The sequence below is a fragment of the Thamnophis sirtalis genome, unplaced genomic scaffold (genome assembly GCF_051295495.1).
Source record: "Thamnophis sirtalis isolate CommonGarterSnake01/CBP01778 unplaced genomic scaffold, rThaSir2_p1.2 scaffold_2, whole genome shotgun sequence".
NCBI lineage: Eukaryota > Metazoa > Chordata > Lepidosauria > Squamata > Natricidae > Thamnophis > Thamnophis sirtalis.
The window spans coordinates 102,547,942-102,618,396 of record NW_028261382.1 but is presented as its reverse complement, the minus strand read 5'-3'; the positions used below and the strand labels follow the sequence as shown (position 1 = coordinate 102,618,396).

General features: G+C 44.2%; 3 protein-coding genes and 1 pseudogene across 3 annotated transcripts; 1 reads left to right on the top strand and 3 right to left on the bottom strand.

Annotated features, from left to right (window-relative positions):
- Positions 1-8,524: 8,524 nt before the first annotated feature.
- Positions 8,525-12,457, top strand: LOC148049057 (putative weak neurotoxin NNAM1 pseudogene; annotated as a pseudogene).
- A 14,861-nt stretch (positions 12,458-27,318) lies between these two features.
- On the bottom strand, positions 27,319-34,209 carry LOC148049056 (uncharacterized). Its single transcript, XM_087703807.1, has 3 exons — positions 33,829-34,209; positions 30,036-30,155; positions 27,319-28,041 (listed from the first exon to the last, which is right to left on the bottom strand). The coding sequence occupies exons 1-3, from the start codon at positions 34,151-34,153 to the stop codon at positions 27,812-27,814; spliced, it is 675 nt and encodes a 224-aa protein (XP_087559933.1). The 5' UTR covers positions 34,154-34,209; the 3' UTR covers positions 27,319-27,811.
- A 7,504-nt stretch (positions 34,210-41,713) lies between these two features.
- On the bottom strand, positions 41,714-62,705 carry TOP1MT (DNA topoisomerase I mitochondrial). Its single transcript, XM_087706628.1, has 14 exons — positions 62,563-62,705; positions 60,741-60,856; positions 59,557-59,678; positions 57,766-57,888; positions 57,223-57,410; positions 55,028-55,172; positions 53,568-53,711; positions 52,422-52,607; positions 49,905-49,973; positions 48,432-48,546; positions 45,994-46,121; positions 44,735-44,829; positions 43,485-43,634; positions 41,714-41,932 (listed from the first exon to the last, which is right to left on the bottom strand). Exons 1-14 carry the CDS (start codon positions 62,676-62,678, stop codon positions 41,830-41,832), a joined length of 1,800 nt encoding a protein of 599 aa, XP_087562754.1. The 5' UTR covers positions 62,679-62,705; the 3' UTR covers positions 41,714-41,829.
- Positions 62,706-65,909: 3,204 nt separating this feature from the next.
- On the bottom strand, positions 65,910-69,532 carry LOC148049055 (uncharacterized). The gene is made up of 3 exons (XM_087703539.1): positions 69,374-69,532; positions 68,320-68,395; positions 65,910-66,617 (listed from the first exon to the last, which is right to left on the bottom strand). Exons 1-3 carry the CDS (start codon positions 69,415-69,417, stop codon positions 65,910-65,912), a joined length of 828 nt encoding a protein of 275 aa, XP_087559665.1. The 5' UTR covers positions 69,418-69,532.
- Positions 69,533-70,455: the final 923 nt, after the last annotated feature.

The following is a 70,455-nucleotide window of genomic DNA, read 5'->3' as shown; positions in this document are numbered from 1 at the left end:
ATCACTGGTCTAAGGAATAGAAGGAAAGGGGGGCTTGGACTGGGGAGCCCCATCTCTCTCTGCAACAGCCCAGATTGTAGGGAGAAAGCTTCTTTAGAGAAAGGGGGAGGGAAATGCAAGAAGGGTGGGCTTGCCCCTGAGTCATGTCAAAACACGGAACTTCCCCAGAAACCTCCTCTTGATTCCTTTGCTCCCAAGTATTAAGTAGAGGAGGTAGGAGGGCTGCCTTCCTACTGGGAGGGAATCCGTGAATGTCTTAAAAGTTTCTCCAGCCACAGCCACAGATCTGTCCCGTGGTATTTTCTTAAAATAATCATTCTGCTTTGTCTTTCCTTCACAGCAAAATATACCATTCGGGGATGTATTACTAATTGTACTACGGAGCCGGCGAGAGTTATTCGATGTTGCAAGGAAGACAAGTGCAACCAATTTCCAAAGTGGGATCCATAATCCCTTCGCCACCTGCTTTCTTTGATACCCCACCCTCTCTCCTCTTTCTCTTGTTCTGCAAGTTTCCTTCTGCTAGTTCTGTAGTTTGAGAATCAAATAAACCTTAGCATTCAACTCAAGTGTTTTGATTATTATTTTTTTGGGAAAAAAACGTTCACAAAACCCACCGGTAGAGAGTCTTCCTCCAGGATCCCACAGGCTGGGATGAGCAGGATTAGGTCCAATCGCTGTTGAATCATGGCTTCGATTGATTTACGGGGTAATAACCTTACATCCAGACAGGTCAAGAAAGAGGAGAAACTATCAGCTGAGTCCTTTCTCAGTGAGATCTCAAAGTCCAACACTGTTCCTTCCCTCCCTTTCTACTCTCTGGGGCAAACTGGGAGGAAGAGGAGGATGCCTTGAAGTAAAGGTGGGGGATTTGGGGGTGAAGGATTGCAGGCCCTTTCTCCATCATGCCCACCTGAAAGAAGAAACATCTTGATTCAACAGCTGACTCTGAAAGCTGTTCTCAACCTCTCTCAGTCCTGGGTTCAAGTGTTGGCGATTACACCAGAAATCACCTAGCTGGGCATTGGGGCCGAGTGGGAATTCTTCTTGGAGGGGGATCCCACCGCCTGAAAGTGTGCAGCTCTTGGCTTCTATCCTCAGTCCTGATTATCGTATCTTCGATTGCCTTGCCTGCTGCATTGCTTTTGAATGCCAAATTCTGTGGGTGATAAGCACATCTGTGATTTTATCAGAGATGCAGCTGTCAACTTGGCATGCCTTGTGGAAACCTGGTTGTTAAGGGAGCAGGCAGAACTTGGCTCTTCTCATCCCAGCCCCCATCTTAGCAATAGCAATAGTTAGACTTATATACCGCTTCATAGGGCTTTCAGCCCTCTCTAAGTGGTTTACAGAGTCAGCATATTGCCCCCAAGAACAATCCGGGTCCTCATTTCACCCACCTCGGAAGGATGGAAGGCTGAGTCAACCCTGAGCCGGTGAGAGTTGAATATCCGAACTGCAGAACTGCAGTCAGCTGAAGTAGCCTGCAGTGCTGCATTTAAATTTGAAAGACACCATTAAAACCATCACGTTCACCCTTGAACCTTATGCTGCAGATATCCCCTGTTATGGGAAGTCAACATGAATGGTTAAATTAGAGCTAATGAAGAGGGGAACCGAGTTTTCCCCCTCCTTGCACTGTGGACATGAGTTTGCAAAGTGGGGTCTTGATGAAGGTCGAGACAAAACTTTATTAACATACAGCCCAGATCACAGGACTGAAGCAGCAGGGTGAAGTTTCAAATTTCAAAACCAGCTGCAAAATCATGGCAGCTGAAAAAAAAAAGAGAGAGAATGTTGGAAGAATAACTTGGGGTTCCAACTCAAACAGGCGTTGTGCAAGAAGAAATCAAAATGAAATCCGGACAGCTGGGAGGAAAGGAGATTCATTTATTCCCCAAAGCAAAGAGGTTTGCCTCCAGGAGTAGCTACAGAGAAAAATCAGGCACAATAGGCTGATTTATAGGGGAGCTTGTCCTTGGTTTTCATTCAAATTAAACCAAATTAATAGTTTAATTTTAATCTACTTGTGTTCACAGGCCTTCTTCTTTGATGCATGGATTAGGTCTGGGTAACAATAGGTTTTATGGACGTTTGAATACAAGACCTCCCCCCCCCCTTGCTATTTTTACTTGATTAATTTAGTTTCAGCTCGACTGTCAATTATCTAGCGGAGACGCTGATTCTCAGTCCTTTATTTATTTACTTACTTACTTGCTTATTTATTTATTAGTTTGTCCAACATGTCCAAGATATCAGGGACAAGTATGAACGTGGATGTGAACAAAGGAAATGAATAGAAATAAATAAAGACAGTAGGACAGGCAGGAACCCTGGAGCGCTTATGCACGCCCCCTTTGCAGACCTCTTAGGAATGGGGTGAGGTCCACGGGAGACAGTTTAAGGTTGAAACTGTGAGAGTTAGAGAGGACGTAACAATGGAGCCGGGTAGTTCATTCCAGACGTTGACCACTCGGTTGCTGAAGTCGTATTTTCTGCAGTTGAGTTTGGAGAGGTTTAGCTTGAGTTTGTATTGATTGTTAGTCCATGTATTATCCTGGTTAAAGTGGAAGTAGTTGTGGATTATACATTCCCTTAAATATTAACAGAATTTTGGATTCTGTTAATATTTAAGGGAAGAGGGAGACAGTATAAGGATTAAAATATCATTTGATTAAAGCATCCCGCAGCATCACACCACATGGTGACCTTCTAAGTAGCCACAACCACATCCTCTCACATCCAGGCTTGCAATCCTGTTGCTGCTGACCAGGGTCGATCATCATCAGATTCGCCTAGGGTTCGCTTTTCCTTAAAGTCTTGCAGTTGTGTCCTTTCCACACCAGGTGAATAGAACCATCATGAACTCATCTTGGAAAGTGTGTGTGGGGGGGGGAGAACGTTACCAAGAAGAAAATGTGGTTAATGATGCCCTTTGGGTGCACCCAAAGTAGAAAGTTATTTTTAATTAAGCCAGTTCTGCAAAATAATGTTATTATGTGTCGAGAGGAAGAAGGATGCTACGTCAGCCAGCCTTTAATAAATGCTAAACATAGGAGAATCAAGAATCCATTTGGTGTAGAGCCTCTGAGATGCTTCAGGAGTCTGGATGAAATTTGCTAGTCTCTCTCTCTTGTATGAATTATGAGCGATCCATTATCTAGACTGGAAGATGTAGAAGAAACTGCCCAGGATTCCCAAAACCAGCACCATATTGTTTAGTTTCACGCTGGCAACCCCACTGATGTTACACAAGCTAGATTTGCAGCACTTCGTAGCGACAGATGACGATCCTGAGTCGATGTAGTTTTCATCACAGGTTGGAACACATCGCTTGCTGATGCTGTAGTCATCGGCCTCACCTTATGCGGCAAAATAAAATCAAGTAATTATATAAAATACAAGAAATAAGAATCCAGAAGAAGAAGAAATAGGATAGGGGGGATTTCAGCCCTATCTAGACTCAGCTTCCCTTTCTGGCTGGAGCTTCTAATTGGGCCACTTGAAGGTGGGTGGACTTCAACTCCCAGAATTCCCCAGCCAGCAGAAGTTGGTCAAATTGCTGAAGTTGAGAAACGTTTCCTGGGTCCCTTGGCAAATATTTCCTCTACTTTCCAAGTGTCCCACTTCACAGCATAAGGGAAGAACATTAAACACTCCTCATTTCCCTGGGGGGCCTTTGTCCAGGTTCGCCTGGTACACCAATTGCAGCCCTACTTGGACCGGGGGGCACTTCAAATGGTCACTCACGCCCTTGTCACCTCAAGGCTGGATTATTCCAATGCGCTCTACATGGGGCTACCCTTGAAAAGCGTTCGGAGACTACAGCTAGTCCAGAATGCAGCCGTGCGAGCGATTTTGGGTGTACCGAGATACACCCATATTACACCTGTCCTCCGCGAGCTGCACTGGCTGCCAATTGGTCTCCGGACACTATTCAAGGTGTTGGTTATTACCTTTGAACCCCTACATGGCTCAGGACCAGCGTATCTGCGAGACCGCCTACTGCCACATACCTCCCAACAGCCAATAAGATCCCACAGGGTTGACCTCCTTCGAATGCCGTCAGCCGGACAATGTCGGCTGGCGGGCCCCCAGAGGAGAGCCTTCTCTGTCGCTGCTCCGACCCTGTGGAACCAGCTACCCCAGACGTCCGGACCTTACCCACTCTCATGGCCTTCAGAAAAGCTGTTAAAATCTGGCTGTTCCGGCAGGCCTGGGGCTGTTGACCTTATTGTTAAGGTCCAGCCCCGATCAGAAATGTATGCGTGTTGGGAATTTTTAAATTATTCTTTTATTTTGCTTTTCTTTTTTCTTTCTTTGTAAGCCTCCCGGAGTCCTCCGGGATTGGGCGGCCTAGAAATTTAACAAGTAAACAAACAAACAAACAAACAAACAAATAAATAAATATGGAGTGGAAAGTCCTAGATTAAGCGATCCTCTGGTCCACATCAACAACCCTCTTCTTGTAACCTCAAGCTACAGAATAATAGAGTTGGAAGGGACCTTGGAGGTCTTCTTATCCAACACCCTGCCCAAGCAGGAGACCCTATTCCAGTGATGGCCAACCTTTCTTGGATCACGAGCCAAAAGCAGGGGGAGCGGAGGGGGGGGATCGTGCGCAGGCATGCCCACATCCATAATGCTATATGAGCTACCCCTCCTGCACACATGCGTGCACAACCAGCACTCCCCCCCTTGCTTTTGCTGTGCTTTTTCACCCTGCCCAGGCTCCAGAGGCTTTCTAGGAGTCTGGGGAGGGAGAGAACAGCCTCCCACTCAGAGACTTCCAAAGCTTCCCTGAAGCCTCTGGAGTGTGAAACACCGGCCCCTACGGCCAAACCGGACGTTCAGGAACGGACTTCCAGTTTGCTCAAAAGGGCCTTTTTTCGCCCTCCGGAGGAAGCCTCACCTTGGTGAGATTAAGCAATATCTTGGTTTACAAATAGATAAAACTAGGGGAGGGTATAAAATATCTCAAACTGAGAAGATTAACCAGTTACTCAGGACTTTTAAAATGGAACTGTGTAAACCTGCGAAAACTCCAATGGGTCAAGAATTTAGCCATGATGAAGTGCGAAGCCCTGTATTTGATAAAGGTATCTATCAATCTCTAATTGGTAGCTTATTTTAATTGGTCAAGGCCAGATATAGCATATAGTGTTAATCAATTAGCCAGGTTTAATGCTGAACCTACTGAAAGGCACTGGCAAGCTGTTAAGCGTAAGGAGCCGAGGTGGCGCAGTGGTTAGAGTGCAGTACTGCAGGCGACTTCAGCTGACTGTTATCTGCAGTTCGGCGGTTCAAATCTCACCGGCTCAAGGTTGACTCAGCCTTCCATCCTTCCGAGGTGGGTGAAATGAGGACCCGGATTGTTGGGGGCGATATGCTGACTCTGTAAACCGCTTAGAGAGGGCTGAAAGCCCTATGAAGCGGTATATAAGTCTAACTGCTAGTGCTATTGCTATTGAGATATCTTAAACAAACAATATACTATGCCTTATATTTAGAGCCTGAGGATGAACTGATCTTAATTGCCTATGCTGATGCAAGTTTTGCTACAGACGTGTCTACACATAAATCCACATCAGGTATTGCTATATTCTTAGGAAAAGCGTTAATTGGATGGCAGTCTATTCATCAAAAACATTTAAGTTTATCAACAATGGAGGCTGAATTCCCATGTTTGTCTTTGTTATGTACGGATTTGGTTTGTTACAAACAACTCCTACTGGATATGGGGATTAATGTACAAGAGCCTATTGTTGTATATAAAAACAACCAAGCAGCGATTCAGATGGCATCCAATCTTGCGGTAAAGACAAGGACAAAGCACACTGACTTAAGATATCTAAATGTACGACAAAGTGTTAGTAGTAAACTGATTACACTAGAGTATTGTGTGTCTGAAAATAACAAAGCCCAAGGTACTATGAAACATAAACAGTGTTGTGATGAATACGGACTCAGATAGTAAGGTTATATCGTGACCCGTCAAAAGCGCGTTCCACAAAAGCGCGGTCGACGAAATCGCGTACGTGACGTCATCACAACGCGACGAAAAAGATCGAAAAATTGAAATAAAAATTAAATTACAGCAAGCCGATTCACATAAAGGTAAGGGTTAGGTTAAGGGTTAGGGTTAGGTTAAGGGTTAGGGTTAGGGTTAGAGCGTTAGCGTTACGTTTAGCGTTAGGTTAAGGGTTAGCGTTAGGTTTTTCGTTACGTTAAGGGTTAGGTTTAGGGTTAGGTTTAGGGTTAGGTTAAGGGTTAGGTTTGGGAGGGTTAGGGCAAGGTTTTAGCTTTATTTTTACATTTTTCGATCTTTTTCTATCTTTTTCGTCACGCTGTGATGACGTCACATACGCGCTTTCGTCGACCGCGATTTTGTCGTCCGCGGTTTTGTGGTAGAACCAGGTTATATATATATTGCCTACCCAAAGAAGAGAATGTTAGGAATGTAGTCTAACAGTTTGGTTAGCAATATATAAGCCATGATAGTAGTACTGTATCTTTAAGTACTGCTGTAAATGTGATTGGTTGCTGTTACCTCAAACAGCCATAAGATGGAGCCAGAATGACTGTTAGCTCTCTCTGATTCAGTGGTGGGATTCAAATAATTTAACAACCGGTTCTCTGCCCTAATGACCATCTGGGTAGGTGAGGCTCAGTGGTCATGTGACTGGGTGGGCTTGGCCAACTCAAGGTCACTCAGGTCGATGGGCGCTTCGCCTTAGCTGTTACAATGTAATAAGGGTTAACCGAGAGGCAGTTTCTGTAAGCAGGTCAATAAAGATGAAGCTAGAAACAACACTAGAATGTTTCCTTCCTTAGCCCTGTAAAGTGGGAAAAAACAAAAGGAGATTTCTTCCAACAATCAGTTCTCCGAACTACTTAGAAAGTTACCAACCGGTTCTCCCGAATAGGTGCGAACTGGCTGAATCCCACCACTGCTCTGATTGTTAGATGCTGATCGCTGGATACTGCTTGTAGATGTGTCGTGTATTGCTCAGCGTGAATTACTGTGAGTTTTGCTACTGTTAGCGATTTTGTGTGCAAAACTGATTATATGATACTGGACTGTGTTTGATGGATCACCTCTTAACTGAGAACGTTGATGACTGACTGTCTTAACTGTGTATGAATTGGACTCTGCATACATCTATCTCCACAGAAGTAAAATACTATCTGTTTTACAATTCAGTATCTCCGTATGCTGGTTTATGCGTTCTTCCACACTACTCTCACTACACTTCGCTGAACGCACTCGTTCTCCTAACGGGGAGCTTATTCCCGCCAAACATCTGCAAATTAGATGAGTTCTCCTTCTATCCCCTCATCTAAATGGTGTCTGTTAAACACATTTCTTCTTGGGTGCAAAACAAGGGAAGATTCCAGTTGCACAAGCTTTGCATTGAATGAACAACTCATCTCTCTCTTTTAAGTTCCCTTATCCTTAAAAACACCCACGAATGAGAACAGAAACATTTGCTCAAATGTTTCATTTAATTCTGAGCTGAGATTGGTCACCTGATCGGTCAGTTTGAGCCACCAAGATATACTCTGGGAGGGGCAGCACATTTTAGGTCTTCCCTTCTGGTACCCAGCTTTTCCACTTTAAAAACAACTCACAGAGTAGTGATATTTATATGTCCTGAGTAACAAAGACTGAGTAGCCAACAGCTGCATTTTACACCAGATGGAGCTTCTGAATGCTCTATCCCACTTTTTTCTAGCTTACCAAGAAATAGGTTGTGGTCTTCTTTGTCAGTTGGCCTGTCTTGTTTATTTTCTCCTTTTCTGAAGATGTGATATACATCAGCTCATTTCCAGTCCTCAGGTAGTTCCCCGGTGCTCCAGGATTTTTGAAATATGTGATTCAGTGTGTGTGTACATGTGTCCTGCTGCATTTGTGAAAGCGGCACACAAGTGTGCGAAAACATACCCTCTCCCCACCACCCCCTGCCGCTGCCACTAGCCAGAATGGTTGGAGACCACTGCTTTAGACCATGGCTAGTTTGAAAGACAACCACTCATGTCGAGACCTGCTCAGAGGAGGCCATACTTGTTGAAGTCAGTAAGTCAGATCCACAGTGGCCATCTGAGCAGTTAGAAGACACGGAGAAGTTGTCCACTTGGTTAATTGAAATGCAAATTTAAAAAAATAAGAAATTATACAGAGAGATGTTTGGCTTACTTTTGTGTTATGCATTATGAAACTTTCTATAAATTCTGGAAGAGATGCCAACTGTGCCAGGTGCCCAGACTTTGCACAAGGAATGGTAATGTTTGCCTTGAAGTCAGGAACCGGTTGGTCCTTCACCTGGCCTGATCCAGCTTCCATTTTGATGTCATTGGGAAAAAGCCAACCCCCTCTGGCTTTCCCTTTTCTCCTGAATTGCCCTGTTCTTCTCTCTTAATCCTAGAGATCTATTATCCCAATTATAACATCTCAAAGGGGTATAAATAAGTGTCTGATTCTATCCTGGGCTACACTTTGAAAGGCTGAAGAGAGGATCTCAAGATGAAAACTCTGTTGCTGGTCTTGGTGGTGGTGACATTCGTGTACCTGGATTCAGGTAGGGCCACCCAGCTTTGATCTTGAGTGACAATCAAACCAAAGACAAGGGGGCAGAAGGAGGTAGGGTATTCGAGACATTCTGTTGGTGGGATTTTCTCATTTTTCTGCTCTGGATAAGGAACATAGCAATAGCAATAGCAGTTAGACTTATATACCGCTTCATAGGGCTTTCAGCCCTCTCTAAGCGGTTTACAGAGTCAGCATATCGCCCCCAACAACAATCCGGGTCCTCATTTTACCCACCTCAGAAGGATGGAAGGCTGAGTCAACCCTGAGCCGGTGAGATTTGAACAGCCGAACTGCTGAACTAGCAGTCAGCTGAAGTAGCCTGCAGTGCTGCACTCTAACCACTGCGCCACCTCGGCTCTTCAATGGGAGCCTTTAGGGGAGAAGTGGAGGTTTCCATTTGGAGAGAAGCTCATAGTTGAGACAGCGGCTGTTCCAGGCTGGCATTCTGGGGTAGACTGCCTCTGAAAGTAGAGGCTCCTTTTCGTAGTGGATTCTGCCATGGAATTACTCCTGGGAGCGAGATGAAAAATATTTCCTTTTCTTAGCCCTCCATCTGCCTCTCTCTGGCTTTGTTATTGTTTGGCATTATAGTTTAGTTTAGTTTATAGTTTTATTGATTTGTATGCCGCCCACTCCCGAAGGACTCCGGGCGGCTTACAATAAAACAAGGGAGGGGGGAATAATACACAAACAACATTAAAATATACAACAATCACAATCTCCGGGGGGGCTGGATATATCGAAGGCCCCCCGGCCTGCTGGAGCAGCCAGGACTTAACAGCTTTGCGGTATTTTTGACTGAACGGCCGAAAAGGGATGAATGAGGCCTCCTTCAAGTCAAGCCTCAACATTCCTCAAACACCAACCTGTGACTGTTTTGTCACAGCTGAGGTTTCTGATAGTGCTGACTCTGGCCTCCAGCCCCAGGGGTCTCCCATCCTAGAATTAACCAGCCCCAACCCTGCTTAGCTTCCAAAAAGAGACCAGCTTCCGAGGTAGCCATTTGCTTATATTTTACGACATGTATCAAAAGAGGTTTTAAAAATTTCTATCCCAGCTTTTTTAGTTTTATAATGATCCAAGGAAGCAGAGGACCCTAATGCTCCTTTCTCCTAATTTCCCTAGAGCAATAGCAATAGCAATAGCAGTTAGACTTATATACCACTTCATAGGGCTTTCAGCCCTCTCTAAGCGGTTTACAGAGTCAGCATATTGCCCCCAACAACAATCCGGGTCCTCATTTTACCCACCTCGGAAGGATGGAAGGCTGAGTCAACCCTGAGCCGGTGAGATTAGAACCGCTGAACTGCAGATAGCAGTCAGCTGAACTGGCCTGCAGTACTGTACCCTAACCACTGCGCCATCTCGGCTCAACAACAAACCTATGGGGTAGGTTTGGGCAGAGAGACATCACCCAGCTGGCTTTGATGCCTAAGTTGACACTAGAACCAGTGGTGGGATTCAGCCGGTTCGCACCACTTCAGGGGAACCGGTTGTTAACTTTTGGAGCAGTTTGGTAAACTGGTTGTTGGAAGAAATCATTAGGGCAGAGAACCGGTTGTTAAGTTACTTGAATCTACCCCTCAGTTATTCCTGTTAGGTATAACTACTGATTGCACTGTTATAGAGACTAACTTGATTTTGCATTTAATAATGGCAGCAAGACTGTTGCGCAATACTGGAAGAAGGAAGATCTGCCTACTATTCAAGAATGGACATTAAAAGTTACAAACTTAGCAGAGATGGCTAAAATATCAGCATATCTCAAAGACCACTCCAATGAGAGTGGAGAAGATGGATTGACTATACTCAAAATAAATACAGGACTAAGAAATTACAGATAGTTTATGACTGAAGAAGCAAGGAATGATATAATCTGTTTAGAGTTAGCCTAGCAAAGAGGAGCTAAAGCTCAAATGAAAGATGATGCTAACTTTTTTGAAGTTTATTTTAGAACATCTTTGTTAAAGATTTATACCCTGTATTTGTTCTGGGAAGTCCGGGGGGGGGGAGAAGTGGGGGGGGTTGGGTTCAGGTGGGGAGGTTGGGGGAGGGGAGGTAAATATTTGTAAAAGCCTTTTTTTTCCCCAAAAATTTTCAATAAAAACATAGTTATTTGAACCTCACCACTGATAGAACTCACCGTCTCCTGATGATTGGCCCAAAGTCACCCAGCTATCTTTCATGCCTAAATTGGGACTAGAATTCAGAGTTTCCTATTTCTAATTTTCACAGCTCACCTTACTACGAAAAGGTCTGTTATTTATAAATAATAAGATTGCAAGATGAGAAAAATAAATATCAAACTAAGTTTCTCTTTTGTTTCTTTCATCCAGGATACACCCTGATGTGTCTCAAATGCAATCGAATTGTTTGTCATACCAGTGGGAATTGTGCAGAAGGGGAGAACCTGTGCTTTACAGTGCATGATAATAGGAATATAATGGGTAAGCACAGTTATCTTTTCTCACAGCGTTTCTTCCTGAACCCAAACTACCGTATTTTTGGAATATAAGAAGCACCTTTTTCCCTCAAAAAAAGAGGCTGAAAATCTGGGTGCGTCTTATACACTGCAAAGCATTTTTTGCCTTCTGAAACCCCTCCCTCTTCACCAAAATGGCTGTGCATAGCCTTTAGGAGACTTCCAGAGTACTCCTGGGGGGCTGGGGAGGGCAGAAATGAGCGACAAATGGGCTGTTTTTTGCTCAATTCCCCCCCCGCCGCCCCCACCACCAGCCCCCAGGAGCACTCTATAAGCCTCCTAAAGGCTTGGCATGACCTTTATTGACAAAAAGTGAGGCCATTTTTACAAACAAAATGGGCCGTTTTTTGCTTGTTTTGGGGGGGGGCACGCCCTAGGAACACTCAACAAGCCTAAAGGCTATTCATGCCCTTTAAAAAAAAAAACAATGGGCCGTTTTCATGAAAAACAGGGCCTCTTCAAAATCTTGATGCGTCTTATACTCCGGTGTGTTTTATACTCCGAAAAATACGGCAGATTCCCAAATGCTTCTAAGAGTTGGTGGACACACGTAGGGCCTGTCTATGCCCTGTCTGGGTTCCCCCTGTTGTAGGACGGTTGAAGGACTGAAGGAAAGGGGGGCTTCTGGCCCAGAAGTAGCTCAGATTGTAGGGGGGAACCTTATTTAGAGGAAGGGGGAGAGAAAGCCAGGGAGAGCTTCTGGTTTCTTCTGGAACTGACCGAGTTTGGACTTGGCACATTAGCCATGTAATGTCCAAGGGAGAAGGAATTGCCCTGAATCATGACAAAGCAGAGGATTTTTCTCCAGGGACATATTGTTTATTCATTTACTCCCGAGTATTCCATCAAGGAGGAAGAGTGGTGCAGTGGCCTAGAGGTAGAGCTCTCGCCTCACAATCAAGAGGCTGTGAGATCGATCCTAGGTAGAGGCAGATATTTCTCTCTCTGGGCACACTGAGAAAATCTGCTGAATAAAACACCACACTGGCAACAGGAAGGGCATCTGGCCAGTAAACACTCAGCCCCATTCAGTTGCCCAGACTCCACCCCGCAAGGGATAATGGGGTCGTTAAAAGAAAGAGGATGATTCCATAGAGGAAGAAGGAGGTTTGCCTTCCTACTGGGAGGGAAGACATGAATCTGTTAGGAGTGGGTTTACCATTTTGTTCAGCACCAGTGGCAGATCTCTTCTTTGGTATTTTAAATAATCCTTTTGTGTCTGTGTTTCCTTCCCAGGACATTACGATATCCAGGGATGTGCTAAAACCTGCCCTATTCCAGAACCAGGTCAAGAAGTGGAGTGTTGCAGCAGAGATTATTGCAATATCTACTTTTTCGAATACCCTATTTTCATTATTTTTCCATCCAACATGAACCATCCTTGATGATTTATGCTTCCGGCCTTTACCACAAGAGGGTCCATTGTCCCCCTTCTGCTTTCTTACACCCCTCGCCATCTTTCCCTTTTCTCTTGTTCTGCAACTTCTTTCTGCTAGTTCTGTAGTGTGTTAATCGAATAAACCTCAGCATTCAATTCAGCTGTGTGCATATTTTGCGTTTCCCCCCCCCTCCACCCCCAAAACCTGAACCTTCCTTTCACGCATTCGAGAGTTTTCCTCCATGGTCCAGACTTGAAAACGGAACATGTCGGAGGAAACACCAATCCCAAATCGGAAAGTTAACAGTTCTACTTCCCTAGTTATCTTTCTAATGGTCAGTTTATGCATCTCTGGTGGTAATATCTGAGGATACCCTTGACCTGTCCCTGAAATTGATCTGAATTGATTGGGGAACCATGACCTGTAGTGGAGAATAAAAGCTAGCATTGCTCCATGAAGGTGTCAGCACCTCTCCATTTAATAATTAGGAAAGAAGACCATGAGACTCCATTTGTGGAAAATCAAATGTACTTTTACTAATTAAAAATGGTTAAAGAGCGGTTGCATAGCAAAGTCTGGTTAATTAGGCGCGAAAGCAGTTGATATATATAGAATAGCCCATTCCACACCCCCTGGCATCATAGGCCTAGTCCAATCATAAGTCCTTCAAGTGTCAGGTGTGAGATAACTTCAAAAGACATCACGAAGGTGGAATGTCGGTGCCGTTAACCCAGGCGGGAAACATCCACGCATGCGTAGTCTGTCCATCCAAAGACCTCCAGAATCTTCCTCCAGCACAATAAGTAACCCCACCCAAATACTATGCCCTCCCTCCCCGTTTCAATGGCAGCTGAAGCAACAGCAAAGCAGAAGCTGACAGAAGGCCTTCATTATGAAAACTTTTCATGAGCAAGTGTTTCAAGATCATTCCGCTCTACATCTCCAAATGCTTCAGGGATTTCTGTTTTGATGCCTCGAGTAAAAGGATCTTTCCTTTGCAGGAATGGTTGAGCTATGACTCCAGGCCTCTGTCGGTGTTATCTCCTCCTGATGCACCTGCTGGTGGTTTGAGTTTGAGTTTGAGTTTAATAAAATTTGTATGCCGCCCACTCCCATTGGGACTCTGGGCGGCTCACAGCAAGACAAAAACAAAAACATTTAAAATTTAAAATAAAATACAGATATAAAATTCCACATCATCCATTCCATCTAAGCGGGGCTGGATATGAATCAACAGCCCCAGGCCTGCAAGCACAGCCAGGTCTTAACGGCTTTGCAGAAGGCCAGGAGAGTGGGAAGGGTCCGGATCTCTACGGGTAGATCGTTCCGGCGGGCCGGCGCAGCAACAGAGAAGGCCCTCCCCCGGGGGGTCGCCAGCCAGCATTGTCCGGTTGACGGCACCCGGAGGAGGCCCAACCTGTGCGATCTTGTTTTGTTTTTTTGTTTTTTAAATATAATTTTTATTAAACATTATTACCTTTAAAAAACAGAAAGAAAAATACAACAACATAAGAAAGACAAATCATACATAACAATATAAAGTAAATATACAGCCTTTTGTATCGGCATTCATTAGTTATACATTTTTTTTAAGCGTAAAACATACAGATACAAATACCGTTTTAAACATACAAACCCCCCTCCCCTCCCCCTCCCCCACGGTGACAGTCATTCACAGCCCAACTTTTTCTTTCCTTCCTCATTGTTAGGTCTCTAAGCCACATCTTCTCATTGCAAAGTTCAGGGATCTATTACAGTACCCATGTTAACTTTCCCCGTTTTAAGTCCCTGCTGTTCTCCTTGTCGCCCACATATACCATAGGTTCCAGCTAAGATAATTTCCGTTTCTCCTTTGTCCCTCAGCCAACCCGTCATTCTGTCCATTTCTGCACATTCATAGATCTTTTTAATTATAGCATCTTCCGACGGTATGGTAGTGGATTTCCAAAATTGTGCATAGGTTATTCTTGCGGCCACAATTATATGCAGGCTCAAATGCCATATTGAACTACTTATGTGCGATCTTGTTGATCATTGGGAGGTAACTGGCAGGAGGCGGTCTCTCAGGTAGCCAGGTCCTAAACCATGTAGGGCTTTAAAAGTAACGACTAGCACCTTGAAGCGCGTCCGGAGACCAATAGGAAGCCAGTGCAGCTCGCGGAGGATAGGTGTAACATGGGCGTATCTAGATACACCCCATATCGCTCGCGCGGCTGCATTCTGGACCAACTGCAGTCTTCGAACACTCTTCAGGGGCAGCCCCATGTAGAGCGCGTTACAGTAATCCAGTCTTGAGGTGACGAGGGCGTGAGTGACCATTCGAAGTGCCTCCCGGTCCAGATAGGCCGCAACTGTTGCACCAGATAGTTTTCCTTCAGAAACTTTTCTTCCCGGTCTGACCAATCTCCTGTCTATCTTCTATCCCTATCTTGACTTTTGGAACTCAAGACTCAAATCCACAGACTGGTTTGGGGGAGAATCACTGATGCTCGGATCTGCTCAAAGGAGGCCATGTTTGTTGAAAAACGTAAGAGACACAGTCACCCTCAGGGGGTTAGAAACATCTGGGGCGTTTGCCCATTTGATTAACTGACGTACAAACAAAAAATAAAGGAGGCACTGAACTTTGCAGAGGGAATCTCTTGTTTAAGTTTGTACTTTGCACAGGTTATGCAACCGTCTATAAATTCAGGAAGAGATTTCAACTGTCCAAGTGCCCAAATTTTGCACACGGAGCAGTAGTGTTTGCCTGGAAGAAAGTTGTTTCTGCTCTTGATGCAGGAGGGGGTGCACAGGTAAACCCACCAGTGGCTGGCCAGGTTAGGTGGTCTTATTTATTTATTTATTTATTTATTTATTTATTTATTTATTTATTTATTTATTTATTTGTCTTGTATGCCGCCCACTCCCGGAGGACTCCGGGCGGCTCACAAAAGACAAGGGAAAGGAGGGAACAAGACAAAGACAACATATTAAAAACAAAACCAACATTCACAATTTCCGTGGAGGTAAATGCTTCTCAGCCCCCCCCCCCCCCCAGCCTGCTGGAGCAGCCAGGACTTGGTGGCTTTGCGGAAGGCCGGGAGGGTAGTAAGGATCCGGATCTCAACAGGGAGCTCGTTCCAGAGGGCCGGAGCTGCAACAGAGAAGGCTCTCCCCCGGGGAGTCGCCAACCAACATTGGCTGGCAGATGGAATCCGGAGGAGACCCAACCTGTGCGATCTAATTGGTCTGAGAGAGGTAATCGTCTTACTAGAATGGACCTTATAAATTCATATTAGCTTGGCTTTTCATTCTAGTGCCCTGGAGTTCCAAAGTTGACTTTTAGCTGGAGTGAACTTTCTCTCCAACTTCCTCATAAGTATTAAAAATAGGGCTGAACAGTGTGGCAAGACCCTGTAAAGGAGGGGCACAGGAAGCCAGGCGTGGGTGAGAGATAGAACAGAGGTAAAAACTGCTGACAACTTAAGACATTATAGGAACTTCTCTTTTTTGTATTTCTCCTATGTACTTGGCTGTAACATTCCAAGTGAACTTCCCCTTTTTGAAATGTCATGCTTGTCTCGTGTATGGAAACGCCTTGAGAATGCACAGTGTGGAACTCGGCATAAAAGTAGCATCCTGGGCAGAGCCCAGGCAGTTCAGATTTTGGCGTGTGAACACGCTGAACTCGATGCATCAAATAAACCTGTTTCTCTCACCCTCGTGGTATCAAGTCCTGGTCTTTCGTAAGTAGATTACAAACCTCAATCTGCTGCAACACTCTTACCTGGTTTCCCCTTTGGTGGTGAGGGGAAAAAAGAGACCATCCACTCTGCCCTACCCTTCTCTAATATTTCCATCATTCTAACTCCTATTTTTATAGGCTAGCCATTGATAAAATAAGTCCCCTGTTGAAAAATATTCAGTTTCTTTTTCTTAATTTTAAGGGTTAAACTATCAATTTCTGCACATTCTAATATTTTTTTTAATGACAATTTCCTCTGTAGGATCTCTTCACTTTTCCACTGTTGTGCAAATACAATTGTAGCTGCGGTGAAGGCATGTAAAATTAAGTATCTATTCCCTTGGTTATATTTTTCCAGTAAAATGCCCAAGAAAAATAATTCTCGTTTTAAATCTATATGTTGCTTTATTGTAAGTACTTTTGTCCAATATTTTTTGTCTTTTGGACATGTCCACCACATATGCTAATATGAGCCTGGTGTCTGATAACATTTCCAACATTTAGCAGAATCGTCCTTAAACATCTTTGCCAATCTTGTGGGTGAAAAAGAGCCAAGGTGGCGCAGTGGTTAAATGCAGCACTGCAGGCTACTGCTAGATCAGCAGGTCAGCGGTTCAAATCTCACCGGCTCAGGGTTGACTCAGCCTTCCATCCTTCCAATGTGGGTAAAATGAGGACCCGGATTGTTGTTGGGGGCGATATGCTGACTCTGTAAACCGCTTAGAGAGGCCTGAAAGGCCTATGAAGCGGTATATAAGTCTACTGCTATTGCTATTGCTATTGCTATTGCTATTGCTACAAAAATGGCTCCTCGGGTGCCGAATAAACACAGCTGTGATGATTTCCCCTTCTGTGCTATTTTTTGTGTGTGCACACATGCGCAGCCAGTTTTGCTTCTGGTCAATACCAAATCGGGTGACGGATGAAGTCCTGGAATACATTACGGTTGGCACTTGTGGTCCCAGTGTACGTAGATTTTCTTTATATGCAGTTGAAAGGTTGCATTTTCAGCCGGGATTGGACCATGTGACTGTTTTGAAAAAATGAAAAACTGTTGCTGTTATAAACCACAAGAACCCTCAGAGTCGGTTTTTACCGGATATGTGCCAATATGATATTTCCAATAAATCTCCACTTTCAGGAATCCACTTACCTCAGAGTTTTTCTTGCTATGGATCTATTATTTATTTTATTTATTTATTTTATTTGGAGTTTTTATATGCCGCCCAATCCCAAAGGACTCCGGGAGGCTTACAAGAAATATAAAAAACACATAACGACAAAACAATTTAAAACAACAGACACCCCTCATACATTCATTCTAATCGGGGCCGGACCTCAACAATGAGGTCAACAGCCCCAGGCCTGCCGGAACAGCCAAGTTTTTACGGCTTTCCTGAAGGCCATGAGAGTGGGTGAGGTCCGGATTTCCGGGGGGAGCTGGTTCCAAAGAGTCAGAGCAGCCACCGAGAAGGCTCTCCTCCGAGGGCCCAACAGCCGACATTGTTTGGCCAACGGCATCTGAAGGAGGCCCAATCTGTGGGATCTTACTGGCCGCTGGGCGGTATGTGTCAGCAGGCGGTCTCGAAGGTATCCTGGCCCTAAGCCATGTAGGGGCTTTAAAGGTAATAACCAACACCTTGAATTGAGTCCGGAGACCAATTGGTAGCCAGTGCAGCTCACGGAGGATAGGTGTAACGTGGGTGTACCTTGGTACACCCAATATCGCTCACGCAGCCGCATTCTGAACTAACTGCAGTCTCCGAACGCTTTTCAAGGGTAGCCCCACATAGAGCGCATTACAATAATCCAGCCTCAAGGTGACAAGGGCATGAGTAACCGTTAGAAGCGCATCCCAGTCCAAATAGGGCCGCAATTGGTGCACCAGACGAACTTGGACAAAGGCCATTACTTGGAACCCTGACATTAAACCAACTCTCCTAAATATCAGCTCCAGTCAGAGCCACTGTCTGTGGTCCTGAGCCCCGGCTGCTTACCCAGTCTTCCTGTGCAACAGGAAGACTGCTGAATATCCCTAAAACAGTGGTCCCCAATTTTGGGGGACGGTTCCATGGAAAACAATTTTTGGAGTTGGAAAAAACAAAAATTGTTTTCCATGGACTGGGAGTGTGTGTTTTCATGCATTACCTATATGCGCAGATGAAGTTTCACTCACTCCCATGGCCCAATTCCTAACAGACCACTGACTGGTGCTGGTCTGTTCACCGGTGGGGGGGGGGGAACCTTTGCCCCAAAAGATATTCAGGTGAGCAGCCTAGTTTTCATCTTGCAATCTTTTCTGCAGCCTGCAAATTATAGCCCGGGATGGGAGAAGGCACTCATTATGCTTTTTTAAAAATATTTTTTTTAAATTTTTAAAACCAAAAAAAACAAAAAAACACATATAAAAAACTTTCCTCAATTTCGTCAAGCATGTCGTTTGGTTACAAACTTTTGTGCATCACTTTTTACAATTAAAAATGAGATCACTGTTTATCCATCAAACATAACTAAATACATCATTATCATTGAGCATTACATGTTCAGGTTGCCGCTAATATTAATCATCCATAGAGTATAGAATACTTATAGTGTAACATATTCAACTCCAGAAATAGTTTCCCATTGCTAATCCAAGTAGTTATTGAACATTTCAATTCATATATGTATCAATTTTTCATTACATCATCATTAGTCCATTTAACATATAAAAATCTTACCAGTATAACATGGTCAATGCTTACAATTATACATAGGATTCAAATCATCCCATTCTTGTACATTAAATACATTATTATCCTTTGTATATCATATGATCAAACACTCCATTTCATAGCAAAAATACCTTTCATAACAATGACTATAACTTTCTGGTAGTCCATTAATAAACAATTTCATTTCCAGGTTTTTTTTATCCAACCATTGGTAAAACAAATCCCATACCTTTAAAATTGGTCATCCTCCTGTTCTTTAATTTCAAATGTAAGTCTACTCATTTCGGCACATTCCATTATCTTCCAAATAGTTTCCTCCTGTGTTGGTATTTTCTCATTTTTCCATTTTTTTTGCAAATACAATTCTAGCAGCTGTTAAAACATTTACAATCAACTATTTCAAGTCTTCATTGTATGTTTCTGGTATGATTCCCAATAAAAAAAAGTTCTGGTTTTAAGTCTATGTGTTTATGTATCATTTTCTCCAACCACATGTGGATTTTAGCCCAATATCTTTTAGCTTCAGTACAAGTCCATCACATGTGGTAGTATGAGCCCGGCAGCTGATGACATTTCCAGCATTTTTCAAATTTGTTCTTAGACATTCTTGCTATTCTCGTTGGGGATAAGTGCCACCTGTAAAACATCTTATACAAATTCTCTTCATATGCAGTAGACATTGTCATTTTATAGTTCTGAGTCCACGGTTTTTGCCATTTCTCTAAATCAATCCCATGCCCAAAATTTTTCCCCCAAGCTAACATAGTTTCTTTAACTTCTTCTTCCTGTAGTTTCACCTCTAATAGGTAGCTATAAAGTTTTTTAATTACTTTTTCATCAATACCTGTTAAGATTTTATCTAATTCAGTCATTTTGTCATAAAAACCCTCCATTTTTCGATCTTCATTGTATTTAGAATGTATTTGCACGTATGAATACCAATTAATTTCGATTCCTTCGTGTTTCAAATCTTGAATGGATTTAAGTTCACCCTCTGTATTTAATAGTTCAGCATATCTGACTATTTGTTCCATTTTGTATATTATTGAATATGAAAAGGCTTCAATGGTTGATATTTCCATAAAAGTGAAATAAACCTAAACCTAAACCATATCCACACTGGAATTTTTAAGGAATGTAATTTCTTAATCTTCTCCCAGTTTAATAACAGAGCCTCTCTTATATAATGTCTTCTAAAGTAACCGTGTGCTTTGTCTCCCTTATACCATAAGAATGCATGCCATCCCAGCAGCAAGTCGTGACCCTCACTCCCATGGCCCGATTCCTAACAGACCACTGACTGGTGCTGGTCTGTTCACCGGGGGGGGTGGGGGGAGTAGGGGACCTTTGCCCCAAAAGATATTCAGGTGAACAGCCTAGTTTTCATCTTGCAATCTTTTCCGCAGCCTGCAAAGTGTAGCCCGGGACGGGAGAAGGCACTCATTATGCTTTTTGAGATGTTGTCCTTGCAAGACTGGATTTCTAGGATTAAGAGAGAAATAGCAATAGCAATAGCAGTTAGACTTATATACTGCTTCATAGGGCTTTCAGCCCTCTCTAAGCGGTTTACAGAGTCAGCATATCGCCCCCAACAACAATCCGGGTCCTCATTTTACCCACCTCGGAAGGATGGAAGGCTGAGTCAACCTTGAGCCGGTGAGATTTGAACCGCCGAACTGCAGATAACAGTCAGCTGAAGTGGCTGCAGTACAGCACTCTAACCACTGCGCCACCTCGGCTCTTCCAAAACAAGGAGGCTCATGGGCAGAAGAGTAGGGCAGCGGCGATGGTATCCTTTCCCCAACCACCAAAGAGCAAATCAGATCAAAAATGTGGGCAACTCGACAACTGGAAAAATATGACTGTTCTGCATGCAAAATTTGGCCACCTGGACCGTTCACATCTATTCCTGATTTTCTAGATGGTTGTATAACCTTTGCAAAGCACAAAATTAAACAAAAGATTCTCTCTGCAAAGTTCAGAGCCTTATTTTTTGTTTGTATTTCAACTAACCAAACGGACAAATGCTTCTAATCGTCTCTTAAGCCCTCAGGTTACGGCTGCGTCTCTTTCTTCTTTTGATAAACATTCTTTGAGCAGATTTGAGCGTGAGAGCTTCTCCCCAAAAGCAATCTGTTGGATTGGAATCCAAAAATCAGGAGAGGCACCGAAGGTGTCTGAGGATCTGGTCAGACATGCCAGTAAAGTTTCTGAAAGAAAACTACCAGCAGGAGCAGCAGGTCAAATAAAGCTGACAGAAGCTTCGAGTCACAGGTCAAGAATTCCTACAAAATATGGAGCTTTCGCTCGAGACTTTAAAATGGAAATTCCTGAAGCATTTGGAGACCTACAACGGAACGATCTTCTCACCCACACAAACACTCATGGAAGATGTTCGTAAAGAAGGCCTTCCTGGATCAATCCCAGCTTTGATTTTACACGACAGGTCAGGGTCATCCAATCCCTTGGTTCAGTCCAACTTCAGTCCAAGGATGTCCTGAGATATTAACCTCAGAGATACATAAATTAGAAATTGAACTAGGGAAGCGGGTTTTGTCATATCCCAAAGTGGAAGTGAGAGGGTCAATCAAGGGTCCCAGATAATCTTTCATCAAGGAATAGACAACTTCTTTTAGAGAACCAGAGAAAAAGATTCCACCAGGCCTGAAGGGAAAGCAGATGCAAAAAAAGAGCCATGATATATTCCAGGGTGGGATTACTCAGAAGAAGACTCAGGAAGGTTCTCCACTTAACTAAGGAAGTGGGTTTTGTCATATCCCAAAGGGGAAGTGAGAGGGTCACTTAGGGATCCCAAATAATCCTTCATCGAGGGATAAACAACTTCTTAGGGCTCTGAGAAAAGCCAGGGGACCAGGGACGAAGGGAGATCTTCCAGGCCCAGATGGAAAGCAGACCCCAAAAACGCACCAGGATCTATTCCAGGGTGGGATTACTCAGAATAAGCCTCAGGAAGATTCTCAGAATTAGACTCAGTCACCATCTAACAAATCTGCTCCTCTGAATTTCTTCTGGTGATTCTAGTAATCTTTTAACTGAGATTGTCCCAGTAATTCGGCCTCGGATATCAAGGTGAGTCAAAAAAGCTAAAAATGATGGGAAAGGGCTCGCAGATAGAGGGGGATATTCAGCCGGTTTGTACCAATTCACCCAAAACCGGTAGTGGAAATCGCAGCACGAAACGTTTTGGAAGCTAAAGTGCATGCGTGGAAGGACGGATTGGTAGAGAAAGTAAGTGAATACCACCTTCATGTCAGATCCTTCCTTGACCCTCAGCTAAGGCAGAATTCACCCCAAAATTCACTAGAAAAACAAAATGTGAGTCCATATGATCATCATTTAAGCTTTATAAAGTAAATTGTATACAATAAACATGTTTTGTTCTTCCTGTTGCCTTGAATCATATATCAACAATCCATGCAAAGAAAACATCTTTTTGCTCAAGAGATTAGAACCACAAACTGCTCACACCTCTGCGGGGTCCAGGACAGAAGGCTCTTGTCACCCACAAAATTCTCAGATTTTCTCTACCACCAAGTTCAATGGAGCTTAAAATGGGACCTTCGGCTGTTGATTGAAGGCAAACTTTGCACTTCTTAGAACAGCAATTTTTGACGGTTTTTGTTGTGCCCCAAATGAGGATGAGACGCACAGAATTGTATGATTTCTGCAACAACTAAAATTCCATGATGTCCCCCACTACACTGTTCCCCCCCCCCCGCCCTCTCCCTATTAATATTTTGATGCTTCCGGTTGAGTGGTTGAGCTAATAACCCTTGGCTAAAACGTCTTGGTGTATCTCCAAATACAACGGGGCTTAAAGACGTGTGTGCCTTTCTTTGCTTATGCAAGGCAAACATTGCGCACCGTGCAAAATTATCGTACGGTCCGTATTGTCCCTATTAATATGCCTTCAGGCATAAGCCGTGAACATTTGGTTCTCCCGTTGGCTCATTTGGTTCCTCATTAAAAAAAATGTTCACAATTACAACGCAACCACTTTTTAAAGAACTCTTTAGATTAGAACTTTAGAATAGCTTTATTGTCACTTTAAATATACACTAATCAGGATACATTAAAATGAAATTCCGTGGCATGCAGCTCTCAAAGTGTCACCCCCTCCAATATACACTATATGAATATGACAAATGAATGGATGAATAAATAAATATGCATGTACCCAGATATATTATATGACACAGAGAAACAACAGGTTCTAATCCGGATGTATAAATGTCCTCGGTGAGAAAAACTAATTTACCAGACAGGTGGCCTAGGGAACAAGGCAGTTACAGAATCTGGTGGTCCTTCTAGAAATACTTTGAAATCTCCTCCCAGAGGGGAGCAAGAGAAACATGCAGTGACGTGAGTGTGCGGGGTCTCTAACAATGCTTTTTCTCCTTAGTTCTAGATTGCTTCTCTCCTTCATTCGTCTCAATCCATTGTTTCTTATCCTGCAGCGACAGGAAGAACAAAACATGTTTATTGTATACAATTTACTTTATAAAGCTTAAATGATGATCATATGGACTCACATTTTGTTTTTCTAGTGAATTTTGGGGTGGATTCTGCCTTAGCTGAGGTTCAAGGAAGGATCTGACATGAAGGTGGTATTCACTTACTTTCTCTACCAATCCGTCCTTCCACGCATGCACTTTAGCTTCCAAAACGTTTCGAGCTGCGATTTCCACTACCGGTTTGGGTGAATTGGTACAAACCGGCTGAATATCCCCCTCTATCTGCGAGCCCTTTCCCATCATTTTTAGCTTTTTTGACTCACCTTGATATCCGAGGCCTAATTACTGGGAGAATCTTAGTTAAAAGATTACTAGAATCACCAGAAGAAATTCAGAGGAGCAGATTTGTTAGATGGTGACTGAGTCTAATTCTGAGAATCTTCCTGAGGCTTATTCTGAGTAATCCCACCCTGGAATAGATCCTGGTGCATTTTTGGGGTCTGCTTTCCATCTGGGCCTGGAAATCTCCCTTCTTCCCCGGTCCTCTGGCTTTACTCACAGCCCTAAGAAGTTGTTTATCCCTCGATGAAGGATTATTTGGGATCCCTAAGTGACCCTCTCACTTCCCCTTTGGGATATGACAAAACCCACTTCCTTAGTTAAGTGGAGAACCTTCCTGAGTCTTCTTCTGAGTAATCCCACCCTGGAATATATCATGGCTCTTTTTTTGCATCTGCTTTCCCTTCAGGCCTGGTGGAATCTCCTTTTTCTCTGGTTCTCTAAAAGAAGTTGTCTATTCCTTGATAAAAGATTATCTGGGACCCTTGATTGACCCTCTCACTTCCCCTTTGGGATATGACAAAATCCACTTCCCTAGTTAAATTTCTAATTTATGTATCTCTGAGGTTAATATCTCAGGACATCCTTGGACTGAAGTTGGACTGAACCAAGGGATTGGATGACTCTGACCTATCGTGCAAAATCAAAGCTAGGATTGATCCAGGAAGGCCTTCTTTATGAATATCTTCCATGAGTGTTTTTGTGGCTGAGAAGATCGTTCCGTTCTAGGTCTCCAAATGCTTCAGGAATTTCCATTGTAAAGTCTTGAGCAAAAGTTCCATATTTTGTAGGAATTCTTGACCTGTCACTCGAAGCTTCTGACAGCCTTATCTGACCCGCTGCTCCTGCTGATAGTTTTCTTTCAGAAACTTTACTGGCATGTCTGACCAGATCCTCAGACACCTTCGGTGCCTCTCCTGATTTTTGGATTCCAGTCCAACAGATTGCTTTTGGGGAGAAGCTCTCACGCTCAAATCTGCTCAAAGGAGGCCATGTCTTTCAAAAGTAGAAACAGACACAGTCGTAACCTGAGGACTTAGAGACGATTAGAAGCATTTGTCCATTTGGCCAGTTGAAATACAAACAAAAAATAAGAAGTCACTGAACTTTGAAGAGAGAATCTTCTGTTCAATTTTGTACTTTGCAAAGGTTATACAACCATCTAGAAAATCAGGAATAGATGTGAACGGTCCAGGTGGCCAAATTTTGCATCTCCCATCCTGATGCTCAAAACTGCTCAAAGGAGGCCATGTTTTTCAAAAGTAGAAAGAGGCACAGTCATACCTGGAGGACTTAGAGAAGATTAGACTTAGTCGTTAATCGAAGTGCAAACAAAAAAATCATCAGTTAAAACATCAGTTAAAGGAAGTTTTAAGATTCTTTGTTGCACTATCTGACGGTAGGTGTCATACCTGCCACAATTTAGACATCTAAATAAAAACAAATCTTTGCTTACAGAGTTACATGTGGAATAAGAAAGGCACTTTGCAGAGATAATCTCTTGTTTATTTTTGTACTTTGCAAAGGTTATGCAACCGTCTATAAAATCGGGAATAGATGTGAACGGTCCAGGTGGCCAAATTTTGCATGCAGAACAGTCATGTTTTTCCAGCTGCCCAGTTGTCCAAATTTCTGATCTGGTTTCCCCATTGGTGGTTGGAGAAAGGAGACCTTCCCCACTGCCCTACTTTTCTGCCCCAGAATCTCCTTGTTCTTCTCTCTTAATCCTAGAAATCCAGTCAAAGGTTTGAAGTATTGGCTGATCATAAAAATTTGGAAGCGTTGAAGACGCCGCGTAAGCTATCACCTAAACAAGTATGATGGGCACAACACTTCAACCATTTCAACTTTACCCTCAAACACATCCCGGGGGGTGGGGAGAGAACTTTATGGCTGATGTCTTGTCCAGGCTTCCCCAGTACAACAGCTCTCGGCTGAGCGTGGTTCATCCAGTCATCCCAACAAAAAATCTGGCTGCCCCGATGGTTACTAGAAGCCAAGGCCCAGTGAACTTAAATATCACTACAGACCTACTAAACAAACTCAAGGAGGGCCTTGAGTCCGATGACTGGTTCAAGAATCATTCAAATGATTGCACCCAGAAAGATGGACTAGCTTGGGTGGGAGCTAAATTGTATGTTCCTACCGACCTGAAACCAGTTGTTCTTCAACGGGCCCACGATTCGAGAATGGCAACCCATTTGGGATTTGTAAAGACTTTGCATTTGATTAAGAGGCAATTTTGGTGGCCTTCATTGAAAAAAGACATTGAGTCCTACATAGCCAGTTATCCCGTCTGTGCGGCCACGAAAAAAACCACTGGGGAAGCCCCAAGGTCTTCTCCAGTGTTGCATGCCCTGGGGCACCATGGAAGGAGATATCAATGGACTTCATTGTTGAGTTGCCGGAGAGTCTAGGAAATACCGTGATTTGGGTTATCACCGACCTGTTTTCCAAACAAGTTTATTTTGTGCCTTATTCCAAAATCCCATCAGCTAAGTCGTTTGCAAAATTATTTATTTCACATGTATATCGGTTACATGGAGTACCTGAGAGCATAATTTTGGATAGGGGGGTCCAATTCACCTCCCTCTTTTGGAAGGAGTTCCTGAAGTTGATCGGCTCTGCCCATGGACTAAGCTCCATCCACCATCCTCAGACTAATGGGGCTCGCGAACGGACTAACTCTGTTTTGGAACAGTACCTCCGGTGTTTCATCAATTATCAACAGGATAATTGGGCTGAACTGTTACCACATGCTGAAGTGGCATACAATAACTACAGTAGTACCGGCATGACCCCTTTTAAAGTTGTGTTTGGCCAGGACTTTGTACCGATTCCTGAATTACCTCAGGAGAAACTGCAAATTTTGTCCTTATCTGAGTGGAGTGATCAACTTCGACAGTTTTGGCCCATGACCCACAAAGCCTTGGAGGCAGCCCACCAGGCTCACAAAAAACAGGCTGATAAGAACTAAGCCGAAAGAATACAAAGTTGGGGATTGGGTGTTTTTGTGCATCAAGTTTCTGCAAACCACCCAAAAGTCGAAGAAGTTGGGCCCGAAGTATATAGGTCCGTTCCCCATTGTGAAAATCACAAATCCTGTATCCATAAGATTGGAGTTGCCTAAAAACCTTAGTAGGATTTATCCTGTGTTTCATGTGAGCCTGTTGAAACCAGAGCACACTTCTTCTTTTCATCTACTTCAACCTGGACCTCCGGCCCCTCTTCTTATTGAAGGAGAGCAACATTTTGAAGTTAAAGATATCTTGGATTCCAGGAAACATAGAGGTCGCATTCAGTATCTGGTCTCCTGGAAACATTTTCCCCCTTCCCATGCTGAATGGGCCGACAAATATCATGTTAGAGCTCCCAGATTTTTGCAGAAGTTCTACGCCATGTACCCTGATAAGCCTTAATGTTATTTGACATGTGCATACTTATATTGTATATTGTATTGTGTTTTTATTTTCTTGCAGGGATGACATCTCTTTCTGACGGAGGGCCGGATGTCAGCCTCTGCTTTGCTATTTGCTTTCGGCTGCCATAGAAATGGGGAGGGGGGCTGGTATTTGGGATGGGAATAATTGGTAGAGGAGTGATAGTTAAAAAGAGAGTTTTTTTCAACTTTTCATTGTAAAAAAAATTCAGAGCTTCCTTGAATGGGAGAAGTTATCCTAGATCCGTTTTGACATGGGACCCTAAATTTCATAACCTGTTTGAGTGGGAGAAGAAATTGTAGATCGTTTTGGATGTGAGACCCCCCAAATTTCAGAGCTTCAATGAGTGGGAGAAACTACCATAGAATATTTTTTGATGCAAGATTTCATAACTTCATAACTGGTAGCTATGGTAGACCATTTTGGACATGGGATGTCACAAAGTGGAGAGATTAGACAAAGGTAAATCTACTACGTAACTCTCACAACATTTGCCTATTTATAAAAATTACAAATTACAAAATGAGGAGACGGGACTTGTTCTGGAGATGTTCTGCATAAGCTCAGGAGATTTGGCTCCATCTCTTCAACCTGCATCCCACTCCTGGAACCCCTGCGAAGAGATGAAAGCCAAGAAGCCTTCGTTGGTAACTTCTTACTCTTCTTCAACTTCTGTCATCAGAAGATTTGGACAGGACAATGGTTGGCAATTCCGATAATTGAGTGGCATTCCTCTCCCCTAGAGATCCCCAAATATTACACCAGGATTGCTGGCAGCAAGAGCTCCCAAATGAAGCAAAGCCCAACACCATCTGAAGATCTGGGCAAAAGGCTGAGCATCTCTTGGTGATTCTCTTTTTGACAGTCATCACACCTGAAGGACACAAGGAAGAAGCTGAGCGTGAGATAAATTGATATATCTTGAGTACAAATGCTTCAACGCAACTACAGGGATTGATTTTATTGACAGCAATTCCACCCAATTTGAAGACAATAAACAGAGGTAGAAGGGACTTTGGAGGTCTTCTACTCCAACCCCTTGCTCAAGCAGGAAACCCTATACCCTTTCAGACAAATAGTTGTCCAACCTTTTCCTGAAAACCTCCATTGTTGAAGCATTCACAACTTCTGGAGGCAACTGCTATTCCACTGGTTGATTGTTGTGGCTGTTAGAAAGTTTCTCCTTAATTCCAAGTTGCTTCTCTCCTTGATTAGTTTGCACCCATTACTTCTTGTTGTTGGAGAATAGTTTGACTCCCTCTTCTTTGTGGCAGCCCCTCAAATATTGGAAGACTGCTGTCATGTTACCCCTAGTCCTTCTTTTCCTTAGGACTAGTGGTGACATGATAGCCGTCTTCTAATATTTGAGGGGCTGCCACAAAGAAGAGGGGATCAGGGGAGGACTAGTTAGGGATGTGTTTGGAGAACCCAACTATCCTATGAAGAATGATGAAAATAACTGGGAGTGTTTCGTTTATCCAAGAAGATTCTCATCCAAGAAGCTTCTTCAGCTCTGACTGGATGGTGGGGAATGGAAGGTTTTATACTCCTTGCAGACAGCTGGTCATTTGCATCCTTTTAGAGGGCCGTTGAGGCACCTGGTGGGTTTTTTTGTGCCCTCGGGGGGTCACCTGGTTTGAAAGAGGGGTGAAAGAGGACATCTATGTCCAAACTGAACAGCCCTCTCTCAACAAAGGGGGAGGGATACAATATCATCTATCCACAACACAGATCCTTTCAGCAATTCCAAGAAGGTTCCACACGTATTTGCACCACTCAGGTGACCCTGAGGATACAGATGAACTTCCAAGTGGCCTCACTTGGAGGGACTATCTTTTGAGGGGCTGTCATGGAGAAGATGAGGTCAGCCTACTGTCCAAAGCCCCGAAGGCAGGACAAGAAGCAACGGATGGAAACTTATCACAGAGAGAAGCAACCTAGAACTAAGGAGAAATTTCCTGACTGTAAGGACAATTAACCAGTGGATCAGCTTGCCTCCAGAAGTTGTGGATGTTCCACCACTAGATGTTTTCAAGAAGAGATTAGATAGCCATTTGTCTGGAGTGGCATAGGGTCTCCTGCTTGAGAAGGAGAACTGGAACAACTCAGTTATTCTGTTATTCTATTGGTGCTCTACATGGAACATAGGGCTGGAAGGGACCTCGCAGCTTTTCCAATCTGTCTAGTATCTTCTTCTGCCTTGGATCCCTATAATCTGGGTCTCTCTCTTTTCTCTCTCTCTCTCTATCTATGTATGTATCTATCTATCTCTATCTCTATCTCTGGGTCTCTCTCTGTGTCACTATCCCTCTTTCTTTCTATCTCTGTTTTTCTGTGTGTGTGTGTGTGTGACTGTCTCTATCTTTTTCTCTCTCTCACTCTCTCTCTCTCTCTCTCTCTCTCTCTGTTCCTCTCTGTCTCTCTGTGTCTGCCTGTCTCTCTGTGTGCCTGTGTGTCTCTTCCTTTGTGTTTCTCTCTCTGTGTGTCTCTCTTTCTATCTCTCTGTTTCTCTCTCTCTTTCTCGGTATCTCTCTGTCTCTTTCTTTCTCTCTCTCTCTCTCTGTTTTTCTCTCTGTCTCCCTCTGTGTGTCTGTCTCTCTGTCTCTCTCTTTCTCTCTCACTCACTCAATCTTTCTCTTGTGTGTGTGTCTCTCTTTCTGTGTGTGTGTCTCTGTCTGTCTGTCTGTCTGTCTATCTATATCCATATTCACATCCCCATCCATCTCTATCTCTATCTCTATCTCTATCTCTATCTCTATCTCTATCTCTATCTATCTATCTATCTATCTATCTATCTATCTATCTATCTATCTATCTATATGTTATATTTGTGCTGATAAATAAATAAAGGGAGACTAGTATAGATCTATTTCAAGCTATTTAGCATACCAAATTTATACGAGGCCACGGCCGTCACGCAGAACACTTCTTGCTCGCTGCACTCTCTGAAACGGAGGCACCGCAGGTTGCTGGACTGGTTTTCACAGGTGAAGCAGGTCAGCGGGGAAACTGCAGGAGGCAAGAAGGAAGGAGGGAACAAGGAAAGAATGTTTCAGCTCCGGAAAGCGACATCTGGCAAATACCCATGCCCAACATTTCCAGATGTGTTTTGGCCTCTGAATCCCCAACTGAGTATAACAGCCTTATCTTGAACCTTTTCATCTCAGGTCGAGGTGGCGCAGTGGTTAGGGTGCAGTACTGCAGGCCACTTCAGCTGACTGTTATCTGCAGTTCGGCGGTTCAAATCTCACCGGCTCAAGGTTGACTCAGCCTTCCATCCTTCCGAGGTGGGTGAAATGAGGACCCAGACTGTGGGGGCGATATGCTGACTCTGTAAACCGCTTAGAGAGGGCGGAAAGCCCTATGAAGCGGTATATAAGTCTAACTGCTATTGCTATTGCTATATAGGTCTCAAACGCAGCCTATCAGCTTTCCAGCTGGCAAGCTCGGCATCTTTAACTGCTGATCCTCCTTTAAAGTACAACAAAAATATAAAGTGTTGACTTTGATCTTAGACCAGCAAGCAAAAGCTGAAAAGGTTCAAGATAAGGCTATTATACTGAGTCATGATAATAACATCACCCCGTCTATCATTATATATTTATTGGTGGGTTGTAGAGTCAGCCAGATGTTCAGACTAGATTTGGCACTTTTGTCCACATACCAAGCCCTTCCTGAGGACTTGGGAGAGGCAGATATAGAATAGAATAGCAGAGTTGGGAGGGAACCTGGAGGTCTTCTAGTCCAACCCCCTGCCTAGGCAGGAAACCCTACACCACTTCAGACAAATGGCTATCCAACATCTTCTTAAAGACTTCCAGTGCTGGAGCATTCACAACTTCTTGAGGCAACTTCTGTTCCACTGATTAATTGTTCTCACTGTTAGGAAATTTCTCCTCAGTTCTAAGTTGCTTCTCTCCTTGATTAGTTTCCACCCATTCTTCTTGTTCTACCCTCGGGCACCTTGGAGAATAGATTGACTCCCTCTTTGTGGCAGCCGCTGAGATATTGGAAGACTCCTATCATGTCTCCCCTAGTCCTTCTTTCCATTTAACTAGACCTACCCAGTTCCCGCAACCGTTCTTCATATGTTTCAGCCTCCAGTCCCCTAATCCTCTTTGTTGCTCTTCTCTGCACTCTTTCTAGAGTCTCCACATCTTTTCTACATCGTCGCCACCAAAACTGAATGCAGGATTCCAAGTGTGGCCTTACCATATGGATATTTCATGGACAGAAAGGTATCATCGCAGGATGTAAGCTGTTCCAAGTAAAGCTGCATTTTTTTAAATTGACTTTTGCTATTTATCCTATTTTTCGGAGTATAAGATGCACCTTTCCCACCCTAAAAAAACGGGGAAATGTTGGTGCGTCTTATAAACTGAATACAGCCATTTTTGGCCTCCTGAAGCCCTTCCCCACGCCCCATTTTTGCGAAAAATGGGCCATTTTTTACAAAAACAAAGGCTTTTTTTGCCTTCCCTGAGCCCCCAGGAGCACTCTGCAGGCTTCAACAGGGCTGGATCAAGGCAAAAATGCTCCCACGGCAAAAACGGGGGCATTTTTGCTTTCCCCCAGCCCCGCTGAAGCCTGCAGAATGCTGTTGGGGGCTCAGGGAAGGCAAAAACATTTTTTCTTACTTACCTCTTCGAAATCTTGGTGTATCTTATACACCGGTGTGTCTTCTAGTCCGAAAAATACGGTACTTATACCCTACTCTACGTCCCTACCTTAGTTCTGCAGCCTGCCTCAGATGTTGTCCTCACAATTTTGTCTCTTGTTTTTCTTTCTCTTCTTTCTTGGTCTATATTTTCAGCTTACTTGTACTTCCTGCTGCTTCATCTTCTTTGTTTCTATTAAATTTTCACCTTCAATCTTCCATTTCTCCAGGACACAGGGTATTAAGGTAAAAGTAAATGTTGCCCTGCACATGTGTGCTAGCCGTTTCCGGCTCTAGGGGGCGGTGCTCATCTCCATTTCTAAGCCGAAGAGCTAGAGCTGTCCAAAAACGTCTCCGTGGTCATGTGGCTGGCATGACTAAATGCCGAAGGCGCACGGAACGCTGTTCCCTTCCCACCAAAAGTGGTTCCTATTTTTCTACTTGCATTTTTTAACGTGCTTTCGAACTAGGAAGTTGAAGTCCACAAGTCTTAAAACTGTCCACACTCCTGGGAGTTTTTTTCCTAAAGGGTTAGGGGTGCAAGAGTCTTGTAACTTGACAGCTTTAAGACTTGCATGCTTCAAATGCCAGTTTCTGAGCCAACATTTTGGTTGCTAAGCAAGAGCGTTGTTAAGTGAGTTTCACCACATTTTACAAGTTGGCCACGCCCACCCAGTCACATGACTGACAAGCCACTCCCACCTGGTCACATGACTGACAAGCCACTCCCACAAAATAGGCCACAGCTACAGAATAGGTTCTTAAAGTTTTTGAAACCCACCACTGCACCAGGGCGTGGGTAGGGGGTGATTATATTATATTGTATGGTATTGTATCATATTGTTATGTTACATTACTATGTTATATTTATAATATAATATTATATATATTAATATTATATTATTATATTATATTATTTTAAATTATTTACATTACATTACATTAAATTACATTATATTAATTTATATTAATCTATACTATACTATACTATACTATACTATACTATACTATACTATACTATACTATACTATACTAACTATACTATACTAATGTATATTAATGTATATTATATTATATTAATGTATAATATTAATTTATATTATATTATAGTATAGTATAGTATAGTATATTATCTTAATTTATATTAATTTATCTTAATGTATATATTAATATAAGATATAAGATATGATATAAGATATAAGATATAAGATATAAGATAGATATAAGATATAAGATATAAGATATAAGATATAAGATATATTATATTATATTATATTATATTATATTATATTATATTATATTATATTATATTATATTATATTATATCAATTTATACTATACTATAATACACTACACTACACTATACTATAATTTATTTGATTATTTTTATTAGTGTCATTGTTTTAAATGAGGTTTTATATTCTGTGAGCCAACTCAAGTCGCCATGGGCAAATAGGCAGCAATATAAATTCAATAAATCAATAAATGATTGCCTTGACGTTTGAGAAGATTCTTGAGATTCTTCAACTTGGACTGCCATGAGGCCCAATCAATCGATCCTAAAAGAAATCCATCTTGACTGTTCCTTGGAAGGACAGATGCTGAAGCTCAAATCCTTTGGCCCCCAAATGGGAGAGAGAGAGAGAGGAGTCCCTGGAGAAGACATTTCCTGACGTTGGGTAAGAGGGAAGGCCGAAGGAGCAGGGAGACGGCAGAGGGGGGGATGGTTAGCTAGTGTCATCAACGCAAGGAACATGAATTTGGGGCAAACTCTGAGAACCAGTGGAGGACGTGAGGTCCTGACATGCTCTGCTCCAATGCGGTCGCAAAGAGTTGCCTATGACTTAGCAACTGAACAACTGGTAGAACTGGAACTAACTCTTGACATGTTCTCCCTCTCCCAATACATAATGATTCAAATAAAATAGGTCAATGAACAGATCAAAACTAGAGTCGTGTAACTTTGCCGGTGCCTGAAGCCAGCTTTGGCAATCAATCTGTGTTGATCCAGTACTGCGGGCTTACCTTCGTTTTTAAGCAGAAGCAGCAGGCCAAGAACGACAAGGTAGATCTTCATGACTGGAGGTTCTCTTTCTTCCTTGACACCCTCAACTGAACCTTGGAGGACCTGATGAAGCCGTGGACTTACCTTCTCCAAAGGAACTGGGATGTTGGTGAACAATGATATACACGCCTGTGGGTGAGTCGCCTGGCCTTCCCCTTTGGGAGGTACAACTGAGAAAATCAATGGCTGCCACCGGAAAATAGGTGTGGTAAAACATGTCACGGACACTTTCTCCACCATCAAAAGGTCCTCCTCCTCTTTCCCTTGCCACCTAGGGAAAGTCATTGGCTGGCTGAAGATCACCTGAAGATCACTGGATTTGCAAGACACTTGGCTCAGAGGCCCTCACGTTCCTGGCAACGTGAATGCTGCTCATGATGCAGGATCTACTAAACTGATTATCCCGAAAGCCTGGCCAATGTAATCCGTCTTGATTTATGTGTAAGTGTTGAGGACACAGAGAAGATATAGAGAAGATACAGGCTAGGTATGTCTTGTTCATCAAGGATCTTTTGAAGTAACTAAGAAGGATTATCTGGATGGTTCCAGGGCACCATGAATACAGGTAGCTCTCAACTTGCAATCATTCATTTAATAACAATCCATTCCTTGAGATAGAGATAGATAGATAGATAGATAGATAGATAGATAGATAGATAGATAGATAGATAGATAGATAGATAGATAGATAGATGGTAGGTAGGTAGGTAGGTAGGTAGGTAGGTAGGTAGGTAGGTAGGTAGGTAGGTAGGTAGATAGATAGATAGATAGATAGATAGATAGATAGATAGATAGATAGATAGATAGATAGATAGATAGATAGATAGATAGATAGAGACAGGCAATAGCAATAGCAGTTAGACTTATATACCGCTTCATAGGGCTTTCAGCCCTCTCTAAGCAGTTTACAGAGTCAGCATATCACCCCCAACAACAATCGGGGTCCTCATTTCACCCACCTCGGAAGGATAGAAGGCTGAGTCAACCTTGAGCCGGTGAGTTTAGAACCGCTGAACTGCAGATAACAGTCAGCTGAAGTGGCCTGCAGTACTGCACCCTAACCACTGCGCCACCTCGGCTCTATAGACAGACAGACAGACAAAGACAGAGAGAGAGGGGAGGGAGGGAGGGAGACAGAGACAGAGAGGGAGGGAGGGAAAGACACACAGAGACAGAAAGAGACAGAGAGAGAGAAAGAGAGAAAAAGAGACAGAGAGACAGACAGAGACAGAGAGAAAGAGAGAGAGAATCAGAGACAGGGAGAGAGATAAAGAGACAGAAAGAGAGAGACAGACAGAAAGAGAGAGACAGAGAAAGACAGAGAGAAAGAGAGAGACAGAGAAACAGAGAGTCAGAGACAGAGAGAGAGAAAGAGACAGAGAGACTGAGACAGGCAGAAAGAGACAAAGACAGAGAGAGACAGACAGACAGAGAAAGAGAGAGAGAGAGTCAGAGAGAAAGAGAGACAGAGAGAGAGAAAGAGACAGAGACAGAGAAAGAGAGACAGAGAGAGAAAAGATTCACATTGTATTGAGTTGGTAGAATTGCATTCCCTCCGGATAAGGAGTAGTTCACACCCTGGAAGGTTGCCATTCATCTCCTCCTTGTAATTGTGCAGTGACACGGAGGAAGAAGGGACGATTCGACACACTTCTGAGCAGATTAAATCCACCATACAATTAAGAATTACAGCATGTCCTGAACTCCTTCTGGGGAGCATCGGAGTTGAATTTCTACTCCTGGACATTTGAGCAGGCTCCTTCCAGAACGTGAAGTCCTGGGAATTACCTCACCATCAGCAAAATTGCTCTACCATAAATACATGTAAAGCTTCTGAAGCCTGATTGTGCAACTGTGGAATTGCGGGGGACAGTTGTAAGTGCGAGAAGCGTTGCAACTTCAGTCACAAAATGAATGGTTGTAAATCAAGGGTTGGTACTTTTCGTAACATTATATATCCTCTACTTGCTTTGTTATTTTCTGTAGTTTTCTCTTCTTTCCCCTTCCTTTGTTCCTTTTCTTTCTTCCCTCTTCCTTCTTCCACTTTCCCTCCCTCCTTCCTCCCTCTTTCCCCCCTCCCTTCCTACCTCTTAAGCTCAACCTCCCTCCCTTGAACCCTCTTTCCTTCCTTCCTCTCAAACGCCAGTCTGACCTTCCTTCCCTCTTCCTTCCTTCCTCTTAAATTCCAGACCTCCCTCATCCTCTTCTTTTCCTTCCTTACTTCCTCCCTTTCTTCCTGTTGTTTCTTCCCGTTCCTTCCCTCATTATTATCCTTCCTTCCTTTCCTCTCCCTTCCTTCCCCTCCTTTCCTTCCTCTCAAACTCAATCTCCCTCCCTTCCTTCCATTTCCTCCTTTTCTCCCTTCCTTTCTTAAATTCCAGACCTCCCTCACCCTTTCCTCCTGTTTTTCTTCCTTCCTCCCTCCCTTTCTTCCTGTTGTTCCTTCCCTTTCCTTCCCTCATTTTCCTTCCTTTCCTCCCTTCCCCTCCTTTCCTCTTTCTTTCCTTCCTCTCAAACTTGACCTCCCTCCCTTTCTTTTACTTTCCTTCCTTCCATTTCCTCTCCATTCCTTTTCTCCCTTCCTTTCTTAAATTCCAGACCTCCCTCACCCTTTCCTCCTGTTTTTCTTCCTTGCTCCCTCCCTCTTCCTTTCTTCCTCTTGTTCCTTCCCTTCCTTCTCACCATTTCTTTCCTTACTTCCCTCCCTTCCCATCTTCCTTCCTTCCTTTTCCTCCCTCCAATGGTGGGTTTCAAAAAATTTTCAAACCTACTCTGTGGGTGTGGGAGTGGCTTGCTGGCCATGTGTTCTCTCTCTCTCTCTTTCCTTCCTTTTGTCTCTGTCCCTTTTTCTTTTTTTCTTTCATCTCTCACTTTCTTTCTTTTTTTATTTATTTCTTCCTTTCTTTCTCTGTGTGAGTGTGTGTGTGTGTGTGTGTCTGTCTGTCTGTCAGTGGTGGGTTTCAAAAATTTGATGAACCGGTTCTACCGAACTGATGCGAACTGGTAGGAACCCACCTCTGCCTCCTTCCCTTCTTCCTACTTTCCTTCCTTTCTCTCAAATCCCAGGCCTCCCTCCCTTCCCTCCTTTTCCTTCCTTCCCATCCCTTTCCTTCCTTTCTCTTAAATTCCAGACCTCCCTCGCCCTTCTTTCCCTTCCTTTTGCTTCCTTTTTTCCTCCATCCATTCCTCTTCATTTCTTCCTCATTCCTTCCCTTTCTTTCCCTCTCAGCATTTAACTATCCTTCCTTCCCTCCCTCCCATCTTCCTTCCTTCCTTTTCCCCCCTCCCTTCTTCTTCCTACTTTCCTTCCTTCCTCTCAAATTCCAGTCCTCCTTCCCTTCCTTTTACTTCCCCTCTGTCCCTTTCCTTTCTCTTAAATTCCAGACCTCCCTCACCCTTCCTTCCCCTCCCTTTTTCCTCCTTCCCTCCCTTCCCTTCCCTTTTCTGGCTTTCTTGCCACCAAATAGGGGCATGTTCACACAACCAGGTGGCTTACAGGCAGAGCGCAAGTCACTTGCAGGCTCCGATAAAGGAACCAGATTTCTATTTTTTGTCCTCCATCTTCATCTTTCTCCGTGAATGCGACCGAACAACCTTAGACGCTACAAAGATGCACGCCCTCGTGTGGCGAGAGGCTGCATTGCATCAAGAAAAAACAAACCACCTGAATCTTTTCAAACACCATTTTAATCGGTTGCAAAAAAAACATTACAAAAACGGAATAATCCAAGGAAAAACTCTTTTGTCTCCTGCGATTGATCTCCGAAAATACATTTAAAGATAGATCCTCTGTGGAACAAGCCAAAAGAAAGATACAGTCCCAAAAAACTCTCCCGGGTCAGTGCACTTCTTAAAAAAACATAATAAAAGAATAAAATAAAATAAAAGAATAATACAATAATAATAAAATAAAATAAAAGAATAATAATAAAAGAATAAAAGAATAAAATAAAATAAAATAATAAAATAATAAAATAATAAAAGAATAAAATAAAATAAAATAATAAAATAATAAAATAATAAAATAATAAAATAATAAAAGAATAAAAGAATAAAAGAATAAAAGAATAAAAGAATAAAAGAATAAAAGAATAAAAGAATAAAAGAATAAAAGAATAAAAGAATAAAAGAATAAAAGAATAAAAGAATAAAAGAATAAAAGAATAAAAGAATAAAAGAATAAAAGAATAAAAGAATAAAAGAATAAAAGAATAAAAGAATAAAAGAATAAAAGAATAAAAGAATAAAAGAATAAAAGAATAAAAGAATAAAAGAAAATAGAATAAAATAGAATAAAATAGAATAAAATAATAAAATAATAAAATAAAAAAATAAAAAAATAAAAAAATAATAAAATAAAAAAATAAAAAAATAATAATAAAAAATAATAAAAAAATAACAAATAATAAAATAAAAATATAGTAAAGTAAAATTATATATATAAGTAAAATAAAATAGTAACGTAAAATAAAATAATAAAATAGAATAAAATTATATATATAAAGTAAAATAAAATAAAATTATAAAAAATATAAAATATAAAATATAATATAATAAAAATATAAAATAAGTAAAATAAAATTATACAATTATAAAAAAATTATAAAATAAAATAGTAAAGTAAAATAAAATAATAAAGTAAAATAAAATAGTAAAGTAAAATAAAATAATAAAGTAAAATAAAATAGTAAAGTAAAATAAAATAATAAAGTAAAATAAAATAGTAAAGTAAAATAAAATAGTAAAGTAAAATAAAATAGTAAAGTAAAATAAAATAGTAAAGTAAAATAAAATAAAATAAAATAAAGGCCCTAGAATTGGGATCTGGGAAAAAGTAGCAGCAAACAGTATTATTGCAACAAATTTCTGTCCACCTACATGAATGCGTGACATATATTACAACAGAAAATCTTCTCTCTCTTGTTATTCCCATTGCATCAAGAACAGAAATCAATATACACGATGATGAAATTATTGTAGTTGCGATTTCATACGAAAATATTCTGACATATTCATTCTATGGGTAAAAGTGCAAATTCCATGCTCTGAAGCATTTCACGCTGCTTCCTTCACATAGTGATAGAAATAAGGTATTCAAATATTGAACTGTGCAAAATTTTATTTTAATGAGCAAACCTCTTAGCCGCTTGGTGCATTCAGCCAAAATCCCACAAAGCTGGCACTTAAAACTCGTAAAACATGCTATTCCCAAAGGGACACCTCCTTCTGTCTTGGATACAAGGGCCCATAATCCCCAGCCAGCAGCATTCATTCCTAGGATGGCTTGGACAGCCACTGAACTAGAAAAAGTAGATTTTCCCCCCTCCCCACGGCCCTTATGCTTTACCAGGTAAGCAAATTGATCCTGGAGCGAATTCTTTCCATTTTTATAATCAGCCCAATTTCTTACAAAATAAATATTATTTTAATGGCCGCCAATTACCTTCTTCTCAGAAAAACATCCAATAAACCTGAAGGGGACTCTAGAAATGATTAGATTTAAGGATACTTTTAATCACCGGTGGCACCAACCTCAAGGACTGAATTGTTTAAGGAAATTGAATTGAAATAGGAAAGGGATGGCGAACCTTTTCCAGCATCACGTGCCCAAAATGGAACATGTGTGCATGTGCGCGCGCCGGAATGCCGCAAACCCAAAGACCAGCCAGCCGGCGCATGCGTGCCTGTTTTTTGGCGGTTTTCAGGCTCCTTTGAGAGGGTGTTACAAAGTTTTTTGGGCTGTTTTCAGACTGTTTGAGCCAAAAAAATGGCCAAAAAACGGCCTGAAAACAGCCCAAGAACTGGCCTGTTTTTGTCCGTTTTTGGGGCCTTTCCAGGATATTTTTGGCTCAAAAAGAACTGAAAAACAGCCTGAAAGCAGCTAGAAAAACAGCATGTTTTTGCCCGTTTTCGAGGCCATTTTCAGGCTGTTTTTGGCTCAAAAACAGCCAAAAAAATGCCCGCAAATGGCCCAAAAAACCGTCTGTTTTTTGGCTGTTTAGGGGCCATTTTCCAGGCTGTTTTCAGGCTGTTTTTCCAGGCCATTTTCTGTCGCCCATGAAAACAGCTGGCCAGCATGCATGTGGCGGAAACCTGAAGAGCAGCTGGCTTTGCATGCCACCTCTGGCACCAGTGCCATAGGTTTGCCAACACAGAAATAGGGTGTGTGTGCCCACAAGTAAAACCGATGTTTTAGTCTCTGGCATTGAAACCAACATTTTAACCCTCGAATTCCCACCGTCATCATTTCTGTGGGAAGATAAGCAATCTTTACTCATCAGATGATCCAGAATATTAATTCTGCAAGGAACTGGTGTTCTTCCACCTTCTAATGGCTCCAGAAAGACACTCTGGAATTAACCACTCAAGATGTTGGCTACGGGTGAGCAACTATTACGATCTGTGGACTTCAACTCCCAGAATTCCTGAGCCATGCTGAGGTTAAAGGGTCACAGATGCCTAACCCTGGTGTAGACCTTGTGTCCCTCGTTGGTTTTCAAGTCTAGTGTTTGCTACACCGTTTACTCAACCAAACCATCATAAACTGGCTATGAATTGCCAACATCTGCCATCGCGATAACATCTGCAGATCTTTCTTGACTGGGGTAACTTTGCACAATTACTACTACCAATACACAGTGACACATTTCACTTCTCATGAGTGAGTGTGCCAAAACTGTGTGTAGGGACAGTCTTTGAGTTACCCAATCTTCTGATCCAGATTTTTGAAGGCACCTCCAACAACGTCTTGGCCACAGTCCTGTTAAGGATGAAAGGATCTCCCTCTGTGTCTTCTCTCCCAAAGGAAGGCACTCGACTGGTTGTAGGTAATGTTTGAGAGTCCTCACTAAAGGATGAGGAATTAAGGTGGTGAGGAGCACCCAAGAAGGAGGAAAGTTAGAAAATGCACCAAGTGGACTACGGAAGTCTCTTTTCTTCCTGGGTTCCATGTATCTCCTCAAAGTATTAGAAGACAACGTTGAATGAGCCAAGGGAACATGATGGTGACACCTCTTTCCCTGAACTAGACGTCCTCTAGATGTAAGGAATTGTTCCAAGGATCTTTAGCTCCTGTCTTTTGCGTTGGTGATCAACCATGTCTCAAAGGCATCAAGAACTTGGCCGTCACTGAACAGCAGTGAACAAGAACTCAAGGAGTTGAGTTTTACAACACAACATTATTCAACCCAACCTTCCATTGAGAAGTAGCTTTTCCTGAAAGTCTTTGGGAAAGAAGCTGAAGGTTCAGTTCAAGATAGCTGGATCTCCTCATACCACGACCATCCCTGAGAAACCTAGAAGGCCAGGAGAGAATGCTGCCCGGTCCTGTTCCAGAACTTTTGTGAGCCATCCAGCATCCTCACAGACCAGGATGGAGAACCACTGCTACTCAACTATATATATATATATAAAATGGCTGTGTGTGTATGTGTGTGTTTTCCAGCATAACTCTGGAACGCCTTGAGCAATTTCAACCAAACTTGGTACACAGATGATTTACTCTCTGGAAAAAAAATACTGTGAGGGTAAGACACCCTTAACACCCCTTGGGGTGTTGTGTTCTGTTACGATACAGCTTGTTGTGCCTTGAAATGACTTCTACTGTACTGCCGTAAAATGGCTTCTACTGTGCAGAGCGGTGGAGTTGCCGTGGTAACGGCTTCACAGTACTCCACAAGGGGGGCTTCCTCTGGCAAGGGGGGAAAATCCAACATTAGAAATTACATTTGGTCCAGACATTTTCCTCCTATAAATAAATACCCGGGGCAACGCCGGGTTATTAGCTAGTAAATAAATAAAACAGGACAGTCTCCCCTTTTACACAGAAAAAGAAACAATGGGCTCTCCATTCTCCTTTAGATGTATTTTGCGTGTGTGCAAAACGGCCCTCCCTGCTAGCAAAGGCACACAAAACATGCCAACGAGCAACTCACAACAACTTGGGGGCAGCCTAGATCCCTTTAGAATACAAAATCTTCATCCGCCATCGCGATGGCCCAGGCAAACCTCTCTCGCTGAGTTTTGTTGTAAACCTTCTCGATGGGCACATCAAACCGTTTGCACCTGGAGTCAAGGAATGCGGAGGAGAAGGAAGGACACACATCAGCATCCAAGCGGAAATGCAGGAGGCAATTAAAAGGATCGTGATGGCAAAACAGGCGCTTCTACTTTAAGCAGGGCTCCAGTTCTGTCAGGATTGCTGGGATTTAGACAAAAGGTTTAACTGAATTCAAGGGAGGTTGGATTTATTTGTGGCTACGTAGGGATTGTAAGCTGGTTCCTCTTTTGACTCCACCCCTGGATCAGAGGTGGGTTCCTACCAGTTCGCACCAGTTCAGTAGAACCGGTTCGTCAAATCTACCGAACCGGTTCGTCAAATCTACCGAACCGGTTCGTCAAATCTACCGAACCGGTTCGTCAAATCTACCGAACCGGTTCGTCAAATCTACCGAACCGGTTCGTCAAATCTACCGAACCGTTTAAAAGAGGTTCCACCAGAAAGCAGGCCACACTTACTGAAAAGGCTCCAAACATTTTTGAAACCCACCACTGACACACACACAGACACACTCACAGAGAGAGAGAGAAAGAGAAAGAGAAAGACAAAAAGAAAAAAAGAAAAAAAGAAAAAAAGAAAAAAAGAAAAAAAGAAAAAAAGAAAAAAAGAAAAAAAAGAAAGAAAGAAAAAGTGAGAGATTAAAGAAAAAAGGAAAAAGGAACAGAGAGACAAAAGGAAGGAAAGAGAGAGAGAGAAAGAAAACACATGGCCGGCAAGCCACTCCCACCAGGTCACATGGACAGCAAGCCACGCCCACAAAGGAGGCCACATCCAGAGTAGGTTCGAAAAATGTTTGAAACCCACCACTGCCCTGGATGCTGCCACTCATTCTCCTACGTAGATAGACCAAATCCCATAAATGTTTTGCAATTGTCCAACCATTTCTTAGGTTGCCGTATTTTTCAGAGTATAAGATACACCTTCCCCCCCCCCCCCCAAAAAAAGAGGGTGATAATCTGGGTGCGTCTTATACACTTAATACAGCACTTTTGGCTTCCTGAAACCCCGCCCCCTTCACAAAAATGGATATGTAGAGGGTTTGGGAGGCCTCCAAAATGCTCCTGGGGGCCGGGGGGGGGGACGAGCAAAAAACGGGCCGTTTTTCGCTCATTTTTGCCATCCCCAGCCCCCAGGAGGAGATCCACCCTGACTGCTCTTTAGAAGGCCAGATCCTGAAGAGGAAACTCAAAGACTTTGGCCACCAAATGAGAAGGAAGAAGGACTCCCTGGAGAAGAGCCTCATGCTGGGAACGATGGAGGGGAAAAGAAGAAGAAGGGGATGGCAGAGAATGAGGTGGGTGGATGGAGTCACCGAAGCAGTCGGCTTGAGCTTCAATGGACTCCAGAGGATGGCAGAGGACAGGAAGTCCTGGAGGAGCATGGTCCATGGGGTTGCGATGGGCCGGACACAACTTTGCAACTAACAACGACGACGTAGGGATTCCAAGCTGAATCCTATCTTGACTCTCCCCCCAAGATCCTGCCACTCCTTCTCCTAAACGTCCCTACCCTTCATCTCTTCCCTCTCACACCCCCTTCTAGTTGCCCTTCACCCACCAGGCCACGGTGATGCGAGGGTCCAGGTAATTCAACTTAGAGGTGCCCAGGGCAATCTGCTTGTTCTCCTCTCTGTCGGTGGCCTGGCATTTCAGCTTGGCCAGCTGTTCTTCTATCTTCTTCACCAGTTTCTTCTTCTTCTCTACGGCTCTGTTGCAAAACAGGGAGGTCACTTATGAATAGATTTCAAGCTCCAGAATTCCCCAGCCAAGATGGGGAATTATTTTATAATTATATTTTAACACTTTGGGGCTCAAAGTCAGCATTCCCACAATGCTGACTTTGGATCAAAGGAGCATTGATCCACTGGTTGTGGCAAGAATTGGTCAGCTGGCCTGTGGCACGAATTGGACTAGGTGGGCTAAGAAAGAATGGCTGGCCGAGAGTCACCCAGCTGGCTTTCATGCCTAAGGAGGGACTAGAACTCCCAGTCTCCTGGTGATTGGCCCAAAGTCACCCAATTGGCTTTCGTGCCTAAGGAGGGACTAGAACTCCCAGTCTCCTGGTGATTGGCCCAAAGTCACCCAGGGGGCTTTCATGCCTAAGGAGGGACTAGAACTCCCAGTCTCCTGGTGATTGGCCCAAAGTCACCCAATTGGCTTTCGTGCCTAAGGAGGGACTAGAACTCCCAGTCTCCTGGTGATTGGCCCAAAGTCACCCAATTGGCTTTCGTGCCTAAGGAGGGACTAGAACTCCCAGTCTCCTGGTGATTGGCCCAAAGTCACCCAATTGGCTTTCGTGCCTAAGGAGGGACTAGAACTCACTGTCTCCTGGTGATTGGCCCAAAGTCACCCAATTGGCTTTCATGCCTAAGGAGGGACTAGAACTCCCAGTCTCCTGGTGATTGGCCCAAAGTCACCCAGCTGGCTTTCATGCCTAAGGAGGGACTAGAACTCCCAGTCTCCTGGTGATTGGCCCAAAGTCACCCAGCAGGCTTTCCTGCCAAAGGAGGGACTAGAACTTCCAGTCTCCTGGTGATTGGCCCAAAGTCACCCAGCAGGCTTTCCTGCCAAAGGAGGGACTAGAACTCCCAGTCTCCTGGTGACTGGCCCAAAGTCACCCAGCAGGCTTTCATGCCTAACGCAGGACTTGAACCCACATCTCCTGGTTTCTAACCTGGTGTTTTCCCCACCAGACTGAACCAGCTCACGTGGGCGTATATCCACATGCCTTTCAATGAGAATGAGGAGGGACAGCCATCGCTGAGATTAAACACCGTCAGCCTCAAAAGAACCAGGATTTTCACTCACGCTTTGGATTTCGCCTCCTTCTTGCATTTGTGCTCCGCCCTGGATTTTCTCAGCCCCACTTTTGCATCGGAAAGCTGACACTTTCTGGCATTTATCTGGAAATACAAGAGGAGTAAGCCAAGAAATTAAAAGACACTTGTTCCTGGGGAGGAAAGCTGTAGCAAATCTAGACAGCATCCTAAAAAGCAGAGACATCACCCTGCCAACACAAGTGCATCTGATTAGGCGATGGTTTTCCCACTTGCAATGGATGGCTGTGAAGGTTGGACCATAAGGAAGGCTTGGAGCCAAAGAATGGAGGCCTTTGAACTCTGGTGCTGGAGAAGAAGACTCTTGCATTGAGTCCCTTGGACTGCAAGGCCATCCAACCGGTCAGTCCTAGAGGAGATCTACCCTGACTGCTCTTTAGAAGGCCAGATCCTGAAGAGGAAACTCAAAGACTTTGGCCACCTGATGAGAAGGAAGGAAGGACTCCCTGGAGAAGAGCCTCATGCTGGGAACGATGGAGGGCAAAAGAAGAAGGGGACGGCAGAGAAGGAGGTGGCTGGATGGAGTCACCGAAGCAGTCGGCCTGAGCTTAAACGGACTCAGGAGGATGGGAGAGGACAGGAAGGCCTGGAGGAACATGGCCCATAGGGTCACGATGGGTCGGGAACGACGTCGTAACTAACAACAACATCAAATGTGTTGGACATGCAATGAGGCAAAGACATATTGGAGAATGATAGAATTATGGCTGGAACAAATGGTGGGAGATCAAATTCTGTTCAAACCAGAAATTTTCCTCCTTGGCATAATACCAGAGGGGTATAAGAAGGGCATGCCCTATTTAGTTATCCATGCATTGACTGCGGCGCGAATAACCTATGCGCAGTGTTGGAAAAAAGAAAGTATCCCATCAGAGTTAGACATAACTAGAAAAATTCTGGCCTGTGAGGAAGCAGATAGAAGAGCCGAGGTGGCGCAGTGGTTAAATGCAGCACTGCAGGCTACTTCAGCTGACTGCTAGTTCGGCAGTTCGGCTGTTCAAATCTCACCGGCTCAGGGTTGACTCAGCCTTCCATCCTTCCGAGGTGGGTAAAATGAGGACCTGGATTGTTGTTGGGGGCGATATGCTGACTCTGTAAACCGCTTAGAGAGGGCTGAAAGCCCTATGAAGCGGTATATAAGTCTAACTGCTATTGCTATTGCTATTGCTATTACATAGACGTCTCCAGCAAAATGCATGTGTGTCTCCGTCTCCCCTTTGACTGCCTCACCTTTGCCTGGAGGTTCTTCATGGACTTCTCGTAGGTCTTTGGAGTTGCCCGCTGGTGGTTGCACAAAACGGCGACGGCTCGGTTGGCCCGGTTGTAGGAGAGGAGCTTAGCAGCCAAGCTGTCCTTCTCTGTGGGTGCAAAGTGTGGGAAATTAGCTCAAGGACTCAAGACGATCAAGATCAAGTGATATAATGCCTTGGTAAGACCACACCTAGAATCCTGCATCCAGTTTTGGTCACCACACTATAAAAAAGTTGTTGAGAATCTAGAAAAAGTGCAGAGAAGAGCAACCAGGATGATTTGGGGACTTGGGACTCAAACATACGAAGAACGGTTGCAGGAACTGGGTCTGTCTAGTTTAATGAAAAGAAGGACCAGGGGAGACATGATAGCAGTCTTCCAATATTTGAGGGAGTGTCACGGAGAGGTGGGGGCCAAGCTAATTTCCAAAGCACCTGAAGGCCAGGCAAGGAATGATGGATGGAAACTGACCAAGGAGAGATTCAACCTGGAAATAAGGAGAAATTTTCTGACAGTGAGAGCAATCAACCCATGGAAGAGAAGTTGCCTTCGGAAGTTGTGGGAGCTTCATCGCTGGAGGCTTTCAAGAAGAGACTGGACTGCCCTCTGTCAGAAATGATATAGAATCTTGTTCTGACCCACCCCTTCTCCGTCCGGGAACGAAAGCCAAACAGACGTACAAAAGAATGTTTTAATCAGTCCAAGCTCTTGTTGGCTGCAAGCCCAAATAAACAAAGATAATACCTCTGGCAGATTTCCTATAACTCACACAACACTGAAAACCCGGCTTCTCTTATCAAGCCACTTATCCAAGTTGGCTTCTCTCGGTTAGTGAACACGAACAAGAAGAAGAACGAAAACGTTGACTTCTGCAACCAGGGCGTGGCACCAGCAGTCTCTTTTTATCAGCAGGAGGGGATCTTGATCAGCATCAGCTGTTTCTAGTCACCTCCTGTAGTTACTCCGTTGAGTAGCCCTGCGCCTGCGTGCATCCTGATACAACTCCCAAATGTTTTCCTGAGCATTCCCTTTGATCCAATGCTCTGCCGCCACCTGGTGGCCAACCAGTCTCTCCTCGCCCTGCTCGGAGTCAACACCCTGTCCAGGGTCCTCCACCTCCTCCAGGGCCGACTCATAAGACCCCCTCGCTGTCGGAGTCTGGCGGCAGCTCCAACGGCTCCTGCCGGGCCACAACAGAATCTCCTGCTTGGGCAGGGGGTTGGACTAGATGATCTCCAAAGTCCCTTCCAACTCTGTTAATTTGTACCTTCTAGTCCAATCCCAAACAAGAAGCCCTATACCATCCTGGACAAACTGTCCTCTCTCTTCTTAAAAGCCTCCAGTGATGGAGCACCAACACCTTATGGAGGCAACTTGTTCTCTGATTAACTGTAATCAATGTGATCAAACTGACAGTGTCCTTCACAAGAGAAAGTTTCATGAAATTTCTCTCCCAATCCCCTTCCTCTTAGCATCAGAGGAAGACCAAGTGCCAATGGGTACTTGAGAGACTGCCTGCTGCCAATTACCTCCCAAAGACCCATTAGATCACACACGGTCGGCCTCCTCCGGGTTCCGTCTACCAGCCAATGCCACCTGGCTACCACCTGGGGGAGGGCCTTCTCTGTGGCAGCTCCGGCCCTTTAGAAAGAACTCCCCGCAGAGATTCGGACCCTCACCTCTCTCCAGGCCTTCCGGAAAGCCGTCAAAACCTGGCTGTGCCGGTAGGCCTGGGGTTGATGAGTTCCCCTCCCCTCTCGACTTGTATGGTTGTGTGACTCTTGCTTATTTTAATTACTTGCATTCTTGTTCTATGTTCCCCTTTTCCCCTTTTGAGTTGTTCGCGGCCCTGAGTCCCTCCCGGAAAAGGGCAGCATATAAATAAAACAAATCTCAATCTCAATGAACTGATTAGGATATGTAGCTGCAATTTTCTACAAGTCTACTTACCTTCGTGCGTCACAGGTGAGCATGCTGGCTTCGCACCAGGAAGACGAGTGGCTCTTCCCGTAACATTATCCTAGGCCATCTCCCTCCATTGGAGTCGCCTCAAAAATGGGCATCGCAACTGGGAAGGTTCAGAGCCAGCAGGAATCTGACTCCCTGCACAGAGCACCAACTCGTCTTCCCACCAAAGTGGTACCTATTTATCTACTTGCATAGAAAAGGCTCTCGAACTGCTAGGTGGACAGAAGCGGAAGCTGAGTGACGGGATCTCACCTTGCCATGCAAACCGCTGGAGCAGAGACCATCTCCAGCATCATTAAGCCACTGAGCCACCTCGTCACCCCTTGGAATGTGAATCCATTCATCTGTTCAATCCCCCAAATACGCCCCATCAAAAGTTCTCCAGAGGCGCTGAAAAATTCCGCTAGGATTAACGGCAGCTTAGGATGTGGTGTGTCAATTTGATTTACCATGGGTCAGCGCATCGAGCTGTTCCTGCAGCGTGATGGACGCGTTGTAAGTCCGGAAGACTTTTGCTGTCAATCCATCCATCAGGTCCTGGAGATGTTTGTTCAGCGTTGTTGTCTGGAAAGGCAAGTGGGGAGTAAAGTTAGAGAAGAGGAGCAGGAAAAACAGTGGCCCATTTAAGAGCTCTCAGTTGACTTTCAATTCCAGGAAGGCCCAGATAGAAATTTAATTCATGAATAGCCGTTATCTTTCCTCCAACTCTCAAATAATTCCTTTCTTCCTTAAAAGGTAGTTGTAGGATTGGCATTAATCCACTTCCCATCATTTTTAATCCAGGATAAAGATTGCTAAAGAGTTTTGTGGTGGTAATGAAGGCCAGTTCTACCATATGGATTGGGACGGGGGGGGGGGTTCCTCCAAAATTGGCAACATTAAGACTTAAAATGGCTGGCTGGGGAATTCTGGGAGTTCAGAAGTCTTAAAAGTTGCCAAATCTGGAGATCCCTGGAATAAGGAGATCATGACACTTTGAATTGAAATGCAAATGTATGGTATTTTTTTTTTTTAAAAAACCTACTCTACATAATTACCGTATTTTTCAGAGTGTAAGACGCTCCGAAGTATAATTTGGGGAGGAAAACAAGAAAAAAAAATCTGCCTCTCCTTAAAACAATTTGCCGAGGTAGCACAGTGGTTAAAGGCAGCACTGCAGGCTACTTCAGCTGACTGCAGTTCTGCACTTGGGCTGTTCAAATCTCACCGGCTCAGGGTTGACTCAGCCTTCCATCCTTCCGAGGTGGGTGAAATGAGGAGCCGGATTGTTGTTGGGGGCGATATGCTGACTCTGTAAAGCGCTTAGAGAGGGCTGAAAGCCCTATGAAGCGATATATAAGTCTAACTGCTATTGCTATTGCCTCCTTGCAACAAAAAAGCAAACAGCCTGTTTCTTATGCAAACAGCATAATAGCTATAATACCCCTACTGCATCATTCCCCCCTATTGAAACTTCACCCAATCCTAAGATTACTGTGTAATTTCATAAATGACAGGTTCTTCTCCATTAAGCATGAGCCCAACAACTCACTGCTGGCTTCTGGATCACTCTCCCTTGTCTCCTCCCCACTGGTCCAAGGCTCAGGCGCCACCTGGTGGCCAACCAGTCTCTCTGCGCCCTGCTCGGAGTCGGAACCCTGTCCAGGGTCCTCTACCTCCTCCAGAGCCGACTCAGAGGGCCCCTCGCTGTCGGAGTCTGGTGGCAGCTCCAACGGCACCTGCTGGGCCACAACAGATCCCCATGTGCTTAAGCAAACTGAGTCATCAAATAATGTCACATCCCCATGTCCTGGATTCAACGATGGACCTCATCATTCCGTTCTCCCTCAGACCTAATGAAGTAGAATACAAATGGACTCTCCGAAGGAAAACAAGGAAGACAGACAGGAGTACGAAATTCAAGACAGACAACGTGCACTTACAGAAAGCTTATCGAAGAGGCTGTCCCCCGGTTCTTTCTCCTCCATGAATAACTGCAAGTTCTTGAACACCTTACAGCAAAGACAGATTGTGTCAGAATATTCATGAACTGGAATAGGACATAGCAACAGGTCAGCCATTGGGGGCTGGCTGGAATAGGAGGACATGGTAACAAGGTCAGCCCATGTATAGGCATGGCAACTGGGTCAGCCAGTGGGAACTATTTGGTGACCGAGAGCCATGCCAGATGGCTCGGAGCCTGGGCGTGGCTTACCTATGTAGCTCTGAGTCTGTGCAAGAGAACTAATCAAGTCTGTATTAAGCTCTGAACTGAAACCCAGCTCTCCTTTGCCTGTGTTTTGCCTGTAACTACTACCAAGTTGGAGAATCCACTATTGGTATTGTACATTTACTCATGCATTATTATGTATATAAAGAAGTTAATGAATCCTGCTGAATCCGTTACGCTTTCTGGATTTGATTTCTGCAACTAACTGGCAGATTTCACAATAAGGGCCTCAGAAAATTTACAGCAACAGGATGTGCAGAAATGGATAGATTAACACTTGCAATTAAGGAAAAGGAACGGACTGAATATTTTATAATATGGGATTTATTTTATCAATAGTTAGACAACAAAAACAGAAGTTAGAAACGTGGAAACGTAAGAAAAAGATTAATGAAATAAAGGGGGGTAGAAAAGTAAACATTATGATTATTATTTTTATTGTTATAGAATGCCAATGTTGTGAATATTGTTGTAAACATTATGACCATCCTTCAAACTATTTGCACCCAGACAACACATTGTTTAATTGAAAATGGAATTTATGTGTGTTAAAAAAATAAAAAACTTTATACAAAAAAAAAAAACCCTTTTGGGAGGGGCCAATCACCTCCAAGGTGTGGTTTTACTCTTAAGTCGACCCAGCTTTCTTAGTTGTTCTTGTCTTCTGGAAGCTCCGCGCATGCGCATACTGGGAACAGGCTCCAGCTGTTCCTCTGCCTCGCTGCTGTCTAGCTCCCTCTCTGCCTCTGATGCAGAGCCCTCGTCCGAGCCTTCCCCAGATTCCAGGACTGGCCCATGTTCCTCCCCAACCTCCTCACTGTCCGACTCTGCTTTCAGCTCCGCTGGCCGCCGGGAGGCCACAGCAGAAAGGATATCCTCTTTGCAGAGACACAATGGGTACCAATGAATAACGTTAGAGCAGCTAAGATGATAAAGAAATTCCATCCTAGATACCCTGAACGACCCAGGTGAGGGGGGGAAGATTAGGTGATTAAAATCATTTCTATCTGTCTATTTCCAGATCCATTCTTCTTACGGGGGGAGGGGAGGGGGGGAAGGCCTGTCAAGTGTGAAACGATGGCAGCTACGTGACTCTTCTTTTCAACTTGCCACTTGAGTTAAGGGGAGGAGGTGTTGCTTTAGAACAGGTTAGATGGAGAAACGAAACCTCCACGCTTCTGCTGAAGGCGGTGAGAGCCTGAAACCTTTTCAAGGACACCGTAGCAGGTGCCGCATTGAAGCAGACGGTTCCCGTAAACAAAGAGAACTTGTTTCCATGGATTATGTGAGAGGTTGGGCTGGGGAAATTATTGTTTAATTCTATGAACTGGTGTCTGGGAACTTCAGAGTTAGTTCTGCTCCGACGTTACCCTGCAGTGTATTCATTAAACAGTAAGATGTTTTTGGGGAAACGGAATGAAAGGGGAGTTTGATTTGGATTCTTGAGCTGGAGGTTGACAGCTTGTTACGTAGAGTTCCACTCCTGATAGACTCTAAGTTATGTACAAATCCATAAATGAAAACGGGAAATCAATAAAATTCCAAATAAATAGAACGCCATAATATAATGCAATACAGCAGTCCGGGAGATGGCATCAAATGTCTTTAGGCAAACAACATTCTTCTCTAATCTCTTCTGGGATTTGAAGGCCTTGCAGGACAAGAAGGGTTTTGCAATGTTCTGAACAATTATCCAGGTCAGGCCTGGTAGGCAATAGATCCCTAATAGCTCTGGTGCATTTCCATTGTGAAATATTAGAACTGTGAAGAAAAACCTATGGCGCATGTGCCATGGGTGGCACACGGAGCCATCTCTGCGGGCACGCGAGCCGTTGCCCTATGTCAGCTCCAGCACCCATGCACCCAGCGGCCAGCTGATTTTCGGCCTCCCCGGAAGGCATGGGGAGTCCGTTTTCACCCTCCCCAGGCTCCAAAAAAGCCTCCGGAGCCTGGGGAGGGCGAAAAATAGGCCTACCGGAAGTTCAGAAAGGGACCAGAGGGTTGCAGGAGGCCATCACAGCCAGAAACGGAGCTCAGGAATCTGTTTTTGCTGGCAGAGACACCGCAGCCCGGTCCTTCACTGTTTCCAAGGTGGCAACACGGGCCAGATCTAAACACTCGGCGGGCTGGATTCGGCCCCCGGGCCGTGAGTTTGACACCTCTGGCCTAAGCTCTCCGCGTTACGCTCTTTGGAAGCGCCCAGTTGGATCGGGGCCACCCCCTAGCTCACCTGCTTCTCCACGGACACCTTGTTGTAGTAACGGATGCAGTCCTTGCCCAGGAAGTCGAACTCCACCACGTTCTCCTTGCCGCCCTGCCGTGAGTGCAGAGCGATGTGCTCTACTCGCAAAGAGCAGCAGCCCACCGTGTCGGCCGTCTCCCCTTCCTCTTTCTCATTCCCCGCTCTCAGGGCCAGCTGGAAGGAGACAAAGGAGGGGTGATCGTTCACTTTAGAGCCATGGTGGCGCAGTGGTTAAATGCAGCACTGCAGGCTACTACTAGATCAGCAGGTCAGCGGTTCAAATCTCACCGGCTCAGGGTTGACTCAGCCTTCCATCCTTCCGAGGTGGGTGAAATGAGGACCCAGATTGTTGGGGGCAATATGCTGACTCTCTGTAAACCGCTCAGAGAGGCTTGAAAGGCCTATGAAGCGGTATATAAGTCTACTGCTATTGCTATTGCTATTACTTTATTGTCACTGCACCTCGTACAACGAAACTAAATGCTGCCTTTAGTGTACATCACACATAAAAAAAAAACACAAACACACCTCCTTCACAATTGAATTAAAAGCCCCTGATATTGCATTAATAGCAATAGCAGTTAGACTTATATACCGCTTCATAGGGCTTTCAGCCCTCTCTAAGCGGTTTACAGAGTCAGCAAATTGCCCCCAACAACAATCCGGGTCCTCATTTCACCCACCTCAGAAGGATGGAAGGCTGAGTCAACCCTGAGCCGGTGAGATTTGAACAGCCGAACTGCAGAACTGCAGTCAGCTGAAGTAGCCTGCAGTGCTGCATTTAACCACTGCGCCACCTCGGCTAATTTATTAATATTGCACTATACAGCAGAATTCAATATCGTTCCTGCCCTGAGATAGAAGCTGTTTTTCAGCCCGCTTGTCTTTAGTTTTTATTATCCTGTACCGGCTGTCAGATGGTAATAGTTAAAAAAAAAACGCCCTGATGACGTTCCTTAGTTGGGTCACGAAACGTCTGCAAGAAGACAACTAAACTCGGACAAAACCGAGGACCCCACCGGTCAAACCCCCAAGTGACAAATATTCTCCTCGGTGGGCTTCCTGTCCACCCACGGGGTCTTTGGGAAGAGGTGCAGGGAACGATGCCAACCACCTGGGCTGCAATGCCCTTACCTTATCGATGAAATAGAGGGCCACGGATATTTGCCGCTTCTTCAGCTCCTTGGATTTCCAGTCGGCCCGGTACTGGCGTCGGATCCGGTGAACCAGCTTCTTCAACCGACGAGCCACTTCGTATTTCTGCCAGTCTTTCTCGCCCTAGAAGAAAAGGGGACTGTTGTGAGACTAGCATTTTTGCAAAGGTGTTCGTGTGTGTGTGTGTGTGTGTGTGAGAGAGAGAGAGAGAGAGAGAGAGAAGAGATGAGAGAGAGAGAAGCAGAGACGGAAGGGGAGAGACAGAAAGAGAGAAAGAGAGAAAGGAGAGAAAAGAGAGACAGAGACACAAAAAGAGAAAGAAGAGGAGAGAAAGAGAGAGAGAGAGAAGCAGAGACAGAAGGAGAGAGACAGAAAGAGAGAAAGAGACACAGAAAGAGAGAGGGAAAGAGGGAAAGAGAGGCAGAGAGGGGGGGAAAGAGGGAAAGAGAAAGGAGAGAGAGAAGCAGAGAAGGAGAGAGACAGAAAGAGAGACAGAGAGAAGGAGAGAGAGAAAGAGAGACAGAGAGAGAGATGGAAAGAGGGAAAGAGAGACAGAGGGAGGAAAGAGGGAAAGAAAAAGGAGAGAGAGAGAGAAGTAGAGAGGAGAGAGACAGAGAGACAGAGAGGAGAGAGAGAAAGAGGGAAAGAGAAAGGAGAGAGAGAGAGAGAAGCAGAGACAGGAGAGAGACAGAAAGAAAGAGAGACACAGAAAGAGAGAGGGAAAGAGAGACAGAGAGGGGGGAAAGAGGGAAAGAGAAAGGAGAGAGAAGCAGAGAAAAGGAGAGAGACAGAAAGAGAGACAGAGAGGAGAGCGAGAGAGAAAGAGAGAGGGAAAGAGAGACAGAGAGAGGGAGGAAAGAGGGAAAGAGAAAGGAGAGAGAGAGAGAAGCAGAGAGAAGGAGAGAGACAGAAAGAGAGACAGAGAGGAGAGAGAGAAAGAGAGAAAGAGAGAGAGAGGAAAGAGGGAAAGAGAAAGGAGAGAAAGAGAAAAGCAGAGACAGAAGGGGAGAGACAGAAAGAGAGAGAGAGGAAAGAGAGGCAGAGAGATAACAAGGGAGAGGAGAGAAAGAGAGAGAGAGAAGCAGAGACAGAAGGGGAGAGACAGAGAGATAAAGAAAGGAGAGGATAGAGAAAAAGAGAGAGGGAGGGAGGGTGAGAGAGAGAGAGAAGGGAGAGAGACAGAAAGAAAGAGGGCATAGAGAGAGAGGAGAGGGGGGAGAGAGAAAAAGACAGAGAAAGAGAGGAGAGAGAGAAAAAGAGAGGGAGAGAAACAGTGACAGAGAGAGAGAGAGAGAAAGAGGAGAGGGAGAAAGGGACAGAAAGACAGAAATCGTCGTAACTTCAAAAGGTCACTAAGTGAACTGTGGAAAGTATAGATCCACCTGTACCTAGCAGGAACCGAGAGACCAACTCCGAAAGCAGGTAACGATGGGACTCACCTTCAGCTTCGAACTCGGGTTCAACATGATGTATTTGATGGAGCCCTGGATGTTCTCTGTCCAGGAAGCCAGCCAGGTGACGGTGTTGTCGCACCTGACTTCCCTCCACTGGTGACCTCGCGGAGGCCGGGGGGCTTTTGAGTCTCTGGGAGGGAGAAGGGGAAAAAACCACAGGAAGGGTTGAAAGGTTAAAAAGGAAGCAGCAGGAGAGCAACGGGGCTGTTCAAGCACGGTGGAGACCTTCCCCCCTACAAGTCTCCCCACTCTATGTTAGGAATTGGGTCCCCCAGCCGGCTTTCATGCCTAAGACGGGACTAGAACTCCCAGCCTCCTGGCGATTGGCCCAAAGTCATCCAGCTGGCTTTCATGCCCAAAACAGGGCTAGAATTCCCAGCCTCCTGGCGATTGGCCCAAAGTCACCCAGTTGGCTTTCATGCCCAAAACAGGGCTAGAATTCCCAGCCTCCTGGCGATTGGCCTAAAGTCACCCAGTTGGCTTTCATGTCCCAAAACAGGGCTAGAATTCCCAGCCTCCTGGCGATTGGCCTAAAGTCACCCAGTTGGCTTTCATGTCCCAAAACAGGGCTAGAATTCCCAGCCTCCTGGCGATTGGCCCAAAGTCACCCAGCCGGCTTTCATGCCTAAGATGGGACTAGAACTCCGAGCCTCCTGGCGATTGGCCTAAAGTCACACAGCGGGCTTTCATGCCCAAAATGGGACTAGAACTCACCGTCTCCTGGCGATTGGCCCAAAGTCACCCAGCTGGCTTTCATGCCCCAAAACAGGGCTAGAATTCCCAGCCTCCTGGCGATTGGCCTAAAGTCACCCAGCTGGCTTTCATGACTAAGACGGGACTAGAACTCCCAGCCTCCTGGCGATTGGCCCAAAGTCACCCAGCTGGCTTTCATGCCTAAAATGGGACTATAACTCCCAGCCTCCTGGCGATTGGCCTAAAGTCACCCAGCTGGCTTTCATGCCCAAAATGGGACTAGAACTCACCGTCTCCTGGCGATTGGCCCAAAGTCACCCAGCTGGCTTTCATGCCCCAAAACAGGGCTAGAATTCCCAGCCTCCTGGCGATTGGCCTAAAGTCACCCAGCTGGCTTTCATGACTAAGACGGGACTAGAACTCCCAGCCTCCTGGCGATTGGCCCAAAGTCACCCAGCTGGCTTTCATGCCTAAAATGGGACTATAACTCCCAGCCTCCTGGCGATTGGCCTAAAGTCACCCAGCTGGCTTTCATGCCTAAGACGGGACTAGAACTCCCAGCCTCCTGGCAATTGGCCTAAAGTCACCCAGCTGGCTTTCATGCCCAAAATGGGACTAGAACTCACCGTCTCCTGGCGATTGGCCTAAAGTCACACAGCGGGCTTTCATGCCTAAGACGGGACTAGAACTCCCAGCCTCCTGGCGATTGGCCTAAAGTCACACAGCAGGCTTTCAGGCCTAAGACAGGACTAGAACTCGTAGTCCTTCTAGGGATTGGCCCAAGGTTACCCAGCCAGCTTCCATGCCTAAAGTTGGACTAGAACTCACTGTCTCCTGATTCAAAGCCACCAGCCAGCTTTCATACTTAAGGCAGGACTAAAACTCACAATATTCCAGAGATTGCCAAAAGTCACCCAGCCAGCTTTCAGGACTAAGGCAGGACTAGAACTCACCATCCCTCAGCCTGTCGTCTTAAGTACTACTTAACTACTACAGCAAACTCGCAGCCTTTCAATTAACCAGAACGGAATTTTTAAATAAGGAGGAGAGAGGAAGTGAGAATGTCAAGTCCTTTGCTCAATCTTAAAGCATGCTGCCTGGCGCATTCTGGGAGTTGATGTCCGCCCATCCTAAAAATTGCCAAGGTTCGGAATCGCTGCCCACAGACCCATCTGTCAGGTTTCCCACAGATGCCCTAATTGATTCACGAGCCTCGAGCCAAGTTTCAAAAGAAAACCAGTCCTTTATTAGGAACACATTTCGGTAATACCCCATTGAAGTCAGATCTGACCTCATTTAAATTATGGCTGAACATTGCTCGTTTCTTCCCTCCCCTCAGTCTGTGTCATGAATCACATTCTCCAACGAGGTGCACCCCTCACAAGTCTGCTGAGATCCGATTCTAGCCAAAGGTATGCGTGGAATGCGCCCTGCCCCACCCCTTTCATCACCATGGCAACTTGATCGTTGCACAATTCCAGACTCACTTGCTACAATTGATGATGACGTCTTCCGGCATTATCCTCTTCTTCAGCATCCCCATTTTGGGGTGATCCCCACGGCCCCGGAATAAACCCGGAGGTTCGGTTTTGAAATTCCCGATCTTCTCCCGATGCCCATCAATTACGCAGTAACCGTATTCTTCTTGGATTCTTTCTGCCTCCTCTTTCAACCTCTATTAAAAGGACAAAGGGGATTACAGCCATTCCTCGATTTGCAACCAACAAGTGAGCCCAAAACTTCTGTCGCTAAGTAAAACATTAGCTAAGTGAGTTTGCTCCATTTTACCACCTTTCTTGCCGCAGCTGTTAAGTGAATCACTCATCATCATCTTTTAACGACCCCATAATCCCTTGCGCGATGGACAACTGAATGAAGCTAAGTGTTTACTGGCCCATTGCCCTTCCTGTCACCAATGCAGAGTCTTATTCATTGATGGGATTCAACCAATGTAACAACCGGTTTGCTTTGCTTGCATTTTTCAACAAGAGTGAAAATGACCTCAGGTTCTACCAATCATGTCTACACACCTGTTTCTCTTCCTTGGGCAAAGCCTTCTGGGCTTCCTGCTTTTCCAGAAAGTAGTTATGGATGTCGCTGAAATCGCACCTCTTCAGGTCTTTGATTTTCTTCCTTTCCTGTGGAGTCATCACCTACACGGGAAAAGGAGGAGGCCATCTAAGTGCTAAAGCGGTGCATAACTTAGAAAACAAGTTCAGTAAGATACCTTCTAAACCAGTCTTCATCAATCTTGGCAACTTTATTGGCAACCAGAAGAATCCCATAGTGTCAGATTCGGGTTAATGTCGGGGTTCCAAATAGCATCCCAAATTAAATCAGAGTCCAAGGGAAAGTATTGCTCAAATTTCCAATTTATTAAGAGAGCCATGTTGGCACATCTGGGAAGATCCGAATCTGAAAGCTTCCCAGTTTTCCCCACCCAATTGAAAGTTCAAGATCTTGCCCCCACACCCACAAGTCCATCCCATGGTCCAATCTCCCACTGCCATGCTGTCAATTCCACCCATCCAGTTTCAGTCAGGTGCAGAGGTGCAAAGACAAAGGATGACCTTGTCTTCCTAGAAAGAATGTTGTTATGGCTACCTATCATCTCACTCCTTACAATCCCCACTCCCGTTTTCCCACCATAGAAAATGAATAATAGAAGAGAAAGGAGGTTGAGAAGATAGAAGGAATAAGGTTGTTGCAAAAAAAAAAGATGGGGTTGCAAGAAAGGGAACCAAACTGTATTATATATGTGTGCAAAAATGAGCATAGAGGCTAATGATGAGTAGATAAAATGTTAAACAGCAATTATAAGAATGTATATCTATGAATGAAAGGGAAAAATAAAAAGCTTTTCTTTAGAAAAAGAAAATGCATAATAGAATAATAGAAAGTGTGGCAGGCCAAAGATTCAAAAGAAAATATGGCTGCAGGCCTGACACATAAGACAGCATGGCAACATTAAGTATGGACTTCAACTCCCAGAATTTCCCGTGGAACATGGCTTCTTTAAGCCATGTGGACTTCAACTCCCAAAATTCCCCAGGCAACATGCCTTACTTTTAAGAAGTATGGACTTCGATTCCCAGAATTGGTCTAACCAGCATGACTACTTTGAGAAGTGTGGACTTCAATTCCCAGAATCCCCTAGCTAATATAACCACTTGAAGAAGCAGATATCAAAGAAAGAGTTAGCAAGAAGGATTTCTACGCCAGGGCTCTCCAAACTTTGCAACTTTGCAATGAAATCCACAAGTCTTAAAGTTGAATTCTGGGAGTTGAAGTCCACAAGTCTTAAAAGTTTAATTCTGGGAGTTGAAGTCCACAAGTCTTAAAAGTTTAATTCTGGGAGTTGAAGTCCACAAGTCTTAAAAGTTTAATTCTGGGAGTTGAAGTCCACAAGTCTTAAAAGTTTAATTCTGGGAGTTGAAGTCCACAAGTCTTAAAGTTGAATTCTGGGAGTTGAAATCCACAAATCTTAAAGTTGAATTCTGGGAGTTGAAATCCACAAATCTTAAAGTTGAAATTTGGGAGTTGAAGTCCAAAAATCTTAAAAGTTGAATTCTGGGACTTGAAGTCCACAAATCTTAAAAGTTGAATTCTGGGACTTGAAGTCCACAAGTCTTAAAAGTTTAATTCTGGGACGTGAAGTCCACAAGTCTTAAAGTTGCCAAGTTTGGACACTTGTGTCCTAAGCAACTTTATCTATCTGTCCGCTGCACCTTTCCATCATTCTGCTTTTGGGGGGGGGGGCACTTCCGCTATAACAATCTCCCAAATAGCACCCCCACCCCCACCCCCTCCCCAGTGGATACCTGCATCCAGTCACAGAAAAAATTATCCCGGAAAATCTTCTTGTGTGTATAATCGTGGTCCAGCATCTTGGCGAAAAATGTCGCTACTTCCTCAGCGGCCCGGCTAAGTTTCATCGGCCTGCCTACAACAGAAGAGGGTGACCATGTAGTGATCAAGTGGGGGTCCTGGCTATCCTTCCATCCCAGTAAGGACCAACTCTTCTCTCCACCCATCTACGAAGCTCAGGAGATGCCACCACACCCAGCTTCTCCCCCACCTTGTAGAGATTCTCAGTCATCCAAGTCATGATTGTCCCAAAGGTGCTAAAATATCTGCATATCTTAAGAACCACTCAAACGAGAGATATAAACGAGACTGGGAAAAAATGGATTGACTATATACAAAATAAATACGGGACTAAGAAATTCCAGATAGCTTATGATTAAGATCAGGAATGATATAAATCGTTCAAAGTTAGCCTAGCAAGGAGGAGCTAAGTTCAATTTAAAGATGTTACAAATTTTCTATTCTTTTTTCAAATATATTCTAGACTGTTTTTGTTAAAAGATTTATACCGTATATGGGTTCTGGGAAATCGGGGGAGGGAAGGCGGGGGGGAGGGTTGGGGGGGAAGGGGAGAGGGAGGGATCTATATTTGGTTTGACGAGGGGTGTTAGATTTTAAAGCAATATGATTGCACATGTATACTGTCTTCTCTTATTTTTTCTTTAAAACTAAGATATGTTAAGTATATTGATATGGAAGCATAAATACCATCAACATAGAATGGAATTTGCTCAGAAGCGGAAATACACCAATGAGAGAAAGAGTGGGAAACAGAGGAGAGAAGAAAGATAGGAAGAGAGGGATAGGAGAGAGGGTAAGGGGGGAAGATGAGGAGGATAAGGAGGAGTGGAATGAAGAGAGAGGAGAAGGAGAAAGGAAGGGGAAGTAGAGTAGGAAAGGATGATGGAGGGAAGAAAGGAGGTAGGAGAGAGGCAGAAGAAAGAGGTGTATGGAGAGCAGAAGAGCTAATAATGGGTTTTTTTATCTTTCTGGGCGTTGATGACAAGAGGAACTGATGTAATTACTACTTAATACAAGAGGATATTGTCTATGTAATAGTATACATGCGATTATATGTTATGAAAATGGAAAATAAAAAAAATATTTCATAGATGCAAATCCAGAGAAGACCACTTACCATTGTAGTAGAACTTGACGGAGTTTGGCAGAGGCTGGTAGGGTGGAGCAAAGTAGGGGCCTTTGTGGTGCAACTTATGCCATTTGACTCCATCATCTCGTTTCTCCTCTTCCCACCTGGCGAGAGGAAGTTTGGAACGGGTTAACATCATCCGAGAAGACCAAGAACCTCTTGAGTGTATGGTTTGATTCCTAAATCCTGCTTTCCCCCCCCCCCCCCTCAGTCCTAACATCCTAACTCTTCTTAAAAGTCTCAGGGTTCCAAATAGCATCCAAAAGTAAATCAGAGTCCAAGGCAAAATAATACTCAAAGTTCCCATTAGGGTTGCGGGCCTGATAAAAAGTATGACCCGCTAATCTTCTCATTATAAACATGGAACTCAAAAACGATGGGTTTGCGCGTTGAACGTTGGGAGGGTTGAAGTAGGGGAGAAATGAAGGAATTCACCATCCAAAGGACTCCAAAGTTGCTAAGCTTCTTTCTCGAGATTTAGAAGTAAATTTCTTGCAGGCCAAATCAAAGGTTTGGGATATATGTCAGCAAGAATTCTATTTAAATGACCAGAACTTTTCCTTTTGGGCTTAATGGAGAAAGAACTGGAGAAAAAAAAGAAATTGGAATTCTGTTATTATATACGTTGACCAGCAGCAAGACTCTATTGCATGCAAAAAAAAATATATGGAAGAACACTTCGATTCCCACCATGGATGATTCAATTTCAATTTAATAAGGAGAGAAGAAAGGAGGGAAGGAAGGAGGGAATGTAGGAGAGAAGGAAGGGGGGAAGGAAGGAGGAAAGGAAGGGGGAAAGGAAGGAGAGGAGGAGGGAAGGAGGGAAGGAAGCAGGGAAGGAGGAGGGAAGGAGAGAAGGAGAGAAGAAAGGGGGAGGGAAGGGGGAAGGAGGAAGGGAAGGAAAGAGAATAGGAGAGAAGAAACAAGGGAAGGAAAGAGGCAGGGAGGGAAGAAGAAATAGGACCGTTGTAAGATAAGATGGAGTTATGGGATGGTAAGAAAGCAATTTCAAGTATATTGTCAACTGTAGGGGGAAAAATTGTTATAAATACATATTATTAATAACAGTTATGAGGTCATATAATTGTGAATGTATATATGAAATTAATAAAATTTTCAAAAAAAAAGAATGGTTGCAGATGTTGATGGCTGGAATGGCAAAATTGACTGTTTTGATTCAAGAAAAGAATATAAAAGTTTCTACTTGGGGAGATCGCTTCTGAACTATAGAATACATTCCTCACGAATCACAAGATGCAACGCTTAGCGATAATCATAGGTTACTAATAAGCAATCAAATCACACCAGGAAACAAATAAAACAATATAAATTGCAAAGTTACAAGCAACACGGCTATAGTCCTAAGTGGTTAGGTACAAGGAAGATACTAGGAAACCATACTAGGAAAGTAAATAAACCCAATATGAACCATACAGCTACAAGCAGCAAAGTTATAGTCATAAGTACAGAAGGAGATAGGTAATAGGAAGGAGGAGAAGGAGGATAGTAATACAGGCTAACTAAATAGTTGTAACACTATTGTGGCAATTGGTTGCTTAACAGAGTGTTGGCATGGGGGGAGGAAACCTCATCTCACCACTTACTCTTTGGAGTTCTCGCACCCCACTTTGAAGAAAAATGCAGCAAAATCCAATGGAAAATTATTATAAAGAGCAATCAAGCCAGCCTTCTCTTTCATGCTTTATGCCCAGCAACGCTGGGGAGCCTCCCACGCTCACGCACGCCCCATGCCACACCAGCAAAACACGTTGCACGACACCCCCCCCCTGGCAAAACCTGAACACAGTACCTGGCTTTGGGGGCCAGGACCCTGATCCACGCGGCGCAAATCCGGGTGAAAGTCAGAGGCGCAACCTGGCGTGGAGAGCGCGCCCACTGTGCCAGGCTGTGCCCATGCTTGAGCATGCCTTGCCAGCCCAGTCATGTCCAACTGGCCACGTGCATGGGTGAGATGGTGCTGAAGGGGGGAGTAAGGTAAACCCTCCTTTGGCAACCCCTAGCTTTCAAAAAAAATAAATATTAAATTTTGCAAAATTAAAGAGGGCTCGCGTGGCGCCTTTCCCTGCACGAGGCATGGTGCAAAAGTGAAGCAGCCCACGCCAATTGCTGCTTTGCTAGGAGGCTCCGGTGCAATGGGATTGTCCCGAGGCACCTGGGAAATGTAGTCCTCTTAAGGATTTCCTGGCTTAGGGGGCAGCTAATCGATACCAGAGCAATCGAGCTGGCTTAAAGAGACAGGCGTCCCCCTTGGTCAGAAAGTCATGATGTGACCCAGTGTTTTACTCCAGTGTTTCTCAACCTTGGCCACTTGAAGATGTCCGGACTTCAACTCCCAGAATTCCCCAGCCAGCGAATGCTGGCTGGGGAATTCTGGGAGTTGAAGTCCAGACATCTTCAAGTGGCCAAGGTTGAGAAACACTGTTTTACTCAATCTTGGCTTTAATAAGGTGGGTGGACTTCAAGTCCCAGAATTCTCCAGCTATCAGGCTTTAAGGTGGGTGGATTCATTCCCCCAGAATTCCCCACCCAGCATGCTTTTAGATGGGTGGACTTCAACTCCCAGAATCCCCTAGCCAGCATGCTTTAAAGTGGGTGGATTCATTCCCCCAGAATTCCCCAGCCAGGAGTTGTAACTAGGTGTGGACTTTTAGCTCCCAGAATTCCCCAGCCAGCATGCTTTAAAGTGGGTGGACTTCAACTCCCAGAATTCCCCAACCAAGACTTGTAAATATGCGTGGACTTCAAGTCCCAGAATTCCCCAGCTATCAGGCTTTAAGGTGGGTGGATTCATTCCCCCAGAATTCCCCACCCAGCATGATTTTAGATGGGTGGACTTCAACTCCCAGAATCCCCTAGCCAGCATGCTTTAAAGTGGGTGGATTCATTCCCCCCAGAATTCCCCAGCCAGGAGTTGTAAATATGTGTGGACTTCAAGTCCCAGAATTCCCCTGCCAGGAGGAGGAGACCCGTATCAGTCAAGAGGGGGAGAGAAGCTCAGAAATTTGGGGGCATCTTTTCCCACACCTAAATCTGATATTTAAAGAAAGAAGTCTCACTCAGCTGTACTGCCCTTCATCAGATGCACAGAGATGCAAGGTGGGGAATTCTGGGAGTTGAAGTCCACCCATCTTCAAGTTTTAAAGAAACTTCGGGCTGGACTATTTTAGGATTTAAGCTGGGATCAGCTGGACTCTAAGCGATCCCCGAAGCTTTCATCCTGTAATAAAACTTGTCACTTGGAAAAGGTGCTTCCTTCTGATTCTTAATTGCAATTCAAAATTGCAATTTTAATGCATCGAGTAATTTAATGCATATCCAGTAATAATCCAGTTGGAAGGTGATTGCTATTTTAATGAGCAATGCATATCTTGACTCTTTAACAGTTTGCTCCAACTCTGTGCTCTCTTCGAGATGGGCTATTCCACAGAATTCAATCTGGCAGCACCTTCTGGGACTTGTAGTCCAGACACCAATGCATTCTGGGAGTCGTAGTCCAAGGGACCAGACTGAAAGTACTGCCAGAAATTCAAAACGGAGGTCTTGGGTGACATCTAGTGGATAAATAGAAGTCTAGCAGGGACAAAGCACCATAATAATTATGATACTTCTTGTAAATATTATAAGAATAGAAAATACAGAATAGAATAGAATGAAATAGAATAGACAAGGAATAAGAGCTGAGGTGGCGCAGTGGTTAGAGTGCAGTACTGCAGGCTACTTCAGCTGACTGCTAGTTCTGCAGTTCGGCTGTTCAAATCTCACCGGCTCAAGGTTGACTCAGCTTTCCATCCTTCCGAGGTGGGTAAAATGAGGACCCGGATTGTTGTTGGGGGTGATATGCTGACTCTGTAAACCGCTTAGAGAGGGCTGAAAGCCCTATGAAGCGGTAGATAAGTCTAACTGCTATTGCTATTGCTAAGGTTGACTCAGCCTTCCATCCTTCCAAGGTGGGTAAAATGAGGACCCGGATTGTTGTTGGGGGCAATATGCTGACTCTGTAAACCGCTTAGAGAGGGCTGAAAGCCCTATGAAGCGGTATATAAGTCTAACTGCTATTGCTATTGCATTGTAAGCCTTACAATTTTTTCTACACTTGATTTATAACTTACTGATCATTCTTATTACCCAGCTCATCGCTTTTCAATGTCTTTACAAATAAGTATATATTTGTATTTATATATTTATATGTAAATAAATGTAGAAACCCTTGCAAATTCAATAGATCGATCTTACCCTACCTCAAACTAACTCCCCCAAAATGTTGGGGGCATTTGAATGTTGAAAAAGTCTTTCTCTTAACTAACAGCTTGCCTCCAGAAATCGTGGGTCCTCCACGGAAGTGGTATTCAGCCGTTTCAGACCGGTTCGGCCGAACTGATAGGGATGACCCACCTGCCTCGATGCCGTCCTATTTAGCCACATTTTCTAAGCGAGCGCATGTGTGCAAAGCCGCGAGAGAGCGCAAAGCGCATGTGCGGAAGGCACACACACTCACGAAGCGAGTGTGCACACACACGGCAAACCGGTGGTAAACTTCTGTGAAACCCACGTCTCCATCACTCCATCACTGGAGGATTTTAAGAAGAAACTAGACACTCACTTATCTGCAATAGTATAGGTTCTCCCGCTTGAGCAGGGGGCTAGACTAGAAGACCTCCAAGGTCCCTTCCAGTTGTATTCTATTCAATTCTGTTCCGTATTCCATTCCATTCCGTATTCTATTCTATTCTACTCCATTCCATTCTGTATTTTATTATTCTATTCTATTCTATCTGTATAAAATCAAGTGGAGGGGGGACTTCAATAGTAGAGATTGAACATCAAAAACATTTGCCATCTAAATCACAAATCACTTAAATAAGAAACGTGCCATACTTATCTGCAATAGTATAGGTTCTCCTGCTTGAGCAGGGGGCTAGACTAGAAGACCTCCAAGGTCTCTTCCAACTCTATTCTATTCTATTCCATTCCATTCCGTATTCTATTTCATTCCATTCCGTATTCTATTCTATTCCATTCCATTCTGTATTTTATTATTCTATTCTATTCTATTCTGTTCTGTTCCATCTGTATAAAATCAAAGGGGGGGGGACTTCAATAGTAGAGATTGAACATCAAAAACGTTTGCCATCTAAATCACAAATCACTTAAATAAGAAACGTGCCATCTCCACTTGTCCTCCTCGGCTTTTGACCTTCTCCCACAATTTCCTTCATCTTTCTTCTTTTTCTTCTTCTTCAAAGTCTTGTCCACTTCCTCGTTTTTCCTTTTCCGGGACCCCCTGAGAAATTCTACCTTTCGAACACCCCTTCTGCTTCTGCTTCTGCTTCTCTTGGTCTTTTTTTCAACTCCGTCTTGTAAGGCTCCTTGGCCTTCTGTCCCTGCTTCTTCTTCTTCTTCTTCTGAGTCGCCTTCCAGCTTGATCTCAAATGGTGCCCCAAGTCCGGACTCACCTTCTGTCCTTCCTCCTTCTTCCACTTCTGTTCCCAGCTGAGGGATTTCCTCACCAGCCCATTCTCTGTCCACCTCTCTCTCGCCTTCCCACTCCTTCTCCGCCTTGACCTCGATGTTCTGCTCAGATCTTTCCCTATCCACCACATCTTCTCCCTCTCCTGGTCCAACGTTCTGCTCCAGCTGCTTGTCATTATTCCTCCCTTCTTCTGTTCCCCTGAAACCCTCCTGGTCCAGACCTTCTGTGGTTCTGCTGCCCCTTTTCTCCTCCTGGGTGGAATGACCTTCTGCCTCTACTTTCCCGACACGGATTCTCTCGTTCTTTCTTCTCCTCTCCTCCTCTGGCCCATCACTTTGGAAGGAGCCTGCAGCTTGCTCCTGCTGTTCAATCACCTGTTAAAGACAATGTGAATGGGTTTACGGGCGGTCCTCGACTTATAACAATTGATTTAGTGACCGTTTGAAGTTACAATGGCACTTTAAAAAAGTGGCTTATGACCTTTCTTGTCACAGTCATTAAGTCTCATAAGTAACTTACCCGGAAGCCATGAAGGATTTAAAGGTAACTACGAATAGAGTAGAGTAGAGTAGAGTAGAGTAGAGTAGAGTAGAGTAGAGTAGAGTAGAGTAGAGTAGAGTAGAATAGAATAGAATAGAATATTAAGGAATGGAACAAAACAGAATAGAACAGAACAGAATAGAATATTAAGGAATGGAACAGAACAGAATAGAACAGAATAGAATAGAATATTAAGGAATGGAACAGAACAGAACGGAACGGAATAGAACAGAGCATAACAGAACAGAACAGAACAGAACAGAATATAATAGAATAATAAAGTATAGAATGGAAGAGAATTAGAATTAGAATTGGAGTTGGAAGGGACCTTGGAGGTCTTCTAGTCCAACCCCCTGCCTAGGCAGGAAACCCTACACCACTTCAGACAAATGATTGTCCAACATCTTCTTAAAAACCTCCAGTGTTTGAGCATCCACAACAACAGTTGTTCCACTGATTAATTGTTCTAACTGTCAGGAAATTTCTCCTTAGTTCCAAGTTGCTTCTCTCCTTGATTAGTTTCCACCCATTGCTTCTTATTCTACCCTCAGGTGCTTTGGAGAATAGCTTGACTCCCTCTTCTTTGGTGCAGCCTCTGAGATATTGGAAGACTGCTATCATGTCTCCCTTGGTCCTTCTTTTCATTAAACTAGACCTACCCAGTTCTTGCAACCGTTCTTCATAGGTTTTAGCCTCCAGTCCCCTAATCCTCTTTGTTGCTCTTCTCTGCACTCTTTCTAGAAGTGAATTGTGGTTGATAAATTAAGTCACCTGATTGTTAAGCGCAATCTGGCTTCCCCCATAGACTTCGCTGGTCAGAATTTCGCAAAAGGGGATCGTGCGACCCCCGAGACACTGCGACCGTCTTAACTATGAGTCAATTGCCAAGCATCTAAATTTGGATCATGTCATCGTGGGGATGCTGCAACCATCATAAGTGTGGAAAACAGCCATAAGTCACATTTTTTCAGTGTCGTCGTAACTTTGAACGATCACTAAATGAACTGTTTGCAAGTTGAGGACTGTCTGTAGAAGCATTAGCTCGATCTCTATTGTAAGGTTAAAGTAGTTGCATCTTGCAAGAACGAAAACATTTCTCGCCCCTCTCTTCTTTTACTCTCTGGGAAACTAGGGAGGGTCCCCTTCTGGGCCCTTCCCATGCTCCTTTTCCTACTGTGGCGTGAGACATCCTTTATCTGCCAGTTGTCCAATCTGCAGCTCTTCCTCCTGTCTCCCAAGCAGTGGTGGGATTCAGACGGTTCAGATTGGTTCAGCCGAACCAGTAGTAGCAACCTGCTTCGGCTCTATGCCATCCTATTTAGCCCCGTTTTCTAAGCAGTGTGCGGGCATGCAAGCTGCGCATGCAAGAAAACCGCATGCACAGAAGGCCACATACATGCACGAGAGGCACGCATGCTCACAGTTTCGGTGCGCGGCGAACCGGTGGAAAAATTATGTGAAACCCACCTCTTCTCTCAAGGCCATTCCCACCACACAACTAAATGCAAACGCTACACAAAATTGCACCATGCTTACTGCCTTATTCCCACATGCGGCCACATGTGCCCCCTCTTCCGTCTGAAGCCTGGTCTTCTTTAACGCCGGCTGTTCTCTGAAATGCAAACACAGCAGAAGGGATCTTCAGACGGGTGCGTAAAACTCAGCTGCATCGTCCCCCAAGAATATTCCAGGATTTCAACTTTCAAGAAACCCAGAAACTGTTAAGGATCTCGGGACACGTTTCCACCCATTGCCTCTTGTTCTACCCTCAGGTGCCTTGGAGAATAGCTTGACTCCCTCTTCTTTGGGGCAGCCCCTGAGATAGCAAAACACTGCTATCATGTCTCCCCTGGTCCTTCTTTTCATTAAACTAAACATACCCAGTTCCTGCAACCGTTCTTCATATGTTTTAGCCTCCAGTCCCCTAATCCTCTTTGTTGTTCTTTTCTGCACTCTTTCTAGAGTCTCCGCATCTTTTCTATATCGTGGCGACCAAAACTGGATGCAGTATTGCAAATGTGGCCTTACCAAGGTCTTATAAAGTGGTATTAACACTTCACGTGATCTTGATTCCATCCCTCTGTTTATGCAGCCTAGAACTGGCTTTTTTGGCAGCTGCTGCCCACGGCTGGCTCCTATTTAAATGGTTCTCCACTAGGACTCCAAGATCTCTCTCACAGTTACTACTATTGAGCAAGGTACACCTATGCTGCCTTCTGGTGTTTTGGAGAATAGTTTGACTCCCTCTTCTTTGTGGCAACCCTTGAGATACTGGAAGACTGCTATCATGTCTCCCCTAGTCCTTCTTTTCATTAAACTAGATATACCCAGTTCCTGCAACCGTTCTTCATATGTTTTAGCAAGAAGAGCCTTCTTGCTCTTCTCTGCAGTCTTTCTGGAGTCTCCATGTCTTTTCTACATCGTGGCGACCAAAACTGGATGCCGTACTCCAAGTGTGGCCTTACCAAGGCCTTATAAAGTGGTATTAACCCTTCACGTGATCTTGATTCTATCCCTCTGTTAATGCAGCCTAGGATTGCATTGGCTTTTTTGGCAGCTGCAGCACACGGCTGGCTCCTATTGAATTTACCTCAGAAAGGGAGCACCACATCCATTACACAGGGTGGAATCCATGACATTCTCAAGAGTTCTGGAAGGAGAAAAGAATTTAAGACAAATGCATCAAAAATCTCCCTTTTTTCCCTTCTCCATTTTCCCAATATGTTCATCTTTATTTGTATTTTAGATTTCCATAAGTTTAATAAAGGGTGGCTCAGTGGCTAAGATGCTGCGCTTGATCAGAAAAATCAGCAGAAAACACATGGCCGGCAAGCTACTCCCACCAGGTCACATGGCTGGCAAGCCACTCCCACAAAGGAGGCCACACCCACAGAGTAGGTTCCCAAAAAATTTGAAACCCACCACTGGTACAAAGCATAACTTTGGAACGCCTGGGCTGCTGAAAAATTTCAACCAAACTTGGTACACAGATGACTTACTCTCTGGAAACAAATACTCTGGGGTTAATACACCCCTAACACCCCTGGTGTGGGTGGGTGTGTCTGTCTATGTCCGTGTCTGTGTGTTCCAGCATTAACTCTGGAACGCCTGGGCCGCTGAAATGAAAAGGAATGAATTATATCTATATTGTCAAATCCCAGTTCTTTTGACACTGATAGTGTACATTTTGGATTCAAGTTCATGTGTCTGTCTGTCTGTCTGTCTGTCTGCATTCCAGCATTACTTTGACTTGACACTATAGATATAATTCATTCCTTTTCCTGTCTAATACAGGATTAGCATAAATAAAGACCAGAGAAACGCCGGGTTATCAGCTGGTAACCTATATTAAAAAAAGGGGTTTTTTAATGCCTCCACCTGACTCCATCTACTGTACATTCAGGGCTCCATGTTTGAGAAGACAACAGTCGTGAGTTTAGAAGACAAGCCATGAAGAGGAATGTAGTATAACTTTTACCTAGAGAAATGTAGATGGAGGGGATGAAGGAAGGCTTCGTTTCCTGCTGTCCAGAAATTGAGATTAGATATAAGGGCTTAAAAAATAAATAAATGAGGAAGGTTGATTGAGGTTCAACGTCAAGAGAGATGGATGAATCATGAGTCATGGAAGATCTCTCTCTTGGTGAAGATCCTCAAGCCAAGGTGAGCAGA

What these genes read in the sequence shown, in the direction of transcription:
- LOC148049056 (XM_087703807.1), bottom strand. Translation starts at nt 34,153, where the DNA reads ATGACTTTCCCTAGGTGGCAAGGGAAAGAGGAGGAGGACCTTTTGATG. An exon ending in GCTTCTGCTTAAAAACGAAG is followed by an intron (nt 30,156 to 33,828) that starts GTAAGCCCGCAG and finishes TGCCTCCTGCAG; the next exon opens with TTTCCCCGCTGACCTGCTTC. An exon ending in CGTGGCCTCGTATAAATTTG is followed by an intron (nt 28,042 to 30,035) that starts GTATGCTAAATA and finishes TCTCACGCTCAG; the next exon opens with CTTCTTCCTTGTGTCCTTCA.
- TOP1MT (XM_087706628.1), bottom strand. Translation starts at nt 62,678, where the DNA reads ATGCTCAAGCATGGGCACAGCCTGGCACAGTGGGCGCGCTCTCCACGC. An exon ending in CGTCAAGTTCTACTACAATG is followed by an intron (nt 59,679 to 60,740) that starts GTAAGTGGTCTT and finishes CTTCTGTTGTAG; the next exon opens with GCAGGCCGATGAAACTTAGC. An exon ending in AAGGAGGCGAAATCCAAAGC is followed by an intron (nt 43,635 to 44,734) that starts GTGAGTGAAAAT and finishes GTTTTGCAACAG; the next exon opens with AGCCGTAGAGAAGAAGAAGA.
- LOC148049055 (XM_087703539.1), bottom strand. Translation starts at nt 69,417, where the DNA reads ATGGATTCCACCCTGTGTAATGGATGTGGTGCTCCCTTTCTGAG. An exon ending in TGTGGTGCTCCCTTTCTGAG is followed by an intron (nt 68,396 to 69,373) that starts GTAAATTCAATA and finishes TTTGCATTTCAG; the next exon opens with AGAACAGCCGGCGTTAAAGA. An exon ending in CCGCATGTGGGAATAAGGCA is followed by an intron (nt 66,618 to 68,319) that starts GTAAGCATGGTG and finishes TGTCTTTAACAG; the next exon opens with GTGATTGAACAGCAGGAGCA.